This window comes from Akebia trifoliata, chromosome 8 (assembly GCF_017979445.1).
Source record: "Akebia trifoliata isolate Shusen 1 chromosome 8, ASM1797944v1, whole genome shotgun sequence".
NCBI lineage: Eukaryota > Viridiplantae > Streptophyta > Magnoliopsida > Ranunculales > Lardizabalaceae > Akebia > Akebia trifoliata.
In genome coordinates, this window is record NC_141382.1 from 15668801 (window position 1) to 15740889 (window position 72089).

General features: G+C 36.2%; 2 protein-coding genes across 2 annotated transcripts; both read left to right on the top strand.

Moving 5' to 3' along the window:
• Window positions 1–19275: 19275 nt before the first annotated feature.
• Window positions 19276–24005, top strand: LOC147396269 (transcription factor HY5-like). The gene is made up of 4 exons (XM_086451965.1): window positions 19276–19485; window positions 19595–19757; window positions 23377–23533; window positions 23628–24005. Exons 1-4 carry the CDS (start codon window positions 19380–19382, stop codon window positions 23697–23699), a joined length of 498 nt encoding a protein of 165 aa, XP_086308091.1. The 5' UTR covers window positions 19276–19379; the 3' UTR covers window positions 23700–24005.
• Window positions 24006–55825: 31820 nt separating this feature from the next.
• Window positions 55826–58110, top strand: LOC147396270 (transcription factor MYB61-like). The gene is made up of 3 exons (XM_086450902.1): window positions 55826–56277; window positions 56404–56533; window positions 56662–58110. Exons 1-3 carry the CDS (start codon window positions 56145–56147, stop codon window positions 57764–57766), a joined length of 1368 nt encoding a protein of 455 aa, XP_086307028.1. The 5' UTR covers window positions 55826–56144; the 3' UTR covers window positions 57767–58110.
• The last annotated feature ends 13979 nt before the right edge of the window (window positions 58111–72089 follow it).

The following is a 72089-nucleotide window of genomic DNA, read 5'->3' on the forward strand; positions in this document are numbered from 1 at the left end:
GAGACCAGAAACTTGAGAAAAATAATAACACCTCGAAAATAGAAGATTCGCAGGTCGACTTGGATTTGTCCAGTGAATTTTAAAAAGTTCAGCTTACTTCAAAGTAAAGCTCAACTGATTCAAAACAGGAAATTCAACCTGACATAGATCCACAACATGACAGTATGTGTATGCCCACAATTACCTTCACTGATGAGGATCTCCAATTGGCGTCTCGACCTCACAATAAGCCGTTTTACGTCACAGGTTATGTGAGGGAGAATAAAGTTCAAAGAATTCTCCTAGATTGTTGTTCTGCGGTAAATATCATGCCAATTCGTACCATGAAACAAGTTGGGATCTCGTCGGATCAACTTGCTCGTAGTAAGTTGATGATCCAAGGCTTCAACTTGGGTAGTCAAAGAGCTATCGGCATGATAAGAGTCAAGCTTTCTATCGCAGATTTGGATTCAACAGCACTCTTCCATGTGATTGATTGTAAAACTTCATATCACTTGCTTCTTTGTCGACCATGGCTACATGAAACTGGAGTAGTACCATCCACATTACACCAATGCTTCAAGTATTACCAATATGGTGTATAGAAACATGTAATAGCTAAAGATCAATGTTTGACAAGGCAGAAACGTATTTTGCAGATGCAAAATTCTATTTTGAAGGGGATGTCATTCAAGAAGCACTTCCAGTTTCAGTACCTCCTTCTAGTAAGTAAAAATCCGACAAAGGAAAGCATACTATGAATGATACCGAGGAGATTTCTCCTGATCTTCCGTTTTAGAAAGAATGAAATAAGAAGTAAGAATTACAAACTCGACAGATCAAGGTGGATTAATCAATGGTGGACGCATCATCCACAATTGTGTTGCCAACCCCAATGTTTCGTTACGTGCCGCAATCGAGACGGAAGCCGGGACAATCACCTTTCGAAAATATTTCTTCAAAGACTAAGCCTTCTGTCTCTAAAATCAAATTGGAGATGTTGAAAGAAGAGTTAACCTTTTTTATTACACCTCTCCAAAAATCTTACATAGTAAGGACACCCATGGAAAACATTGTCCCAACTACGACAATCACGAAGAACCATGAAGACAACCTCGCAAAAGTAGAGTCCAAAAGTTGGTTCGGTCCTAAAACTTTCAAGTTATTCAAGATTGTCGATTATGGAAAAGGTGAACCTGTGCGATTGGGTGAACTACCATAGACTGATCAAATTCATGGTTTAACTGCAACACAAGTTAAACTCATTCGAACTAGAGAAAGAATTTCATCCACACGAGTAGGGCTAGATTATACGCCAGAGGCTCCAATCAAAATTTCTAAGATAAAAACAACTTTTTCACAATATCCTACAGTAGAGGTCATCGATGAGTCTGTAGAAGAAATACCAGTTTCACGAACATCAGTCTTTGATCGAATTGGTAGTCACATCTCAACCACATCAGTATTTGACCGATTGGGTGCTTTAGATGATCATCATGATGTACAAATTCATAAACCTCGTGCGTCTGCTATATCTAGACTTGGTCAGAATGGAGTAAAAATACGAAGAGAATAGCAACGTCGACCTAAGCAAATAAATAAACATGTGGAGCATAAAGATAGTAGTGGCTTGCATAACACTATTCCATCTCGCATGAAACGACAAGTAGCTTTAGAGGTCTCGATATCAGATGCATTGATTGTGAAACGACGCACCATCATCCTCACAAATCAAATGAGCAACAACTGAGCTTCGACTGTTGGAACAGACAATTCTGAAGATGTTGTTTCTATAAATCATATTACCATTGAGGAATTCCCTGAAAAAGATTCTACGTCGTCAGATGAAGAACTCGAAAATGCTCCACTGGTCTTTGAAGAAGGTGGACAAGCCACTATCGACGACTTGAAAGAAATAAATCTTGGGACAATTGAAGAGCCACGACCCACGTTTGTCAGCACTCTTCTAAACCAGTATGAAGAATCCGAGTACATCAAGTTGCTACAAGAGTACAAAGATGTATTTGCTTGGACTTACAAAGAAATGCTAGGACTTGACCCGAAGATCGATGTTCATTAGCTCGTAGTTAAACACGGAGTTCGCCCAATAAAACAGGCACAACGTCATTTTCAACCAGAGTTGATACCACAGATTGAGACAGAGGTCAACAAGTTGATAGAAGCTAGCTTCATCCAAGAAGTAAAGTATCCAACCTGGATTTCCAACATAGTTCTGATAAGAAAGAAGAATGGACAAATTCGAGTATGTGTCAATTTTTGCGACTTGAATAATGCATGTCCAAAAGACGATTTTTCGCTCCCAATCATAGAACTTATGGTCGATACGACTACAGGACATGAAGCATTGTCCTTCATAGATGGATCTTCTGGTTACAATCAAATTTGAATGTCACCAAAAGACGAGGAGCTTACAACCTTTCGTACCCCAAAAAGTATATATTGTTACAAAGTTATGTCTTTTGGACTAAAAAATACTGGTGCTACTTACCAGCAAGCTATGCAAAAGATCTTTGATGACATACTACATGACAAAGTCAAATGTTACGTTGACGACCTAGAAGTAAAGTCCAAAAAAAAGGAAGATCACTTACAACATCTATGTGATACCTTCGACAGATTGCGACGGTATCAGCTCAAGATGAATCCATTAAAATGTGCTTTTGGAGTCACCTCGAATAAATTTTTAGGATTCGTGGTTCAGCATCGCGATATTGAAATCCATTGAAACAAGATTGAAGCCATTCAAAAGATGCTGGCACCAAAGAACATTCATGAACTCAAAAGTCTACAAGACCAACTTCCTTACATTCGTAGGTTCATTTCAAACTTAGCTGAGCGATGTCATCCCTTTAATCGATTGATGAAGAAAGATATATCATTTGAATGGGATGAAACTTGTGAGAATGCTCTGAAAAGCATCAAGGAGTATCTTCTCAAGTCTCTTATTCTTTCTGCACCAATTCCTAAAAAGCCACTGATTCTCTATATTAGTGCACAAGAAATGTCACTAGGAGCATTGTTGACTCAAGAAAATGATGAAGAAAAAAAAGGTGCACTCTACTACTTGAGTCGAACTCTTGTTGGAGCAGAAGTAAACTATTCACCCATCGAGAAGACATGTTTAGCACTCATATTTGCCACAAAGAAACTTCGGCACTATATGTTATCGCACACAATCCGACGCACTGCGCGAGTTGATCCATTCAAGTATATCATGATAAGGCCAGTCTTGTCGGGAAGACTAGCTAAATGGGCCCTTCTTTTATCAGAATTTGAGATTATTTACATCCCTCAAAAGGCTGTAAAAGGGCAGGCGTTAGCCGACTTTCTTGCTGATCATCCTATTCCGACTGAATGGGAATTGTCTCACGACTTGTCCAACGAAGAAGTATTCTCTATTGATGTGCTTCCAATTTGGAGAATATTCCTTGATGGGACAGCTAGAAGAGATGGAGCGGGGGCAGGTGTAATTTTTATCACCCCACAAAATGAGATATTACCATTCTCGTTTGCCTTGACGAAGCTATATTCAAACAATGTTGCAGAATACCAATCTCTGACCATTGGTTTAGAACTCGGGCTAGAGATGAAGTTACACCAACTTTATGTGTAACTTATCATTAACCAACTCTCAACAGAGTATGACGTTCATGAGTTGGTACCTTATCACCAGTATGCTACACAACTTCTAAGTCAATTTGAAGACGTCATCATCAAACACATACCAAGAGCCGAAAATAAGCAGGCTGACGCTTTAGCTAGTCTTACTGCAAGTTTGGCCGTACTAGAAGGAGAGACAATGAGTATCCCTATCTGCCATAGGTGGGTACTACCTCTTTTGATAGAGGAAAATTACTAATCGTACGAAACAAACACCGTCGAAATAATCGAAGTCAAAGATTGGAGACAGCCACTTATCCACTATCTACAGCATGGGAAGCTACCAGACGACCTAAAGCACAAAATTGAAATACGTCTTAAGACACCTTAATTTTTATATTTCAATGATAAGTTATATCGTCGCTCTTTCGACGATATCTTGATGAGATGTCTTGAAGATGATGAAATCTAAAATGCTTTAGAAGAAGCACACTCTGGAGTGTGCGGCTCACATCAATCAGGGTCGAAACTCCATCATAGTCTAAAGAGGATGGGATTCTATTGGCTACTATGGTGAAAGATTCTTTAAACCATGCAAAAAGGTGTAAAGCTTACCAATTTCATGGAGATTACATTCGTCAACCACCAGAGTCATTGCATCCTACAATCGCATCTTGACCCTTTGACGGGTGGGGACTTGATGTCGTTGGACCACTCCCAAAATTCTCAAGACAACATCTTTATATCCTTGCCACAATTGATTACGTTTCTAAGTGGGCTGAAGTAGTTCCCCTTCGAGAGGTCAAGAAAGAAACGGTAGTCGACTTCATCAAAAATAATATCGTCTTCCGTTACGGCATTCCACGATATATCATGACAGATAATGAGAAATCTTTTAGCAATATGCTAATTGATCAATTCTGCATGAAGTTTAACATTAAGGAGAGATGTTCTACAATGTACAACGCTACAGCAAATGGACTCATCGAAGCCTTCAACAAAACTCTCTGCAAGCTTCTTGAGAAGGTTGTCTCAAAATATAAAAAAGATTGGCATGAACGAATTGGAGAAGCACTATGGGCATACAGAACCTCATACCCCACCTCCACGCAAGCCACACCTTATTCATTGGTTTATGGAGTTGAAGCTGTTCTCCCTTTGGAATGTCAAATACCTTTATTAAGAATTGCAATCCAAGAAGGTTTAACTTGCGATGAGAATGCCAAGCTACGTCTAACTAAACTTGAAGTATTGGAAAAAAAGAGATTGGAAGCACAACAACGACTAGAGTGTTACCAAGCCCGTCTATCACGTGCATTCAATAAGAAAGTCTGACCACATTCTTTTCAAGTTGACGATTTAGTTCTCGCTGTACAACGACCAATCATCCTCTCACACCGTTCTGGAAAGAAGTTTGATCCAAAATGGGATGGGCCTCATGTAGTGAAAGAAGTATACACTAATGGTGCATATCTTCTTGTAGCACCAGAAGGATTACGTCTTGATCCAATTAACGGTAAATTCCTCAAAAGATACTATGCTTGAAAGAATGATGCTCCCTAGCACAGCCTAAACTGTTTGACAATGCTCCCCAGTAAATTATTTGACAATACTCTCCAGCACGAGCCTAAAATGTTTGACAATGCTTCCCAGCATAAGCCTAAACTGTTTGACATTGCTCTCCAGTACGAGCTTAAACTATTTGACAATGCTCCCCAGCACGAGCCTAAACTGTTTGACAATGCTCCCCAACACGAGCTTAAACTGTTTGACATTGCTCCCCAGCACGAGCCTAAACTATTTGACAATGTTCCCCAGCACGAGCCTAAACTATTTGACAATGCTCATTATCGTACGAGCTTAAACTACATGATACTCCTGACCCGCATGAGTTAAAACTGTGAACAGTCCACACAAAAAAATAAAAAATAAAAAAATTTTAAGCTCGCTAGATTGAAAAACCGAGAAGGCGATCTAGGCAAAATTTAGAGTATTATCTATCTGATCTACGTTATGGTTTGATCCCATTTTGGGTACGTAGGCAATCTGTAAAGTTACTTCAGGTTCAACCACATCAACAAAAAAATATATGTCATATCATACTAAGTACTAGTGTCACATTGACTAAAGATATATAAAAGTATGAATAAAAAAGCTATCATGCTCTGTAATACTCGGACGCTAGAGATTGGCCAACCAACTGGACAAATAATTCGTTGCATGATTCTTTTAACCAGTTGACGTTGTCCACTTCTAAGCACTACTGATGAACAGTTGTTTTAAAGATTGGCCAATCGACTTGACAAATAATTCGTCGAATGGTTCTTGTAGCCAGTTGACGTTTGTCAGCCAGTTGACGCTATCCACTCCTAAGCATTACTGATAAACAGTTACTTTAGAGGTTAGCAAACTAGCTGGATAAATAGTTCGTCGTATGGATCTTCACGTGCATAAAGCTTGCGTACCGCGATTCTTTTAGCTAGTAGACGTCATCCACTCCTAAGCATTACTGATAAACAGTTACTTTAGAGGTTAGCCAATTAGCTGGACAAATTGTTCGTCACATGGGTCTTCTACGTGCATGAAGCTTGCGTACCACGATTCTTTCAGTCAGTCGACGTCATCCACTCCTAAGTATTACTGATAAACAGTTGCTTTAGAGGTTAGCCAATTAACTGAACAAATAGTTCGTCGCATGGTTATTCTGCGTGTATAAATCTTGCATCATGTGATTCTTCTAGCCAGTTGACGTTTGTCGGCCAGTTGACATTGTCCACTCCTAAACGTTACTGATGAACAGTTGCTTTAAAGATTGGCCAACCGGCTGGACAAATACTTCGTCGCATGGTTATTCTATGTGTACAAATCTTGCATCATGTGATTCTTCTAGCCAGTTGACGTTTGTCAGCCAGTTGACATTGTCCACTCTTAAGCACTATTGATGGAACAATTGCTTTAGAGGATAGCCAACTAGCTAGACAAATAAGTCGTCGCATGGTTCTTCTACATATACAAATCTTGAGTCTTGTGATTCTGCAAGTCATTTGACGTTGTCTCCTCCTAAGCATTACTGATGGACAATTGCTTTAGAGATTGGCCAAGTAGCTGGACAAATAATTTGTCACATGGTTCTTCTGTGTATACAAATCTTGCATCCCGTAATTCTTCAAGCCAGTTGACGTTGTCACCTCCTAAGCATTATTGATGAATAGCTGCTTTAGAGATTGGCCAACTAATTGTACAAATATATCGTCGCATGGTTCTTCTGCTCGTACATATTTCTCATCATGCAACTTTCCTGACAAGTCAACAATATTCGCCTTACACATGATTGACAAATATAGTCATTATAAAAATTAACGGACAAGTATGGCTTCCTAATTTCTTGATCAATGCACCCTATTGCAAATCATTGTATACAAGAATAAAAGGGTAAAAAAAATGTAAGTTTGAGAGATTACCCTTTAGCAATAATAAAGAGTTAAGCTTTAAGATGTCGAGAAGCAATAACAAGAATCGAAGGTGTTAGTTGTTGAAATGCGATAAAAAAAACTGAAACTATTAATTGTCAAGATCAAAGTTGGTAATCTCCTTGCATCACAATCGATACCAATAGTTTGTGTTGTTGATCACCAATTTTATCACCATCCACTACAACTCTATGAATGCCAATCTGATTTGCATGCACAACCCCTAGAGAAGCTTCCATCGTATAAAAAAAATATCCTTCTTTGGAGATTGATAATCCTCCAAACCTATCAAAAGAAACAAAATTATTCCATAATCAAGAAAGATTCAGCTCCGATGCGGGAGCTATTATTTCTGCTACTGTTGAAGATACTTCGGAGCCTCTAATATTGGTGAATGCTTGTGCTGATCCATATGAAACTATTGCCCAACGTGTAAACTTTGATGCTAAGGAGAATGGTGAAATTCGATCTTCTCACCAAGTTTTAAGTAAGAATGCATGCATTGATCATTCTTGTCTTGAAGCAAATCGTATTCCTAGCAAACAATTGTCCGAGGAATGCATCAATGAGGCGTCCCCATTTGATGTTGGTGAGGAGACTGGAGATGGTTGTGCTGTTGATACACAGTGTGGAGAGCCTATGTGTTTGAGTCTTCAGGTCGATAAGTATGATGTTGCGCCTCCTTACACAATGGTCTCTAAAAAGGCTCCCTGTGATGGTGAGAATGTTGGCATAGAGTCTAGTCTGCTATTTGTGCCTCCAAGAAGACGTCGAGCATGGGTGATGGTATCACCGCTCAAGCACAACAATCTGAGCCTCTTCGGGATGCCATCGATAAATCAGATAAAATGGTTGCTTCTAAAGGATTGGCCAACTGTGAAGAGTTGTCCACATCATGAATGGATCACTTGACAAGTATTCAATAAACTCATTATAAAAAAAAAATTAGAAAAGAAAGAAAAAGACCTCACCCATTGTTTTTTTAAAGAACAAAGTTACTTTATTTAATCAAGTTATCGCCTGTAGATAAAAGTGGAAACATGACCTGGCACAATCTTCTTAAGTGTATGTTAGTACAATATGCTTCATTAAAGTCTGCAAGCACAACAAAGCATCACCTAGTTGAAGATTGGAGTTGCCACGTTGTTGCAATAGAAAATTGGAGCCATCAAATTAATGCAATAAACTCAAAGCAAATGAGAAATTTGTTGTAACTGCTACTGTTAATGACCACTGTGATGTTTCCAAGAGCTCTATCTTCTCTCGCAAACCTTATTGCCACCAGCAAGGTAGTGGCAAGAAAAAAAAAACCAAGAGAGTTGGTTGTTGGAATGTTGGATAATTGCATCAACATATTAAAAAAAAAGGAAAAAAAGAAAGAGAAAGAGAGAGAGAAAAGAATAGGTGAATTGATTATGATGTTGTAACTTTGTTGGAAATTGATAAACCACCAAGTGTCATCTTTAGGGATGAGTTTTCAAACCCAAAATCCAGTTTAATCGTCACATTAAATATATCTCATCTTGATCCGTGATGATTGTCTTTCTTTCAATGTGCTCACTACCCTTTGCTGATTTCCTCTTCTCCCAGCACTCAAGAGGTTGTCGAAAGCACCATGAATACAATGACAAATCCTATTGGTGCAGCCACACATGTTGTAGTAACTTCTGTTGAAGACAATGAGTACCCCAGTTGCAAGGATTAGCATGCCAATATATCATCTCTCTGTGTTGTGATTAAAGTGAATTAATCCATTCAAAGCTTCCATGATCTATGTTCATTATGGTGAGGAAGCAACTCAATCCCAGACCTTGTTGTTAGCTAACGTGGGCAGTCCATCAAAAAAAAATTTTAAGAAGAAGGAGAAGGAGAAGAGGTTACCTGTACACATGTATCACTCCAAAAACCGTTGTGTTGCTGCAATTCCCTTTCAGTAACCAGCCATCAACAACAGCAGTCGTGTGCTCTGTTTATAGGAGCAGCTATGTAGAAGAAGAGTCCTTCTTAAACAATCAGTCGGTGTTTGAGTAGAATCAGAAGAAGAGAGATGCATACATGTACGTTTCTGCGTTGCGAGTAGTTGCCAATGAAAGAGTAGAGTAAAGAAAATAAATAGATAAAGAAAATAGAAGAAGTAGAGTTGGTAGAGGAAGTGGCAAAAAAGGAAATTTTTTTTTTTTTTGATAAATAGTATTATATTTCTGAAAAAACCAAGTCGGTCGAGGTGACCAAACGAGGAAGGACCTTACAAAATGACGCTAATTACGAATGGAATCACAAACCCCATCCCACTTGTACAAAAAATCCTCAAAAAACAGACCCCTACTCCTTATACACTTTGGACCAACAGAATATAAGACCCAAGATAGACATGATCGTGTTTAAGCAATCATTTTGTTTCCCCTCGAATATGCGCCTATTCCTTTCAAGCCACACCCCCCAATAAATTGCAAATGGCGTAATAGTCCAAAGCAACCACTTTGTGCCGCTGAACGAATAGCCAATTGACGACCAACCAATGAAGATATCCTTAACTGATTCCGGTAAGCATGTTGAGACCCCATATAACTTAAAGAAATGAGCCCAAATGCCATGCGAGAACTTACAATGGATAATGAGATGATCCGAAGATTCTCCGTTGTTCATACATAGTACACAACAACTCGCCCCGCACCATCCCCGCCGCATCAACAAATCCGTCGTTTGGATCCTTCCTAGAGCCGCCGTCCACGTGAAGAAAGCAACTTTACTTGGCACCTTTGGACCCCAAATAGCGGCATAAGGAAAAAGTGGGTCCCCATTATTGCACAAGGATTGGTAGAAGGAGCTCACCGAAAAACTTCCGTCCTTGCTTGCCGTCCATATTCTCTCATCTTCTCTTCCCATACGAAAAACGATACTTGAAGCCTCACCGACTAACCTACCAACTTCTTGGATCTCCATGTCATCAATATCCCTACGAACACCAAGATCCCATGCCCATTCTCCACCCATAAATCGTCGGACGGCTATGATTGGTTGCCCTTTCTTAGAGGATATGGAATACAAAGTTGGGAATATCTCCATTAGGGGCCGATTGCCGCACCATGTGTCTTCCCAAAATTTGACTCGGTTACCTTGACCCACTCTGAATTTTATTCTCATATTGAATAATGGGATGATCTCCATGTCATCAATATCCCTACGAACACCAAGATCCCATGCCCATTCTCCACCCATAAATCGTCGGACGGCTGTGATTGGTTGCCCTTTCTTAGAGGATATGGAATACAAAGTTGGGAATATCTCCATTAGGGGCCGATTGCCGCACCATGTGTCTTCCCAAAATTTGACTCGGTTACCTTGACCCACTCTGAATTTTATTCTCATATTGAATAATGGGATGATCTTCATGATGCCCTTCCACAACCCGCATCCATATGGTTGTCTAGTTGAACCGCTTTCCCACCCTGTCCTGTTCACAACTTACTCTCTTACTCTCCATAACTTTTCCATAACTATTTTCCTCGTTCCCAAATCTCTACAACCACTTGCCCCTTAAGGCCACGTTCATCTCCCCAAGTCTCCTAATGACGAGGCCTCCATGTTTCTTATTTGAACAAATCTGTTTCCAATTCACAAGATGATGTTTTCTATTCCCAACTCTGTCATGCCATAGAAAGTCGCGAAACAACTTATCTAACTTGAGTTCTACACTTCGAGGCATTGTGAGAAGAGAAAGAAAATATATTGGAATGCTAGAAAGAACACTTTTAATCAAAGTCAGTTTACCTCCCTTCGAAAGATAATTCGCTTGCCACCCTGCTAGTTTTCTTTCAATTCTTTCCACTATCGGGTCCCAAATCGCCACCCTCCTATAGGGGGCCCCTAGAGGCATCCCCAAGTAGGACGAGGGAAAACTGCCCACTTGCCATCCCAACGATGCTGCCAGAAGAGTTGCACATCTAGCCGAGCCAACCGGAAACACCTTACTTTTTCTTGTGTTAACTGGAATGCCAGAAATAGCTTCGAAGCAACACAGCAATCCTCCTAGCCTCCTTGTCTGATCTAAGGAGTCATCCAAGAAGACTAAAGTGTCATCAGCGAATTGAAGGTGTGAAATGTTTACCGTCCCTGCGCCCTGCTGAGAACCCTGAGAATGACCCACTTGCTACCCCTCTTTCCATCATCTTACCAAATGCTTCTGCCACTATGATAAATAAGAAAGTGATATAGGGTCCCCTTGCCTGAGGCCTCTCGTACTCCTAAAGAATCCGTGAGGCGTTCCATTCACCAAAATCGAGTAGGAGGGGGAGGTCACACACGCCATAATCCATGCTATCCATTTCCTACCAAAACCCATATTCCCCAGTATGTATTCCAAAATTGCCAATTGACTCGATCATAGGCCTTCTCAAAGTCCACCTTGCACACCACACCCGCTTTACCTGATTTTAGTCTGGAATCTATGCACTCTTTCGCAATTAGAACTCCATCTAGGATCTATCTACCTTTGACAAATGCACTCTGATTACACCCTATTAGCCCTTGAATACCCCTTTCAATCTTTTAGCCAGGATGTTCGTGATAATTTTGTAACTAGTATTCACCAAGCTTATGGGCCTCAGGTCTTTAATATCTTCCGTTCCAACTACCTTTGGGATCAGAGCGATGAAGGTACAATTGGAATCACGGTCCAGCATACCCTCCCTAAAGAATTCATCAATCAGAGCCATGAAATCACACTTGATGGTCTCCCAACAAAATTGTAGAACTCCACAGGAAAACCATCGGGTCCCGGTGCTTTATCACTCACTTCATGCTTGAGATAACATCCCAAATCTCGTCTTCTTCCACCGGTCTTTCCAGCCAATCGCTTTGAGCCTCAGATATCTTGTCAAACTGTAGCAGATCAGGTTTCGGTCTATTATCAACACCATCGGTATACAGTACCGAGTAAAAATCTACAATCCCCTTTGCAACCGCCTCTTCCCCTTCCAACCACTCCCCATTCACACACAACCTCGTGATGTGGTTGTTTCTGTCTCGGGCATTGGTCATGCGGTGAAAAAACTTCGTGTTACCATCCCCTTCTTTAAGCCATCTAATTCTGGATTTCTGCTTCCAACTGATCTCTTCCATAAGTGCCAATCGCTGATACTTCTCGCGAAGGTTTAATCTCGTTGTCTTGTCGTTAAACGAAATCGGGTTCATCTCCTCCCTACGATCCAAATCTTCAATTCTCAAGAGAATGTCCTTACTCTGCGCATCCACTCTACCGAAGTATTCTTTGTTCCATTCTTTTAATGCCATCTTTAAGGCCTTCAACTTCTTTCTGAACACCTCCCCTGCTGTTCCTACAAATGAAAAACTCCTCCACCAATTGGTTATCAACTCCTTGAAGTTGTGATGTTTCAACCACATCAATTCAAAACGAAACGGGATGGGGCCCCTGCTGAGTGGCCCTGCTACCAACTGAATAGGGCAATGGTCAGACACTGGATTTGGAATGGTCGTCTGAGAAATCTGACAAAAGATTGAAGTCCAATCATCAGACACCAAGAACCTGTCTAATCTGTTGAGGGTGGGCTCAACTTGATGGTTAGACCAAGTAAAACTTCTGCCTTGAAGTGGAATGTCCATTAAATTATTTCGGTTCACGAAGTCCCCAAATCTCCTCATCTTGGCTGTTATCCTCGATCCTCCTAGTTTCTCACAAGCAAATCTAATGACATTAAAGTCTCCTCCCAGACCCACGGACGGTTCCAGTACTTGCCCACGTCATCTAACTCCTCCCAGAATTGCTCTCGCTCCCAATCTCTCGTAGGTCCGTACACTCCCGAGAACACCCAACTGTCTATCTTCCCTACACACCGGCACAAAATAGATACAGAAAAAGCTCCCACTAAAGAATCCTCCACCTCGATCAATCTCTTGTCCCATAAACACAGACCCCTCCTACTGTCCCATTTGAAGCAAGGTGCTTCCAACCCACGTTACGCCCTCCCCAAATGTCTCTTACTGCTGCACCCTATCCACATGGTCCAGTTTAGTTTCTTGAAGTGTTACAATGTGTGGTTTGTGGGCTTTTAATATTGCCTTAACCGAAGCCCTTTTGGCCCTATTGTTGAGACCACGCACGTTCCAAGAAATGGATCTAATCGACATTAACAGCCTTAAGTTTTCTCCCGCTCCTTAAGCCTATGGACGGTCCAACCTTGACCAAAGCCCCTGATTTATGCAGTTCCTGAACTTCTCTGACCAATCCAGCTTTTAATTTCTTCACTTTAGTATCATCTACTGTTTCCCCTCATTTCCCTTTACTCAGGCCTCCTTGCTGTCCTGTCTGTTCTTGATCAATCTCTTTCCTAAGAACTGATTCCACCTCATCCCGGATAAAGGCTTGTTCCTCATCCACCGGATCATCCTCTCTGATCACTGAAGCATAACATTCACTGATCTCGTTCCTTTTCTTAATAGCTAATTCAAACAGAATACCAGCTCCTTCTGCTTGACCTTCTTTAGATAAACCAGCAATCCCACTGGTCTCACTCATGTTACGAATAATCCAATCAGCTAGAACTTCCACTATCTGATTTTTCGATAAATTCCTTCCCCACCTCCTCGAACTCTCTCCTACATCTACCATAGCTAAGGGAGTAATATCCGGTTCAGCTTCCAGTTGAAGTACACCTTCTGTAGCAGAGCTAGGATGTTCTCCTCCAAAACCTAGCTCCCCACTGTCGCATCCATCTCTCTGAAGATCCAAGCCTTCGACCAACTGTAGTAGCTGTAGAAATCCTACCTGTGCCAATGCAGGTTGTTCTCCCCACCTCTGCCCATTTGTCATCTCCTGTTGTAGCACCTCATATCCCTCTGACTGATTACATACTATAGCTTCCTCTTGGACCAGAATAAAATCTTCCCCTCTGATTGGCAATGTCTCTGCAATCCCTTCTTTCCAAGCCACCTTATCCGGATCACCAGCCCCAGCAGCCTCTGACTTCATCATGTCCTGAATGAGTTCTTCTTCTAAAAATACACGGTTGAAAGGTTCCTTCCCTACCAACTTAATGGCTTTATCGCTTGTTGGAGACCTCTCTGTTAGGTGAGTGCAACTGTCTCCTGTAACCAAAATGTCACCTGGGCTAGCTATATGGGGTATCTCAAAAATGGGCTGAGGACATACCTTTGAGTGTGTTAATCCAACTGACATGGGAAATTGATCCATCACTCTTAAGGGCCCAAGATCCCTTGTAGCCAACATATCATCTGGGCTAGCTATATGGGCCATCTCATAAATGGGCTGAGAGAGGGTCAGATCAACTGGAGTGGGTATTTGGTCTATCACACCTAAGGGCCCAATATCCCTTGTTGCAATCGTTGGGACTGTTTGCATGGACAGCTGACTTGTGTCACAAATGGGCCGTGAGTTACCAACTTGCCAAGATCGGCCGTCTGATCTAGAAAACTGCTCGTGTTCGACTTGTGTATTGAATCCGAATGTTGCTGGGCTGCCAAGCCCATTAAATCGGTCCGTCACACATAGGGGCTGATCACTCATACTGTTATCTAAAACTGATATGCTGCTTGAACTAAGTTTTTGCCCCTCCACGTGCTCAGTCTGATTGTTGAGTCCGTTCAATAATGGGTTAACAGGCCCAATTATTCTGTCCGTCACACTCTCGGACTGAACATTAAGTCCGTTCATCAATGGGCTACCAGGCCCAATTGTGGTGTCCGTCACACCCTCGTGCTGCACAATGAGTCCGTTCAACCGTGGGCTAGCAGTCCCACCTAATATGTCCGTCACACACTCGGGCTGGTCGTTGAGTCCATTCAACAATGGGCTAACAGGCCCACTTGCTCTGTCTGTCACACTAAAGGCCTGACCGCTCATCGAATTATCTTGTTCCGATTCTAAGAAACTCGAGCCCAGCTGCCTCGGCTCGTCTGTTACTACTTCCGTGATTGTGACCCCTGTCTCTACCAACTCAATGCAGAAAACATTAGCACAAGTGTTTTTGCTTGTCCCACACTCAAGTGCAGCCGATTTTCCTTTCCTAGGATCTGACACGGCTGTATTGAAACCATCCAATATGCTCATTGCAACAGTGGTACTAGCTGAGGGTGCATTAAAAACTGCTGACACCTTTTGGCCTGCTATTCCCACACCAACTTTGCTAATGCCACACATCATCTTCTCCCTTCTGTTCTCCATATCCTCAGATAGCTTTATGCCCACAGTCAATCCTATACCTCTTGCTGGAATTTGAATCCACCTAGGAATATCGAAGGCATTCCTCCTTACCTTGATGCTGGCCACTGTAAGATCTGCCAAGGATCGAGTGCACTCCTTAACCTCTAAGAGGCCACCTAGCATATTGCCGATGAGATTAAAAGACCTCGATTCCCACCTGTGGAACGGAAGACCGACAATGTCTATCCATGTACTAGGCTGTGTCCAGCTCTCTGCTATGTGGTTGCAGTTTGCATACCATGGTCTCAAGCTAATCACAGCATCCTGAACCTTAATTTGTTTTAGATTCCTGAAAGCATCGAAGGTTCTACGCCTATGGCACACAAATATTCTCCTGTTACTCCCACACGGTCTTAGAGCCATATTTTTAAGATTAGGGGTTATGGAGTTAACCACCTTCTCCACCTCTTCCCAACAAACCGATTTTTCCCCTGTATCGCAAATAATCGCCCACCTCCATACGCCAAAATTCTCTGTTGTGCCAATCTCGTTTGCGAGGGTTCGATGTTTCTGAGAAGTATACGTTCTCTTACCAGACAAGGATCTACCATCAACCTTTCCTTTCCAAGGATTTACATCATCTGACCCCCCTCTACTTAAGGCTTCACCAAGGTTATCCCATCCTAAACCGTCGTCTCCTTCAGGGATCAAAAGAGAAGGGTACCAACCTTGCCCTGAATATTCCGATATTTTTAGGAATCGACCATATTCATTTGCATGCCCTCGTGCCATCTTACAGTGCCCCATGACCGTCGATTTCTTCCAAAAAAGTCTGTCTGTTTTCCAGTTCTTGGCCTCCTCCAAAGTCTGCACCAACCACAGTCTTTCCTTTTCAAATAGCACAAGCTCCGACCCTCCCTTATCTCTTCTCTCCACCACCCTGATTGCTTGATTGTTCTTCACCCAACATCTCTGAATCTCGAATACCTTCTGATCGACCTGGGCTATGGTGGCCCTCCCCACCAAGGAGTAAAACTTCTACTTCACCATTACCATTGCATGTTCATGCCACTTTGTTAAGAACTCTTCAGTTATCCTCTCTCCTATGAAATGAGTTTCATTAAAACGTGGGATGTGCACATAACCATAGATGTGCTTCCTCGCGATACGAGTAAAAATCATCATCGTTTCTATATGCAGGTCCACGTCATAATTGTGAGAATTATAGTAATTCTATGTCACCCCAGCACTACTCAAAAAGTAAGATGCTGAAATCTGTTTCATTCGGTTTCTTCATGGGTAAAGACTAGTCTTACCAACTCAAGATTCCTTATCTTACTAGGATTGCTGAGCTCGCCTAGCGACATCCAAGTACATGATCCGATCTAATAGGGCTGTAGAAGGCGAAATTCTTCGAATTTTTTAAAAAAATCGGACTGATATTCAACCAATTTGAAGCCCATTGTGAGTCGATTTAACTTGACTCAGTTAAAATTGAAGCAAATTGGTCATAACCCATGGATAAATATTTTATGACTCAACTCAGATTTTTGGACAAACTCAACACGACATCTTCGTCATGGGTAAACATGAGTTGAATATGACTGTACAGACGTTTTTGACAAGTTTTTGGTTTGCTAAAGCTAAAAAAAAAGGTGGGGAAGAATGGGGTTTTGATTCCATACATCTCACATACACAAATCATATATGTAACATTGTAATAGTGTTGATGTGGCTAGGTTCAAGAAAATGATGAGATGAAGGATTGACCCCATACATCCCATATACACAAATCATATATGTAACATTGTAATAGTGTTGATGTGGCTAGGTTCAAGAAAATGATGAGATGAAGGATTGACCCCATACATCTCAATACACCAAGACTTTATGGGCAAGGGTGTTATTGATCGAAGGAAATGAGAAAATGGGAGTTTGATCCCATACATCTCAAAGGTACTAAGCTGCAAATCAAGAACACAATTTCTGAGTTTGAATATTCGGAGTGTTTATCCCATGCACCTCAAAGACATTACTTTATGAAATTGGATATCGTGAGGTCCATAAATCATCACTTTCATTCTAAACTCATGGGCCGAAAAGAATTCCAATTTTCAAGGCCCATACTTAAATCTACAGCAAATCTTTGAAAGATGCATGCTCACAATGTTCTTCAAATTTTGACACTCATAATTTTCAAGTTCAAGTCCTATACAAAGTAAATATAATTAATAGCTACGGAAGTGGACCGAAGTTCTCAATGGAAAAATGGAGGCATCAAATATATCTATATTTGTCAATAGTGGCACCCTCATCAAAAGAATCAAGGGTACATTATCGTCCGATATACTTCCGACAAAGCACCCTTGCGGGGGCATTTGTAGGCACCAAAATTTTGAAGAGGTCTTTACAAATTTATAAATAAAAAAAAATTCCTAATTTTATTAATGAGCCTCAAATCCAAATTGAGTCCATTAAATGGAAAATGCCTTTTACAAGTCACATATGGTTTGGATTTGGGCTTTCGCAGATAAAACCCATGATCTAAATAAAAATCAAGTGATCCACACATTAAATATTGAGCCTTATACCCAAATAAATGAGTTTGGCCCAATAATAATCCAATAGAATCCTTAAATGGGATTTGGACAAATTTAGTCTTTTTAAATAAATCAATTAAACCTCTTTAAGTTGAGGGTATAATTGAAAAGCTAAATTATCTTTAAATCTATAAATACAAGAACCTCTCTCATTGAGAGGGGATATGGATCACTTTCTCTCAAAAGACAGGAGCTCTCCCTCTAGAGAAAAAGAAGCTTTCAAGCCCTCCTCCAGAGACAAAGCAAGATTCTTCAGAAATCCGGACTCCAACTAAAGAGAAGATCAAGCATAAAGTCCTTCTTCGGAAGTCAAGAAAATATTCTCAACCGATAAAGCGCGAAGCACGGAGAGAAGAAAATCTACAGAAGCCTCTACAAAAGACCAAGCACAAAGCAAAGCCAACGTCAAAGCATCCTTCTCAACCGATAAAACATGAAACTCGGAAAGAAGCAAAGCTACATACAGTCATCATCACTATTTTGTACTTGACTGTTAATCAGAGGAAACACTGCGATCTGTATCTCCTTTTCATTGAAATCAATAAAATCATTTGCGATTATTTTTCACGAATCTCGAGGTAGATTCGTTGAAATTTATTGTCGACAAACACTTTTTTATTTATGAGAAACTACAATTGTGTACCTCGAGGCATGCAGATCTACAATTTCAAACACGTCATGTCAGGGGTGTCGATTGAGTATGCCACTTGGATAAGACATATTATCACGATTATATTTTTCAACTAATCAAGTGTTTTAAAATGGATGGTCATTGAACACTTAAACACTTAAATTTAAATGATTGGAGGTAACCATCTTAATGATTTGGCACACCCTCACCTTTGATAATAGCTAGTGAAAAATCGGGCTACACTAAAATGGGTTGGATTTTATCTAGAATTCGAGTGATCCGAATCCAACTTTTAGCGGATTTGATTTCTTGAAATACATCCGAATCAATTGATTTGGTCAGATCAGATCCAGATATGGGTTTAATGAAAGTAAATAAGAAAAAAAAAAAAATTAGATATGATTTGAATTAGAAGATTTTGAGTCGAATTCAGATTCGAATTTGAATTCGAATTAAAATTCCGGATATAGATATGGGTAGACACATATCCTGCCCGTTTTAAGCCGTAGGCTATAGAGGATTTGCTCCCCAAAAATGATGGGTGGCAGTAGAACGTGACAATCGATCTCCATCCTTTAGAGGTCTATGCTGATCTCTAGGATATCTGTGTTTTTATCTGATCGCAGCCGTATGTATCATGGAGAATCTGAATGTTTGTTTGAGCGAGGTTAGAAAAGTCCTTAATTAATATTTGTTTTTATTGGCAAAATTCGAATAGTGGAGGTTCTCGTATGATCAACGTGTTCTCTCTCAGACCAATCCTCTCTCTCTCTCTCTCTCTCTCTCTCTCATCAAGTCAAGTGAAGACCAAATGAGAGACGACCCCACGTCTCGCTTCCACTGATACCAGAACCTTCTCGTCGGATCTTCACCTGGAAAGGGCACTGTTTCGCTGTGAAATGTCATTTCCCGACGGTGGTAATGCGTCGTCGAGTCAAGACCAAAACTCTTCATGGGATAAGAACTCCTCCACCTTTCCTCCAATCCGAGGCAAGAACAAAGTAGGTTGGTGATTAATATACGTACAGTCGATTCGATCGCACTGTTTCTTCTCTTTAAACATTATTGACTTTAAGAGAGAGAGAATGGTTGATGTGTTTGTATGGTGTTTCAGAGGAGATCAGTGATGAAGATCAATTCACGGTTCCAGACGTGGAAGATCAACCCGCTAGCGAGTCCAAGAAGGAGACCCAACAGAGTACTTGCGGTACAGGAGTGGCCGGCAAGCGTAGAAGAGGAAGGAATCCAGGGGATAAGGAGTACAGACGCCTCAAGAGGTACTGAATAAATCAATTACATGCATTTCTCAAATGTTCAATGGACAAAAAATATCTCACTTACTTATACGATGTGTCTAATTCACTGATGAATGTAATAATTGTTCTTAAGATTAGTTTTTTTTCTTTTTTTCCTTAAATTCATTGTTATTGAAGTTGCATGTTGAGCTTCCTCCTTTATATAATCTGGCTATGGTTTCTATTCAACTTTTGTTTTATTTCTTTTTTACATGTGTCCCATAGTGTTTGTGAGGGAAATCGTAATCCTTGCTTTAATTTATTTAAAATTGAAGAAATATTATTCTTTCTCATCATGTAAGGAAGACCATTTCTCTATTCAAGTTGACTTTGATTAAACGTGTCCTATCTAGTATCCCAGTCTATTTTCTATCTGTGCTAACTTTGCCCCGTAGTGTGGAGCTAAGGCTGGATAAGTTGTTTTGTAATTTATTATGGCATGACAGAGGTGGGGGTAGAAAGCATCATTTAGTTAATTTGAAATAAGTTTGCTCAGACAAGAAAAAGGGTGGCCTCGGGATTAGAAGACTCAGAACAATAAATCTAGCGTTGAAGGGGAAGTGGTTATGAAAATTTGGGTCTGATGGCAATAACTTGTGGAGACAGGTGATAGAAGGAAAATATGGGGCAAGGCGAACAGGGTGGGAGAGTGGCCCAGCTAGACACCCGTATGGTTGTGGGATGTGGAAAGGTATTATGAAGACCATTTCTCTATTCAAGTCGAGGCTTAAATTCAAAGTGGGTCAAGGGAAGAAAGTAAGATTTGGGAGGATGTTTGGTGCAATAATCAGCCCCTTATGGAGTTGTTTCCTTCTTTGTATTCCATATCCGCGAAAAAAGGGCTTCCTATCATAGCTTTCCGAAGATTGGTAGGCGGCGAATGGGCTTGGGACTTTGGTTTCAGAAGGGGTCTTGACGACTTGGAATTGGCAGAGGTTGGTAGAGTAATTGATGGTGCTTCGTGCTTTGAGCTCCGCAGGAGTCGAGAGGATGAGAGAGTGTAGATGGCAAGCAAGGATGGTAGGTTCTCGGTACATTTTTTTTACCATTCCTTGTGTAATGATGATGGTGATATCTCCTTCCCATATGCATCAATTTGGGGTCCGAAGGTGCCAAGTAGAGTTGCCTTGTTCACATGGACAACTTCTTTAGGAAGGATCCAAACGACGGATTTTTTGATGTGGCGTGGGTGGTATGGGGCAAGCTGTTGCATTCTATGTATGGACAATGGGGAATCTTCAGATCACCTACTCCTTCATTGCAAATTCACGTATGGAATTTGGACACATTTTCTTAAGTTATTTGGTATATTAACTTGCTTGCCCAAAACAATAAAGGACCTTTTCACGAGTTGGACATCGAGTGGATGTTCGTTTGGTGGCATGAAGAGGTTACTTAGGAGTATTACACCATTCGCAATATGTTGGGGGGTGTGGCGGGAGAGAAATGGCCGTATCTTTGAGAGGAATCAAAAAGATGGCACAGAAACGATTATTTTCATTTTGGGCCTTTTGTTTTGTTGGTCCAAAGTTTTTAGAGAATTTAGGGGGATCTTCTTCGAGGATTTTATCTATAACTGGGATGGGATGCTTTGTATTTCTGGTGAGTAGCGTCTGTTTGTAAGATCTTGCTAGGTTGGTCACCTCGACTGGCCTAGTATTGGTTTTTTCATATGAATATATTGCTACTTATCAAAAAAAGAAAAAAAAAAAAAAAACCATTTACAATTTACAAATTCAAAACAGTTCTTTGTTCAAATGATTTGAATTCTTTTAGGATCTTGGTATGGATTTTAAGATTTAGATGAGATACGTGATTTTTTTTTTTTTTAATCTTATTATTGTTTTGAAACATGAGACACATTCTTGGTTTGCTTATTTACTTTATAACTATAATGAAATCATCAAGAGTTCCAAAGGACTTGTCTTTCCTGGAAAAATTAATTTGTCACATTTTGCAAAAAATTGTACCAAATCTTTATTTTGTTCTCCATTACATGACCTCATTGCAAGTTTGTCATCATTTCTTTGTTAGGCTTTTGGAATACCTGAATGAGATCATCAAAGGCGTATTTCATGAAAACTCCTTCCATTTACTATTTGCTAGTGTGTATGAAAAGAAATAATTAGAAGAATTTTAAATGAGTATCTCATTCCATTAGTGATTTAGTGATATCGAAGATTCCTTGGTGTTCAGTCCTCAAGGAATTTAAAGGAGTATCTCATACTATTTTTTCTTAAATCGTGCCCAAGTGGATGATTTTTTAAATCTTCAATATTGAGTCTCCTTTTGGGATGATCTTTTATCTTCTAGACTTGGTCTTTTGTCATTTAATTCTGAAAGCAAAAACTAATTATTGGAAGAATAAAAGCAGTTGATGCTTCTACTAAATAAAAAAGAAATTATACATGTTTCTTGCCAAATGTTTGATACTTTTATAGGATAGTATTCTCTGTTATTGATCATGCATGGGTCATTGTTTAGCTATATGAATTCTGATTTCTGTTTTGCTTAATGGTTAAGAAAATGAAAGTTAAGGAACATTGACCGGATCTCCTATAAGTAGCTTGGATTATGAATGAGTTGAACTTTTTGCACAAACATTCTAAGATCCTACGGATTATTCTCGTTTTTTCCCTCTATATTTGCTCCATTTCAAGGTATTAAGCTGATATTATTTTCACATAGGATGTATAGGCTTAATATCCTAGAATATGCAATTCTTGAGTGTAATTTCTGTGGGAAGCAATTTCATGGAGGTATTTTCCACACTAAAAAACACTCCTATGAATGTTGTTTGTGATTCGCTAGGAATCCTTTATGAGGAACTTATCAGCATACATGGTAACATTGATGAAGTAGTCTTTTTTTAACCAAGGGGGGACATTGGACCCATTTCGAATCACATATTGAAGATGTCATGTTCGAAAGCCCTATTTGTGGCATTTACAATAGTGTCGGTTAAATCGTTGTCCTTTCATATAAGATGAGTAAACCAATGATGATAAATCTATGGTCAGGTACTGCGGTCTACATGTCTTTAGCTGCAACTCTTAATTCAAAAGTGAATCTAATCTCAATAAGGCTTACTCATATCCGATCATGGTTCACAACCTGCTCTCCAATTGGAAATCAAGGGGATCTCATGCCAGAAATGTCTGCTGTATGGTGTCAACTAGCCCTTTGGGTGGAAATTCCAAATGAAGTATATGGAAATTTGAGTGAGATATCAATGTCAATTCACCACCCAATCAACTTTTGGGGTAATTAGATGTGGGGAAAAAAATAATTGCAATCTTGTGAGGTTTAGGTTACAACCGTACAAGAAAATTCAATTTTTGCACTTTGGGATGGTAATTCCTAGTTCCTTGGTGGATCATCGTGGGGGGCATATTGCTACATTAGTGCTCTCCAAACATTATACATTTTATATGATGACTAAAATATTCTAAAGTACCTACTGCACAATACGATATATTATTATAATATTGTCTTGTTGCAGCTGATCTGGCCATTAGTAATCTTTGAGCTTGATTAGTGCTTTGTGTTGCTTCCCTTGTAGCATTATAGTGATCTAAGTTTACTCCTATGAAAAAAACAGGTTACTGAGGAACAGAGTCTCTGCCCAACAAGCTCGAGAAAGAAAGAAGGTCTATGTCAGCGATCTGGAATCGAAAGCCGAAGAGTTACAGGATAAGAATTCAAAATTAGAAGAAAAGATTTCAACTCTAATCAATGAAAACACCATGCTTCGAAAGGTGAGTTCTCTTTGATCAATATGTTTTATATTGAAATTTCCATTGATTACCTTCCACACGTACTAATTTCTGAGTTTTAACTTATAATTGACAGGTCCTTATGAGCACAAGGCCTAAAGATGATGAAAGTATAGAACCAAAACATGATCAGTCTAGCAAAGGCTGATCAGTAAGTTGTGTCTTATATTAAAACTTATGAATTGTTTTTGATATTTGGGAAACCACTTTGAAAAATGTTTATAGTAGATGGCCTTCCCATGTTGATTTCCTGCATGAATGTTAGGTTTAATATCTATATAACAAATAAAAATGTCCTCTTTCATGGCAGATGCCAAGGCAACTCAAAGCCATCCACTTACATTTGTTTGATATCTACACTTCTGATTGTTGACTAGGTTTTATGATTTTGTCAAGATGTCCTTATCTTTCAACTCTTCTCAGTATTAAACTTACCATCTTTGATTCTTTGGCATTTGAAACAGGAACATAGTCTCTCTTTTTCTTTTTTTCCTTTGTTAATGCTTGTTTTTGTACTTTTTCTCTGGACCAACTAGATGCAGTTCATATAATATCCGTACCTCATTAATGGGTACTAAGATTGTTAGACTAAACCCTATGATCCGAAGGATAAATCAAGCAAGAACACAAGAATCTCACACGACACAAAATATACGTGGTTCGGTCAAAGAATCGACCTACGTCCACGGGCGAAAACGGCAATTTCACTATATTAACCAAAGAAGAACACGGTTACAATTTCTCTCTATCTCTCGTATATTTCTCTCCCCTCATTAGGGTTTCATCTCTTACCCTTTATATACTTAGGGTTACAAAGAGGTTAAATGGGTTGGATCCAAAACCAAACTAAATGGGAATCCCCACACATTACCAATTAAACGGGTCATGCGGGTTGTTAACGGATCTCAAAAGATCCGGGTTGAATCCACGACAACCCTCCACATACAAGAATAGAAGACATAACCAACAGGGATGAAGCCCGGATTATAAATAATTTCACAAAGTAGATACTGCATCCCACGGATTTGAAATCATTGAGTAGCTCATGAGCTATACAATATTTTCCCGATTTTGCTTTGGTAATCCACTTTTTGTTTAACGAGTGTTTATTTATATCTTTAGTGGCAAAGCACCAACCTCTTACCACGTATAATGACGGTTGATTTCTACTTTTGCTTCAATAGGCTTTGAACTTCCCTGTATTCAAACACCAGTTTCCCTTGTTCCAGGTCACATACCTCCCCAGCATTTCAACTTGATTTTCAGTTTCACTTTTTTTAGATCGATAAGCTTGATAATGAACAATCTCGCAGAAAAGAAAAACTACAATATATAGGTCCTCAGTCCTCTTACTTTAACCAATTTTTGTTCCAATGATTCAGCAGTTTCACTCGTTGTAAATGAATTGGAAACCTGACCAATTTTATTACAGAATCCAGGGGTACCTTGACACTCAGAACAACCCCCTCCCCTCCCTGCAGTTTGGTTCAGTTGTTAGAACACAAATGCAAGAGTCAAAGCTTGTATAAATTGTTGGAAAAATCTGCATTTCTATCCAGATTTTTGTGATCAAGTAGGGATATTTGAGCTACGATTCAAGTGGGTCCCATTACTTTTTTGTAGTTGGACCACTTGGAAACTTATTGAAGAGAATAGTTTCATGTTTTAAGTTGTCAAAAATTCATTATGGGTGAATGACAAATCAGCTCCAAAGAACCCCTATTAGCCATGGTTTGTTGTATGTGGTTTATAAGATTATTGAGTTTATAAGAGAAACTTTTTAGTCCCACATCGGATAGAAATAAGAAAATTGTCTAGTTCTTATATAGAACTTCTTATATCACTTAAGTGTATATGAGAGAGAGACTTGGATAAGCCCACGCACGCGCACAAGGGGCCCATGAGCTCAAGAAGGATTTGATCCATTGGTCCAAAATATCCTTAATGCGTATGCGGGCACACGATGCGCGCGCAGGGGGGGTGCAAATCCCGTCAATTTGGCTTCACGTGGGTGCGCGCGACGGGCCCTTTTGCTAATTTCGTATTGGGCTTGGGTTGGGTTCAAAATCCGTTTTCTTATGAAGGGGCCTCACCGTCCATTTAATTTTAAGGGGCACACCCCTCACCGTCCATTAGAACACCAGGGGCCTCACCGTCCATTTAATTTTAAGGGGCACACCCCTCACCGTCCATTAGAACACCATGGGTGCCTGTTCGGCCAGTAAGGACACCTCTTTTGATTTCTTTGGGTGTCTCTTAAGAGACACACATACACCTGTCCTTTTCTAAGAGACACTTGCACATTCCTTTTCCTAAGAGACACCTTGTCTCTTAAATTTCTATAAATAGGTCATCTCGACCTCAGTTTTATTCACTCAAAAATTTTCTCTTCTTCTTCTTTGCTGTTTAAACGTGCAAGCATTCTATTTTCCTTTTGCATTCTTTGAGAGTATAAACAGTAGCGTTCGGTTCGCTAGACGTGTAGATTGTAGTGCTGCCTCTACACGTGTGATCATTGTATCCTGGGAGACAATTGTTCATTGATCCGTGTGCACCAAGTTGCGGGAACAAAATTGTCTTAAGGACATTGTGTTCAACACAAGCCTCGGTCAAACTTTTATTTTGTTCATTCTCGGGTATCTACCGCTTCAACTATTCAACATAAATTCCACCGAATACAAAAGTTCGTACGAAATATACTCTTGGCCCCATAATCCAATATGGACAGTGTAGTTGAGAATCCAACTCTTCAATCAGTAGAAGGAAAATTTTCACCATGGATGATCTAAGCCATCCTCTCCCCTGTTTTAGACAAAGATCAAAAGTTGTACAACAGTGGGCTGCAATTGTGAATGGAAACTTTCTTTGTTCTAATAAAAAATTAACATAGTGAGTGTGTCCGTTCCATTCTCTTTTCTTCATTGTGTAATGGATTTTCTGTGGTCTGAGTATTATAGGGGAGGGCATGCAATCTCACGACATGCGAATGCAATGGATCAGGGGGCACGATTTTATTGAATCCCTTAAGCATTACGTTTCAAAGCAATGATCAGACCAGTTAATGGGACACCTGATGTTGGAGTATCAAACGAGTTGAATTTGAAATTGGACTCACAGGTGTTTAGACGATCCTGTCTCCCAAAAAAAACAGGATCCAAGGGTAACTGCCCTTGAATTTGTTGCGTATTTGGAGATATCTGTTCGTCATGATTATGAAAAAAATAATAATAAAGAAATTAACCAAACAACACCAAGATTTATGTGATTCGGCAATGATCCCCATGTCCATGGGCAGATCCAATCATCATTTTTACTATTAAAATCAAAGAATATATATAGGGAAGCGTTCAGAGGCCCTAAAGAGAGCCAAACATTTTTGAAAATAGGGGTTAGAAGTTTCAGAATGGGCTGATTTTTTGTGAGAATGATCTTTACATTAAGAAATGTTTGGCTCTATTCAGAGCCTCCGAACGCTACCCATATATATATATATATATGGGAAATGTTCAACACCCTATGCTTTACCAAACGTGTTTTGTCCTACATGGGTTAGAAGTTTTGGAATGGGCTGATTTTTGGTGAGGATGATCTCTACGATTAGAAGATCCTCCTCACCAAAAATCAGCCATTTCCAAAATTTCTAGCCCCATGTTTACAAGTTGAAAAATTGTGGACCGTCCATTTTTTGTAAACCATTTTTTATGGGGTTAGAAGTTTTGATCATCCTCACCAAAAATCAGCCCATTCCAAAACTTCTAACCCATGTAGGACAAACACACGTTTGGTAAAGTGTAGGGTGGTGAACGGGAGCCTATATATATATATAGGGAGCGGTTCGACAGCCCTAAAGTTTGCCAAGTTTGGTGCCAAACATTTTTTGTAAATCACTTTTGATGGGGTTAGAAGTTTTGGAATAGGCTGATTTTTTGTGAGGATGATCTCTACGGTGAAGAGATCATCCTCACAAAAAATCAGCTCATTTTGAAACTTCTAACCCTAGTTTACAAGTTGAAGAATCGTGAACCGTCCAATTTTAGTAGATCACTTTTGATGGGGTTAAAAGTTTTGGAACAGGCTGATTTTTGGTGAGATGATCTCCTCATCATAGAGATCATCCTCACAAAAAATCAGCTCATTCCAAAGCTTCTAACCCATATTTTGAAAAATGTTTGGCACCAAACTTGGCAAACTTTAGGGTTGTTGAACTGTTCCCATATATATCTATATATATATATATATAAACCACCCAAGTTTTAATCCCAAACACAAGCCCTCAAACCCTTGTTCATCCTTCTCTCCCGCTCAAAACGTAGAAGATGAAAACTTTAATCTATGAAAAATTACCCCTTTGAATCCCGAGGGGTTGGCCCAATGGCTATTTTGAACCGATAAGCGGTTAATGCCCATAGTTTAAGAGTTCGATACCCAGTATGAGCAATAATTCCTCAAGGGCCACCCGCGACGGTGCACTCTCACTTACCTGGTGCATGTGATGTGCGGGCGTTGCACTTGCCCCAGGACTAGTCCTTGGATCCATGGTCTATGGACTGGGAAAAGCCCAGATACGAACTCAGTCCACTATCTATAGGGATACCTGGTAATAAAAAAAAAATTACGGCTGCTATTTATAAAGATTGCAGGAGAGGAACTTATCGTAACCATTAAATTTTAATGGCGCAGATATAGGGCACATAAATAATAAAATTCCTGTCACCAAACTTACTTGGTTAGAAGCAAAAGAGTGAAGATCCTATGTAGGCTTTGTTTAAGTTTGGGACAAAGCCCAAGGTGTATTCAGGCCAATACAAAACTTATGGCCACCCATTTCTGATTTCCCCGTCATCTGATAAGATCACCACTTGAGAAAAAAAAATAGTGGAGAGGGAAGAAGGCCCACCAATGTTGGTGTCAAGAATTCATTACTATATAATTACGCAACTAATAGAGTGATTACCAACCATAAGTCACATAAAGTGTTATAATTAGCAAATTTAATTACACGGATTAAGTTAGTCCTCTTTGTTCAAACGACAAATGTCGCCATGTGAACGACATAGAAAGAAGCATATTGTTAAAATGGAAACACAATCAATCATAGACTGCATCAAAGGTATTTGGGAAAATCTCGAGAATGCAGAAATTGGATGAGATATTAAAGGAATGAAAATTATGAAAGTAATTATTTAGTAAATTATCATTTTAAAAGTCTACTTTGCGTAAAGGTTGGATTTGATCAGGGAAGAGCCCCTGGTTTTGTGCTTGCTTTGTTTCTCCTTTTTTTATCTTTTTAAATGATGATTGATTAGACACCTTCAAAATTAACATGTAGTAAGTGCCAATGGGAGCTCAACACTCAAGGGTGTTAAAATCATTGATTAAGAAGAATAACAAGTCTAATGGAATCTTCAAAAATATTAAAATAAATTGGTAAATTTCTCAAATAGAAATCAATGATGTAAATATGTGATGAAAGGTGAAAATCATTTTCCACTAAAACTACAAGCAAGCAAAGATGAGATGTAATAATTCTACGAAGAAGTATTATTTTTTTTTCAACCAGACAAAGGTGTGATACTCGATGGGTTAAAGGGCTGTAAACACTCCTCAATGTCATGACTTTAATTTAAAGTCAATCACCATTATAATTTTTGGTCTCCCACTCTTTTTTTTACAAGTATCAAAAGTTAATTGGTTCTTTATATTTGTTAAATCTTTGTAACGAACTCAATAAATAGGATTAAAAGCTCCTCTTAGTTACATTATGATGTGATGTGATGTTAATGGTGGTGGTGATGTTGAGAGCATAGATTCGAGTCAGAGCTCTCTAATGCTTGACATGACAAAAAGTTAACTAAATGAAAAGATATATATATTAATAAGTGCGAGAATTTAGTTATGATATTTAGGAACATTATTGAGATCTCCATGTGCTTATGCTACCTCTAACGTTAATGGACCGATTAAGCAAGTGGGATACAATTATAGAGCACCTCAAATGGGCCCTTTAGTCTTTTGACTCTATATCGAAACGTGGCCTGTTTTTTTTTCCGTAGAAGCTGAGGGAACATTATATCTGGCTAAGTCTTGGTTAAGGTCCCTAACATAGAGATGAAAGTGGTCAGATCCCATTAAAAGAATTTTTAAAAAGTGATCTAATGAAGACTTAACATGAAGTCTAAGCCCATTATCTCAAATGATAATTGCTCTATCTTGTCAAGTAGTTCGTCGTCCTTGGGATCAGAGGCAATTAATGGAAACTTAGGAAAAAGTTGTTAAGGATAAGGAAATGAAACAACCTCTTACTTATTCAAGGACATATAGATGATGCTGATTGAGATTTCAAAAAACATTTTGATTAGAATCTTCAAAATCCTTATCTTCATGAATTTTAAACGAAAAAAGTCCCATCACATCTCATCCTCATTATTTTTCTTTGGAGCTTCACAGGTTCAAGGCTTCTAGACGGACGTATACGTAACCTGATGTCACGTAGATGTAGACACAAAATTTTAAGAATCCTTATAAAGTTAAAACTTGTAAACTTCTTTTTTTTTTCCCCCCCATAGTTGATCGACTCACTTAAAATTTTGGAAAGCTGCCATCCATTTTCAAAGCCTTTGATGCGGTAAATTTTCATTTCAATCCTCCTCTAAATCATGAATCCTAAATGATTGAGGTTTCATTATGCTAAATAAATGACTCGGGGAAAATGACTTAATGATAAAGACATGTACATTGATTCCAATAGTGCAAATACGAAATACAATGGTTGCAATTTATCCTTGGGATTAGTATCTTTGATATATATATATATTTGAGTTATGTACAAATCCTTATTGTTAGATTTTGTGTTCACACATTGAGAGTATGTATTTTTTTTTCATGAGTAACTCGAACTTGATAATTCCATCCAATAACGTGGACAATGGGAAAATATCTACGTAATCACTAACTCCATAAATGAAATGAATTGAGACATCCACGTGTCAACTCTTTTATATGTAAGGATTGATTCAACTAACGAGTGAATGAGGTTGAGATCTTCACGTGTCAACACTTCTAAATATTGAAGAAGATTTGGTTAACGTGACACGTAACTAAAGGAGAGCACTTGGCAAAAAGATAACTATGGCCGAGTAATCACTTTTTACGAAGAAAAAGAGCGTAGAGACTTTTGAACAAAATAGAATGAATCGTAACAAAATATCTTCTCAAGATTTTTAGATTTTCAATTACGTGAAAATTTACAAGAGAGAAATATCAAATTAGAAAGAGATTTAAATGAACACGGAAGCATAAAAGATAAGATTAGAAAGTTACATAATCAAGAATACTGCTTAAACTAAGGAATGATTTGGAAAATCTTCACAAGAAAGGTTACCCAAAAGAAAGAAGAGAACAGAAAATCTATAAATAAGGAAGGTATGATCAAGGTAAATGACTTTTGACTCATTTTTTTAATTTCACTGTTTATTATTATTATTATTATTATTATTAACTTAATTGTCAAAAGGTCTTGATCTAGGAATGCCTCATAATTCTAAGACATTTTGCAAGGATTAATAAGATGATCTTCATCAAAATACAAGTTTGAAAGTGAGTTAAATCTTTTTACCTACAAGATCTTTCAAAGAGAAAGAAGAAAAACTTGTGTTGGGGATCATTAAGTTTTTACCTTCCTATTAGTAATCATATCCACTTCACTTGAATTGAGATTTGAATAAAAATATCAAAAATTAAGTGTACAATTTAAATAAAATAGATTTTTTTTTCCCACTTAGGAATTGAGATAACACAAAATCATAGTTAAAAAGAGAAGAAGTTTCAATTTGAAAAAGATTTTGTCGGGCAATCATGTTAAAGTTATTTTGTAGCGTAAAAATTATGTATTTTTTGTATGTAATATGAGAAACATATGGGCATTCTATTCCATTTCATTGATAAGAACTAATGAAAAGGTCATGCACAATGTGAAAAAAGCCCAAATTTGACAGTCTTGGGTCGTCAAATTTCATAAAATTCGACGGACCAAGAGGTAGAATTGGCGTTGAATTTTTCATTGTCAATTTTTTTTTTTTCGACGGGTCAAAACAGTCAAATTAATGAAGAATGGGAGAAATTCGACAACTCTAAACTGTCAAACCTGGGAACATCAAGAATTTTGACGGTCCTAGACCGTGAAAATTCAATTTCTAAAATTCATAGGTCTTGGCCTGTCAATTTTTTTTGTCTAATTTTCCAATTTTCATGTAGTGATGTCAATACGGTATCTCTCGAAATAGTAAGTCTAGTGCTACCAAAAAATTGCAAAAAGTCTATATGTCTCATCCTCATCAATTAATATTAGTTAAAGCAATTAAAATTCTCATATTTATTCAACAAGAAATAACAAATTGAAAAGTGAGGAAAATAAAATAAGAATCTCTCATTAATAATGAGATTATGCTTCACCCTTGCCCTCCTTTTTCTTTCTTCTTTACAAAAAATTGAAAAATGACTTGACGGGTTCATCATATCATAGATTGGAATTGATGGCCTCAAACCTGCAATTTCTCTTTGACTTGTATAATTAATTTTAAAATTCTTGTTTTAGTTATCATAGATTAAAAATATAAACATTACGGCCACTTCAAAAATATGAAAAGTAAAACAATTAAGAGAATCACAAACGAGTTCTACCTTAAATGTTGCCTCATGACTTAATCTTTGGGTCCAGTGACCCAAGAATCTTAAATTTTTTTCTAGATAAGTGATTTCCAAATGTTTGATTTGAGGGTTTTTTTTTTTCAAGATTAGAGAAAATATTATCCATCCAATTGTTAATTCTCATGGATCAATGATTATTTAAAAAAAAAAAAAAAACCATCAATTCCAATGATTAGGAATCACCTATAATTATCACTTATCAATTAGCCAAGAAGTGAGCCAAATATTCATCAAATATTGAATTTGGTGGAGGAACAACATCTCCATTCCTCTGAGAAAATAAAACATTGGTCCTGTACATGATGATTGGTTGACATCATCAACTATCTATCCAGATTCCAAACTGCAGTGACGAAAAAGGACTACACTACGACCACGTGCGAAACTGAGGTCACGTGGATACTGATGCCCTTTCCGTACGATTTTTTTCCAAGGAAGACCACTTGTAGTCTATAGAGAGGTCTACGTCCTCACACGTGGGACGTACTTCAGAACGTGTGGATGAAACTCTGACACGGAGTGGGGTCAGACAAACCCAATAATAATGCGACAGCATTTGGGTCATCGTGTGATGTTGATGATCAACAATGAAAGATGTGACGTTCGATTTTTTTTTATTTAAATGGTACAGTTGGGCTGTCTGTGGTGCCTTGTGGGCCCCATACTTATCCACATGTACACGTGTTCATCAACTAGCCATTTAAAGGCCCAGTAAAATTTGAACAGTCGGCAATCATTAAGCCGTTAATGCACGAATTCCCAAATGGGCCTCCACCTCCTGCTTTTTAACATTTTAACCCCTTTCTTATTAATGTAATTCGGACAAACCCTCTAAATATTTTAAATTCCCAGCCTTTACAAACTGATGACACATCCCTTGACGTTGGTATACTGTAAACACTAATAACAAATTACTTAATAGCCCTCACTTCAAACCCCTTCACGACCAATTAATATTTTAATTTATTCGATCTTGCCTTCAATCCATCATATTTTCAATCTCTTGTAAAAGAAAATTCGTGTCTTCTATATAGAAATTTTCATCCAACTTCACTAAAAAGTATATCTTGTATTACAAGTTTGAAGGTTGAAGAAGTGAGAATCAAAAGTTTCAAGATGAAAGTTCAAATTTTTACATGAACAAAGATGATAGGCTATAGAGAGAAAAAGTTGGATGTTAAAGATAAGTGCAATAATATCATTTCTAAATAGTTTCTCATGAAAACCCAATACAACGGGGAAGAGTCATTGGTTTGAAAACATAGGGAAGTTTCTAAAATATTGAGTAAACGTGGAGAGGTGTGTCTAACACACCATATTTTATAAATGAATTTTGTTGATCATTGAAATTTTTTTATCTAAATCGCTAAGCATAATCAATGGTTAGGGACTTAAAGTGATAGGATTCGTAATAGGTGGATTGGAAACAAAATTGATGAGACTATTGTTGTCCTTCCCATAAAAGTTAATATATATGTAAATTTTTTTGACTTGTGGGGCAAGTGAGGGGTTGATTCCCAAGAGAAAGAGGGTAGAATCAAGATAAAATTACAAAATTAATCTAAGCCAACAAATAAATTTTATTTTGTATTTTTGAAATAACTAAAATAAAATAAAACTTGCTAGAAATTAAACTAATAGAAGACAAAATGAGCTACAACTATGGAGGGAAATACCATTAGAAAAGGGATCCACCTAAAGTAAATTACTAAATCAAAATCTAACTCTCAACCTATTTATAACTCAATTATAAAGACTTGGTATTAGCTCATTAGATCGAAATATTTAGTAAATATTTAAAGAACACTAAAGTAAAATTCCTTCACTCTCTAATATGTGAATCTTTTACCATTAAATATCTAGATTAAGCATGTTATATTTTGATCTTATCTAAGTATGAAGCATCTAGGTTAGGTATAAAAGGTGTTAGACTTCATCTCTAACCATAATCTATAGGAGTGGACAAGCCTTAAAGAGAACTAATGAACAATAAGAAAATTAAGAGGTAAAAAAACTAAATATAACAAAATAATCTTATTTTAGGCTTCTTTACTCTCCAATAGAGGGAAGATTAGCCTATGGTCATTACAAGTGATAGAGAAAGATATATGAAAAAAAACAAGTATTACTTTATTGAATAAAGAAAATACATCCTCTTCTCATTCTCTCATTTACAAGAATTACAAAATTTTAATGAAAACCCTAAACTAAAGATAAAAAATACAGGAGAAAAGGTCAAGAGCCATAAGTTAAAAGAAGAGAGGCAAAAGGCAAAAAAATAAGTCATTTCTTCCTTGAAAAATACTTTATTTATAGAGATCTTAGGTTTTAGAAAAATCCATTATTAATCGCATTTACTATTGCGGATAAGATCACGTGAGGAGTACACTCCCTCACTTTTAGGATACTCCAATCGAGGTCCATCGTGCCGTCCCAATGGTTCATTGCGCTGCGATTGGGTTGAAATCCTAGGTCTTGAAGTTTGACAAGATGTTTGATTGGTATTCCAAATTGTAGTGCATGTCTATTTTCTGATTTCAAAGCCCAATTTGATGGTTTGATATTTGATCTGTACAGTAAACACACATAATCAGGATTTTTCGATAAAACACAATTATTTTAGTATAATTAAGTCTGATTAGCATGGAAAAACATGCAACATGATATTTCAAGACTTAACATAATTATTTACTTAATATAGAGTAATATGGATACAAATCAAGATAAATGTCTGGAAAAAGTATAAATAAATCATTTTTTAAGACACTGAACACACCCGCAAACTTATCTTTTTCTAATCCTTAGAAAATAAAATTACCACTTTCGTAGGCATCTCAAGTGCATTTAATGAATGCATCAAGCCCTTAAATCGCTAGGTTACCCCTAGTGGACGAGTTTGACTCGTGAGAATTTGTAAAGAATATAATCATAAAATTCAAAATAATTTTAAAGTAAAAATGATAAAATAAATAAATAACTTATATTAGAAAGTATAGGTTAATTATAGTTTGTTAGTTAGTTGGATGTAACGTTAGTATATGGTCCCAATTCTCGTTTCTATATGCACAAACTTAGACTTAAATTGACCTTTAAGAAATAGTAATTCTAACTTATAAACTTTAGAGATTCGATTTCCTAGAATGAGTTCGAAAAAACCTTTAATCTATTTAGGAATAGTTGGATTAACTTGTAATTTAATTCAAAACTTAGTATTATGTCTGTGGTTGTGAGAAGTATGGATATTCACTTTAATATTTCTAATGGACTTTATCTATGATATTCTACTCATGTTTTTACACTTGACGGATTTCACCCTACTAAAACTCTGGTTCTGATTTTACTTGATTTTGTAAGCAAATTCATTGTAGAGTGATGCTTCAGGATCAAGAATCGGGTTTGTTCTATTATAAGAAAGACTTATTGCCTTCTATAGTCTTCCAAGGGAAGTGCTACTTGTTATCAACTTATGAAAAAGAAATCCTATTTGTTAGGAAAACAATTCTTAGTTTGCACAAATCACTAAAGCCTTACGTATTTGTGGGTTTAAAAAATTAGAATAGTTACTCAACAAAAGTGGCTTTACAAATGAATAGGGTTTGATTTGCTGTGGAGTATAGAAATGGAAAGGAGAATATGTTGTTGTCTTCTTGGAGATAAGAAAAAAAAAATTAATTTAGGAGAAACTTGTGCCATCTCGTAGATCCTACCTAATTGGACTACAGCTAGCAAGGAAGAAATCCAATCAAATCCATCTCTCCAGTAATTAGTACAACTAGTTAAGAAAGTTGAAGTTGTAGGTCCATGGAGACTACAAGATATTTTTTTATTTTTTAAAGACAAGATTTATCTAGCGGATGACTCTTTTCTTATTGAAGACATAATTAAGAAATTCCATAACAATACACATCAAGGTTTCCTTTAAACTTTTCATTAGATCATATCTAACTTCTATTGGAAGGGAATGATGACAAAAATTAATGAGTTCATGAAAAATTGTGATTTTTCCAATATTACAAAGCGGAGCAACTGGTGCCGATCGATCTCCTACATCTACTCCTTATACCATCTCAAGCATAGGAGGATATAGCCATATAGTGCATTGATTGGTTACTCATCTCAAATGGAAAATCCACTATCTTTATCATTGTATACTAAATATCAAAATATGCTCATTTAATTGTATCCATAAATTGTAGTTGGATTGTTCAAACCTTTTTCGATCAAAATTTTAAATTTCATGGATACCATGTTCAATTGTAAATGACGGGGACCCAAGTTTCATAATTGCATTTTGGTGAGAATTATTTCAATTAAATGGCATAACTATTAACTTTAATTCCAGTTACCATCCTCAAACGGATGATCAAAACGAGGTTGTAAATCCTACAATGGAGATGTATCTCCAGTGTTTTACCAACCTAAGAAGTGAACAAAATGGTTAATCTGATCAAAATTTTGTTATAAGACCAATTGTCATATGACGATAGGCCGCACACCATTTGAGGTGGTGTATAGGTAGATCCCTCATTCTCTCTTATCATATGTTCCAGGAACAACTAAAGTTGCAGCTGTAGAACAAGAGTTAATGATAAAAATGCACTTATCAAGGACACCTGATTAAAAATTAGGGAAGCACATGTACTAATGAAGCGGATATATGACTCTAAACATACAGAAATGGAATTTTCAATTGGAAATATAGTATATCTAATGTAGACACCCCTTTTTTTCTTTGGTTGAGCCTAAGAGCATAAAAAATCTTTCGGGAATAGACTTGACCTAAGGTGTCTTTCAAAAGATTTTAAAACCCAACATTCAAGTAGCCACAATGCCCAAGAGTCATTTTCAAATTTAGATTCCAAACTTGGCCGTGGGTAACCCTTGTCCAGATCATTTTTAGCTTGGCCAAACCTTACCTATGGCCAAGCTAATTTTTGCACAGGATGAAGGTGACCTACGGCTAGAAGGATATTTTTCCTAATATGATGGTCACCTTTGGCCAGCTATAAATTTGTTCAAGCCTTGAGTCACATAAAGCCAATACTGTTGGGCAATTACAAGCCCATGTATGCTTGAATTTTCTTAAGGAAAATTACACTCTAAACCTTCTCCTTAATGATTTTTCCTCCAAGAAATCTTTATTTTTTTACCTTTTTATCCTTCAATTATTCTTCTAATAATTTCTTTATTTTGGTCTTCTAGTAATTAACTAAATCTTCTATCAAAACCCCTTGGTCAAGGTACCCTACACTTACCTTTTTTTGGCCTACGAGAAGGTGAAGGTTTTTAGAAGAAGAAAAATTTTGTCTTATTATTTCAAGAGAAACGTTACAAAATAAATAGTAAAGAAATTACTAAAACAAAGTAAATCAAATCAACAACTTTCTAGGCTAGAAAACAGAAATTACTAAAATCTGAAATAGTAATTTCAGATTATATTTGCAAAAATAGAATTTCTTAATTTATTCCCTAGAAATCTAATACCCCCCCTTCAAGTTGGAGCGTAGATATCTATCATGCCCAACTTGCTCACAAAGAGTTCAAAACTATGTCTGAAAAGTCCTTTGGTAAAGATATCAGCTATTTGTTGAGTAGTTGGAACAAAAGGCATGCAAACAGTTCCACTATCAATCTTCTCTTTTATGAAGTGTCTGTCAATCTCTACATGCTTCGTGCGATCATGTTGGACTGGATTTTGAGCAATACTTATGGCAGCTTTATTGTCACAATACAACTTTATTGGCATGTTCACTGGCATCCGCAGCTCTTCAAGGATTCTCTTCAACCATAGCATATCACAAATTCCGTTAGCCATAGCCCTATATTCTGCCTCAGCACTGCTCCTTGCAATCACATTTTGTTTCTTGCTTCGCCATATGACTATATTTCCCCAGACATAAGTGCAGTATCCTGACGTGGATCTCCTGTTTATAACTGAGCCTGCCCAATCTGCAACAGTATATGCCTCTATCTTTTGCTGTGTGGTCTTTTGAAAAAGTAAACCCTTGCCTGGTGTACTTTTCAAGTATCTGAGAATCCGATAAATTGCATCAAGATGTTTCTCGTAGGGTGAGTGCATAAACTGGCTTACCAAACTCACAGCAAAAGCAATATCGGGTCGTGTATGTGATAAATAAATTAATTTTCCCACCAATTTTTGATACCGAGCTGTATTCACTGGATCACCTTCCTTCTCATCTCCAAGTTTCTTATTTGGATCAATTGGAGTGTCCGTTGGCCTACAACCTCTCATCCCAGTCTCCTTAAGGAGGTCTAGGACATACTTCCGTTGGGAGATAACAATCCCTTTCTTCGACCAAGCAACCTCCATTCCAAGGAAATACCTCAGAGACCTTAAGTCCTTGATCTCAAATGTTGATGAGAGAGAAGTCTTCAATCGGTTCATCTCTAGTACGTCATCTCTAGTGAGAATTATATCGTCTACATACACAATCAATATCGCTATCTTTCCATCCTGTGAATGTCTTATAAACATCGTATGTCACCTTGTCCTTGAGTATACCCCTGACTTTTAATAAATTGAGTGAATCTCTCGAACCAAGCTCTTGGTGACTGTTTTAACCCATATAAGGAGTTTTTCAATTTACACACCTTTGTGCCAAACTTTTCACCAAATCCTGGAGGTGCATCCATGTATACTTCTTCCTCCAGGTTACCATTGAGGAATGCGTTTTTTACATCCAACTGTTGCAGAGGCCAGTCACGATTAACTGCAAGTGACAAAAGAACTCTTATAGAGTTTAGCTTTGCAACTGGGGTGAATGTCTCCAAGTAATCAATGCCATAGGTCTGAGTGAACCCCTTGGCAACCAATCAAGCTTTATACCGTTCTAGAGAGCCATCAAATTTATACTTGACTGTAAACACCCATTTGCACCCTACAACTGTCTTTTCTCTTGGTAGGTCAACTAATTCCCACGTTCCGTTTTTTTTCAAGAGCCTTCATCTCCTCGAATATGGCCTCTTTCCACTCAGGAACTTTTTGAGCATCCTGCACAGTATTAGGAATCTTTATACAAGACAATTGTATGGTAAAAAGCACAAAAAACAGGTGAGAGATTTTCATATGACACATAATTGGACAATGGATGCTGGGTGCAAGACCTCACACCCTTCCGGATAACAATGGGAAGTTTAGAATCATCGACCTCAGGATTGGAACTAGATTCGAGTTTAAAACTAGAGGACTCAGAACTCGAAGATGAAATGGACTGAACATGAGGTAAAGGCTTGGTGAGGACATTACCTGGAGGATTTACGGATTTTGAGCAGTGCAAAGGATTGGAAGACTTTTTTTTTTGAGTTGTCCTCTGTTGCAAGTAGACAATATCCAATGGTACCAACTCTGTGGTTGTTTTTCCTGTTTCTTCTTTGTTAGTTGTTATAGAATCATGAACATCATGAGATGGCACTATAGAAAGACTTACATTTTCATTATCTAAAAAACTTGCCTCACTTTCTCCTAGTATAATAAAGCTTGGGTTTTCAGGTTGAATAATCAAAGTTGGGGAAAATTAGTTTGCGAGTCTTCAGTTTGGAACAAATCATACAAAACAGTCGAGTCTTTGTTTTGGTTCCCCCCTGAAGATGAGGCGTGAAATAGGGATGTAATTCAAAAAATGTGACATCCATGGTAACAACATTTTTTCAGACATGGGTTCAAAACATTTATACCCTTTTTGAGTGGAAGCATAACCAACAAACACATATTTTTTGGCTCGGGGTTCAAGTTTTCCTCGATTATGATTATGAATATGAACAAAAGTGGTACAACCAAATATCTTTAGTGGTAAAGAAGAGGAAAGACGATTTGTTGGATAAAACTTATGAAAAACATCAAAAGGTGTTTCAAAGCTTAAAACCTTATTAGGTGTTCTATTTATGAGATATGTAGCAGTAAGAACCGTTTCACCCCAAAGATATTTAGGTACTTGATTGGTAAAAAGCAATGCACGAGCGACTTTTAATAAGTGTTTGTTTTTTCTTTCAGCCAAACCATTTTGTTGCGGAGTGTCAACACAAGAGCTTTGATGGACAATTCCTTTTTCAAGAAAAAATTGGCCCAAAATGTTTTTGAAATATTCTCGACCATTATCACTCCACAATATTTGAACATTTTTTTGAAATTGTGTTTGTACCATGGTGTAAAGATTTTTCCTTCATCAAATAAACCCAACTTAATCTAGTGTGATCATCAATAAAGGTCACAAAACATCTTTTGTCAGAATACGTAGATGTTCTACAAGGGCCCCAGATATCACTATGAACCACAGTGAATGGTGTAGTTGGTTTATAGGGTTGGATAGAAAAGGATGCACGTTGATGTTTAGCAAATTGACAAACTTCACATTGCAAAAAAGATGGGCTTTTATTTAGAAATAAATTGGGAAACAAATATTTTAAGTACTGAAAACTAGGATGGCCTAACCTATAATGCCATAACATAATATCATTATCTTTGAAAACAGAAACAGAATTTAAGCAAGTACTTGGACATTGTCTACTTGAGTTAGGTCCATCATAAAAATAATAGAGTCCATCTTTTTCCTTAGCACTGCCAATCATCCTCCCCGTGGTCAATTTTTGAAACTCACAATGAAAAGAATAGAAATTAGCTTGACACTGATGATTAGAGGTAATTTTACTGATGGACAACAAATTGCAAGACAAATTGGGAACGTGAAGCACATCATAGAGGGTTAATAACGATGTGAGTTTGATAGTTCCTATCCCGGCAATTACTGAGAGTGAACCATCTGCAATTTTGACCTTTTTATTGCCTGTACGAGGATTATAAGATGAGAACAATTTGGAACAACCAGTCATATGATCAGTTGCACCAGAATCAATTATCCAAGAAGGAGTAGAGTTAGGGAAAATACCAAAAAATGCAGTAGCAAGAGAGTTGCCCTTCTGTACTAAAGAACAAGACAGAGTTAAGGACAGTTTTGGAGATTGAAATAATTTGTACAGGTGCTCTAATTGCTCCTTGGTAAAAGAAACGACATCCGAGTTGGTAAAAGGCTCCCGAGTATCTTTGGCAGTGGTTTGGTAGGCACAACCGTCACGTTTGGATTTTGACTTCCAATTTGCTGGTTTACCATGAAGCTTCCAACACGTCTTTTTCGTATGCCACGATTTTTTACAATGCTCACACCACGGTTTCTTACGCCCATCATTGTCAGAATCAACACCTCTCAACACAAGAGCAGAGTTGTCAGGTTCAAGGTTGAAACCAGGTTTGGTGTTGTGCAACATGATTTTTCTCCTTGACTCCTCACGTCTAACTTCAAAGAAAACTTCCCGAATAGAAGGCAATGGCTTCCTACCGAGGATGCGGCCTTGAACCTCATCCAAACTTCGATTAAGGCCGACTAAAAACATGTAAACCCTGTCGTTTTCCTCTCTCTTCTTGTGATGAGTGTAGTCGTTCGAGTTCTCCCAGACATCATCATAACACTGATCCAGTTCCTGCCATAATGTTACCAATTCGTTGTAATACGTAGTAACATCCCGATCATTCTGCTTGGATCTCCAGAGTCAAGTTTTCAACTCAAAAATTTGAGAAGAATTCTCCAAATCCGAATAAAGATCTCGAACAACTTCCCAGACATCGTGAGCAGTGGGAAGGAATAGGTGAGGTTTTCCAATGGCAGGTTCCATGGAATTGATTAACCAAGCAATAACAAGAGAATTCTCGGACTGCCATTTTTTTAGATTAGGGTTACTAGCAGCAAGTTTCGCTGTTTCGCCAGTTAAATGCCCAATTTTGCCTCTGCCATCAATCGCCAATTTTACGGACTGAGCCCACTCAAGATAGTTGTGCCATTGAGTTTTGTAACAGTTAGACAAAGGGCTGAAGTCTGAGAATAGTAATCAACAGATACAGGTGTGGAAGAAATAATGGGATTGGACGGAATGGTTTCAGAAGTACTTGAAGAGCCGGAAGAGACAATAGTATCTCTTTGGGCGCCGGTCATCGCCGACTTATACGACATTATCAGAGGAAGAAGAAGAAGAAGAGAGAAAAAAAAAGGAGCACGTAGCTCTGATACCATGAAGGTTTTTAGAAGAAGAAAAATTCTGTCTTATTATTTCAAGAGAAACGTTACAAAATAAATAGTAAAGAAATTATTAAAATAAAGTAAATCAAATCTGCAACTTTCTAGGCTAGAAAAACAGAAATTACTAAAATCTGAAATAGTAATTTCAAATTATATTTGCAAAAATAGAATTTCCTAATTTATTCCCTATAAATCTGACAGAAGGTAAGTTACATTTATACCTATTGATCTTATCTTAAATTCTAAAGATTTTCATAGGATTTATTGTAATTTAACAATGTTCAAGAGATTTTGACTTTTTTATCTAACCTAAAGAATTTTCTAGAACTTGTAAGTAAATACTAGATTATCCATAGGTTGTTAGAGAGTTCTCTCAGCTAAATGACATTAATGTCTAAAATCCAAATCCATATTTACATTTCATCTAGTCTAATTCCTTCTTGTTTGATTCAAAGTCAGAGTCTTTAAACTCTTTTGACCCTCCTTGAAAATCCTTTAGAACTTATTGCCTTTTACAATCCTATCCTTTGATCATCACAATTGCTTAGAATCATAAGATTATAAAAGACAATCAAAGACTACATGATAAAAGGTATTTGGTGTCTTTGTGTGTGGTTTTAGTGAAATTTTTGGGAATTTTAGGATTTAAAACAAGTATATCCCTCAGGGTCTTCCAAAATCCTATAAATAAAAAATTCATTTAAGGCAAAAAAAAAGTTTAAGTAATCCAAAATTCTGTCTAACTCCCTCCTTAAAGCTCTTTAACTTATCAAAATGCCATCCAAATCCTTTATCAAATACTCAAGAAACCCAAACCAAGAATAAAAGAAGGGAAGAGACCAAGGTAGGGGGATACATATTTTTTGATTTTCTTTATGTAGTTAACCCCATCTTACTCTCCACTTCTATCTAAATCATTCTCTTTATATTTCAAGAACTTTTACTTTTATGTTCTTTCAATTCCAAATAATATAGACTTATAGATCTTGTAGTTTAAGGTTTGAGGGTAGAGAGTAATTTTTCCTAGTGAGGTAATCTCACCAATAAAATTTTCATAATCTCTTTAAGAGCATTTAGATTTCTTGCAATTTACTTTTAAGTCTTGTAGGTTACTAGTAATTTAGTTTAAATGTTTTAAATTCCTAGAATAAATCTTTGCTAGTTCTAATGGCAAAGGAGAAAGAGAGAAATCCCCTACTCATGTGAGGTTATCTTCTCCCCATAAGACCATCAATACATTTATCTTGGAATACTCCATGCATACATATTTGCACCCATCATACTTTTTATTTTTGAAAGAAGTTAAGAGTCAAAGGTAGTGATTTCTTTAGATCCCTACCTAACTCTCTAAACCAACACAAAAATAGTCTTAAAGAGAACACAAATCATATATAAAAGTCCCTAGCCTTTTTTATAGTGGTGTTCAACTCATGGACATTTCCTAAAGGCTAAATCAATAAAAAGATGGTCCTAAGTGAGCACATAACCCTTTAAAAGAGCTTTGGGATCCAAAATGGTGGAATTCATATAGACATTTATCAATATCCTAGGCTCATAAAAAATTTCAGCAAACACCTTTTTCTATTTTTAGCTTGCTCATTGATTTAATTTCTCTATTTCTTAAAACTAGACTATAATTATTTTTTCCTAAATTCACTCTATAATCATTTAATTTCTCTCTATTTTCAAAATCCAAAAAGAATAATTTCTAATCTCACCATCGATCAATTATGGTAATCATATTTGGATGTAAGGGACAAGGTGCCTAATACCTTCCTTATCCCTCAACTGAATCTCCTTACCTTAGTTTTCTAAGTAAATATTTTCCTTTTATCTTTTGAATATGTGAGTCAATACAAGCCAAGAAAATATAGAATTTCAAAAACTCTTTGGTGTCCATTCACACATTAATTGAATGGTGGAGACTCTTTTACCTGCATAGATGAACTCAAACCTCCAAAAAGGTTTTGAAACTCACATATCTACATCTAAAGTTACGACCCTATAGGCAATTCTTTGTGTTTTTTTAGGAAGAACTTCAAACTAAGTATGAGGTATTATGGTCCCTTTAAGATTATACAACATATTGGAATGATAACTTATAAGTTAGAGTTGCTGACTGGCTTGGGAATCCACCCAGTTTTCCATGTTTCTCTCCTCAAGAAGAAGATCAGAGATAATATTAGTATCCAACAACAATTGCCAGTAATGAGCACTGATGAAGAAAAGGTCATTCCGACAGCTCAAGCTGTTATTGATGTTTTGATTCATTAGCAAGGATCATCCCCTGTTGATGCCACTTGGGAAGATTGAAAAGGAGTGATCAAATTTAATACTTGAAAATTACTCTTTTGCTCATTCTAACTTACAGGAATCACCACCACCCATAAAAGGAAAACCTCTGTAGTTGGACTAAAAAAGATGGGCCAAACGCTCATGGGTGAATGGGCCCAACAAGAGGCACAAGGCTTTTTGTCGGGATGACGTCATATTGTTGGATAGCAAAAAGCTGTTGCCATCAAACTCAGCCTCATCAGTGCGTTAAATGGTCATTGAGAAGGCACGTGGCTGACCGATATACTTTTAGATGAATTGAAGAAAATGTGGGCCCTCATGGATGCAATTTGATCAATGGCTAGGATCAAAACAGTGACTCCAGTTTGGGTTATTTTGTTTAATTCAAAAGGTGGACTGTTGATTTTAGAATTTGGCTTGATGGGTAATTTCCACAATTTTTTTTTTAATTTTTTTAATTTTTTTAATTTTTTTATTTAGAGAGAGAGAGAGAGAGATGCAAAAAATTTGGGTGATTTAAATGATAATTTTATTGTAAAACAAAGTAGTAAATTTTAATTACTAATAATAGTGTTTGCATTTTGCAAAGCTAAAAGAAAAAGTAGTCAATCCGTGACGAATATTTTGCTTTTTAGAAGCAACAAGAATATCAGTACTGATAGTGATTATCATTCATAATTTCTATAAAATCAACTTTCTTGCCGACAATCACTGTAAACTTTACAGATTAACATTTAGTTACTCTCTCCTCCCATACTTGGGAAATATATGGGGTTGATTGAGGCATACCTTCTCATGTTTTGATGAATATTTGAGATTGATTTGTAATTTCAAACTGATGGCATGCCCTTTGACCTTGATTTGTTATGGAAGGATAAAAATTTATAAAGATTTTGCTCTCAAAAGTGTCTTTCATCTTAAAAGCTCTTCAACTTCTACCGTAAATTAAAGCTTCCTCCTCAAGCATCTTCTTAGAACCAAAATTCCATCTTTTTTTTACTTCAAAAAATTTAACCTTATCCACGACTCAGGAAGAGGTCTTGAGTTCGAATCCCCCTTTATGCTGTGTTTGGATTGGGAGAAGAGAAAATAAATGAATTTCTCCCCATTTCTCTTGTTTGGATTGTTAAGTTGGGAGAGAAGAGAAAAGAATTGGAGAGAAAAAAAGATGAATTTTCTTTCTCTCCAAAAGTAGAAAGAAGAGGAGAGTAATCCTTTCAAAATATTTTATAATTCTAACTTTGCCCTGAATCTCTTTTAAGATATTTTAAAATTCCAACGTTGTTTCAAATTCTCTCCTGTCAATCCAAACATGATGCAGAGAAATTTAGTTTCTCTTCTCTCCACTTCTCTCACTCCAAAAATAGCCTTAGATGCCACTTTTCAGGGATTTATACTCTCCGAAATTTACTTGGTGTGTATGGGGGGGAGGGGACTGCACTTGCCTTGGAGGATTAATCAGATGCTCTAAAAGGCTAGGATGTGTCGGTTCCAAAAAATAAAAATTATTAATCTTATGAAGCTTGGGACCAAATTTAATCTTAATCTTGAGATTTGAAATCTGAAGGAGACCAAATCTTTTAGTTGAAGAAGAGGGGAAAAGATTTATACGGTCGGAATGATGTATTATTTTTCCCAAGGCATATTTCTCGAGTCAATGGCCCCATGAGAAGCAAGAAAGTCACATATTGCAGCTCGTTTGAGACTTTTGTGTTATTTACATGAAAAACTTTTTTGGTGCCTTCCAATGGGCATTTTTGAACCACTTGAAGTTCTTTTGCAATCCATTATCATTTTTTATAAGACAACAGGTGTAGCATAATGTAATTGACATGAAGAATGTGACATAACCTTAGAATGGTGAATGGGGGGGTCTACTTTTCTCCTGTTAGACTCATTTTTGGGGTCCCTTCTAAACTTTAAAAGAAACCTTTCAGACGCCCTCATGAGAAGAATTGGGACAGTCCATGTATATTGTATTATTAGGGTTTAGAGATATACTTTCTATAGTTGTCAAATTATATTTCAGACCAGTTTTTTACTACCTTCTTTAGGTTGTGAATTGAGGGATGGATGCCCTTTCTACCTTCTTTCTATAGCAATATCAGTCCTCTCTTTTTGGCATTATTCTTTGAATCCTTAGTAAGTCCTGAATGATTGAGGAAAATTGGGCCTCTGGAGGGGTCCAAATTGGACTATTTACACATACATATCCCCCTCATCCCCATATAATTTTCTTTCTAACAGATAAACTTGGGGCACACACCAAGCTCTAATGTCCCAGAATTCTCCTCCATTTAAACCTACCTCAGATAATTGAGGGACACATATATACATAGCAACAGTCTAGATTTGATTTTGGATTAGATCTGGTCACACACCGTCATCTCGAGGTGTCTGGTATGGCCCAACAACTAATTTCAATCCTATATTTTACTAGATAAATTTTCTTAGAAAAATGGGCATCAAAATTAATATTATTACATGAAAGAAAATTAAAATCAAGTTAATTCATGGAATCAAAATTATTATTATATTTTTCTGAACCGACAAATTATTTAGCAATCAAAACGATCGCTCACAAATAAATAACATAAGAATTATGGTTGACTTCACTAAACAGCTAATGTGATAATGTCACGAGTAGATGAGGTTAGAGATTAGTAGTATCTTTAATTAGATTTTAATTATTTAATAGGGCTTACCTGGAAAGATATTTTGAACAAGGACATGGCTAAGGTCAAGTGAGGCCTCATAATGTTACAACAATGAGACAAATTGTGAACAAAAATTAAAAATTAGAATAAAAGAGAAAGGAAAGAATGAGGAAGATGGAATTAGAAAAATGAAGATGCCCTGACCTGAGCCCAGCTTGATTGTCTCCATACTATGCATGGGAATATTTTCCCTTTCATCATGACTTTAAATTAACAAAATATACTTGAATGTGGGGACATATATATATTTCTTTAGAACCCATTGTTCTAAATTAAAAATATAACATAATTCATATGCAATCCTTGTAAAAAAAAAAGAAAGTTGGCTACATTTTTTTATGTGGTACTAAACGAATGATTGAAAATCATCATAAAATGACTCGAATTCCATGCGTGGATATATATGTTCACAATCCCAAATGTCACTATGTGAAAAAGGGGTAAACTTGATGTCAAGGTCCGTCGAATTTACCCTTTTTTTTTAATCTAATGTTTAAAAGGTTTCGTCGAATTTACACATTTGTTTTACATAGTGTATTAAGTTGATCTAATGACTACAACCACCCAATTTGTTGCATTACTTCGGGTACTTGTTTTTTTTTCTGATGGATTTATTTCGGGTTCTTAAAAATATATGTAGGAAGAAGACAGTGAACGGTCCAAATAACTATATTCTAATTTTATGGTTTAAAATTTATTAAAACTGCCCTGATAGTTGAATTAAATCACACCCCATACCTTTAGAGTTAACAATTTTATGTTGGATTACTTAAGTTAAAATATTTCAAAATATGTTTTCGAGGGATGGTTTGCTGCTTTGACAGAGACTTGAAGCTGCAATCTATTTGTACATTTGGTAGCAAAGGTTTTCTGTGAAAACCTTTTGAAATTTTCAAAAAATGCAAATCAACTTGTTTTCAATCCAATGTTTAGTCTCATTGTAAGATGATAGTTTCCCTCGCAGCACGAGCACGCGTGTAATGCACTTGATCCATCTAACCGTTTGGTATATGGGTGATATGTGGTCGGTCTGAATTAATCCATAGTGAGAAGGCACACCTATAGGAAAAAGAGAAAACTGTGTTTAATTCAGACTATTAGGCATTATCTATGATTTATTAAAGCTGATTCGGACTGCAATCGAATTGCACATAATTTGAGAACATTAACTAAGATATGAGCTGCAACGTGTCCTGGACGCGTCCTTTCCATTCACCTCTTTGTACTCGTGAAAATTACTGAAAGAGGCGACAAACATATTAAAGATATCATCGACTGTTGATGCCCCATTAGGGCGGAGCTAGTAAGGAGCTGGTGGGGGCAATGGCCCCTACAGAACTTTGAGACATCCCTATATTTTCAATTAATTACATGTTCCATTTGTCCCTACTCCCTCACCTCTCTCCCCATTTGGCCCCACACCCTTACCTCCCTCCAAATCCTTTCAATTTTTTATTGATGACATTTCCACTTGACCGGGCCTTCTCATATATTAATTGGAAATTATCTAAATATCATGTTCGTCAATTTCTAATTAAAAACCTCTGAATTTCTCCCTAAAATCATTCATCTTCAAATTCTTCAACCATACAACTAACCATAGTTGCCCCCACTACAAGAAAATCCTAGTTCCGCCCTTGATGCCCATCATTGTAATATTTTTCTTTCACAATTTTTACCCCAGAAGTTAGAAGTGAAATAATAGTAAGAGTGGCGGCCATTAAGCCTTTACAATAGTCCTTTTCAAACTGATTTGGAGTTTTCGAATTAAATTGATTTCTTGACAGGAAATCCTTGTGGGGCATCACTAAATATATGGATATCCTGATGTTATGGTTTATATGTGGGGAGTCTATAATCAATGAAAAGTCAAGTATTTATTTTTTAAGAAAAAAGAAAATTGAGATATTTTATTCTAAAAATCAAATTATGTTGGTGAACTGAGATAGAGTAATGGGTGAATGAGTTATACTGTTTTGAACTATAGATCTTTTTAGAACCTCCTACTTTATAAAAGGGACCCATTAAAACGAGGGGTAGAAGCCTTGAAATCTATAGGTACAAACATGTGGGTAAAGGTGTATAGCACTTTGGTTCAACTTTATGACCTTTTCCTCCATTCTTCTCTGGCGGTGAAGTACAACAAAATAAGCCAACCAGCTCTTGAGAAACGGATAAGAGAGATTCCTTTGAGTTTCACTTTCTCCTTTTTATTAATGAAAGAGCCTTTTAGTCGGTACTCGATAGACCTCACACCCCTAGGTCCTATTTACATACTATTTGCTACACAAAAGTGGGAATTCTCTCTTAAACCTTTAGTTTTCACCACAAAAAAATTTCTAGAATAAAAAATTTACCAAACATTCTTGATCAGAGATAACCTACACCACTTCTACACGTTGGATGTGATCTTTGTTTTTCATACTAAATAATGTAGGCTCCACCTATCATATATGGGCATGGGGACTAATTCACAAATCCCACATCAATCATTCCCCACGATTTCCCATAGATTATGATGTCACACATAATATTTCTTTTAGAGAGATTATATTACCACACCAAGTTTTACTTCTAACACCCTAAGATATGCGTAGAGAGATCCTATAAGGGAAATTTTTTTTTCTTAGATATTTACAGGATGTAAATCTTTTTGCATTTTTATTTTTAGATTTTGCGATTTGATCTTGAGAGGGGAAGGGGGAGGGGATGGAGAGGGGAATGAAATCCCCACATTGGAGACCCCACGATTGTCAAGACCCCAGTTAGGATGTTTTGCTGTGGACTATGGTTGACAATATCAATATGCTAATTTAAGTGACGGAGTTCCAAGTACTAGACATCATCTTCAAAACAATCCAACACCCAAATGTGTACATAACCCACCACCTCATCAATCTAGTTGGCTCAATCAAGTCGGCAACAACATTTCCATAAGAATTCTACCCCTCGATGGATGAGTATTTGTCTGAGGCAAGATGTCTTGCATAAAGTAGTCATACAAGGCATGCAAAATGTGATACATCAATATGTTATAAATCCAATGTTCCCTTAATTACAAAATCTTGTAATTATTGATTTATTGTTACATTGGTTCCTCGTATTCTTTTGGTTGTATTATATTGTGACTCAGGATTCAATACGTTGTCCTGCTCCTATAGAATAGGAATGGTGTCTACGTGGCATGTGTTTGGTTGTAGTTTAAGACACATCGGGTTCCTAATCAAGCCGTTTTTCTACTAGGACACAGTCCAATGTGTTTAATCACTAATAAAAATGTGCCACATAAACATTGTAGGTTGATATAGCAAGGGGACACCATTCTGGATTGCGACTCTTATATTGTGGCTTCTTCTTCCAAATTTTTACTAATTTTGTGCTAAATACAATTTTGTCGTCTTTCTATAAAATCATAGTCAACTCGGCTTAAGGTTTTCATAAGGAGTTTTTTTTTTTTTTTCTTGTAGGAAGTGAGATAAAGATTGTAGTCATCTAATGTGGATTTAGAAAATCTTGTACAACCACGTAAATTTGCACCTTGAGTGATTTCTTATACCATCTCCTGATCTTGGCATAAGTATTTCATGGTGAGCACACCATGGAACCAAAACAGGGTAACTACTCATGTTTGGTTCTAGTTGGATAAAAGAATTAATAATTAATAAATTCTTTACTTTTATTAGAATTAGTAGTTTGCAAGGAGCCCAAGGTAGGTTCTATTGGACACGTGGACTCTAAAGATGCATCCATCAGATAGAATCATAACTTCTTTATACTTATATCGTAGCTCTCTATTGGAGTGTAGAATCTTAAATTGGTAGTAGAGACATGGCCGACCAATGGAACGGTTCTGATATAAGAATTGGTGGATTAAATGTATGCTAGTATAAAAAGGGATGTAGGATACCCTACCTTATCAAAAATAAAATGTACGATAATGAGCTTTTGGCATTTTCGCTGTTGTGTGTCGCAGCGTCAAATGCAACACTTTAATTTTTTTCTTCTCTTTTTTACTTGTTTGGGCATATGTCCATATTAAGGCCAACCAAAGACTTTAAGTAGAGGAATGCCTTTTCTACCATTATGTGAATTTACAGACGTCGTGAGTCATGAGTCATGACCACTGTGTAATCTTGACATAATCCCATCAAAAGCTTTGCTTTCCAATCATATATATTGAATCCAAAGTTTGTCAAATATAATAAGTTACTTGCAAAACAATCAAAGATAACAAATTAGATTATACCTTATGAGTAAGGTTTTTTATCAAATTAGATTACTTCCTTTTAAAAAATGTTTTCTTAATCTTTTTTTTTTTTTTTTATTTTAAAATTAAATATATATATATGTCTTTAAATCATTTCACAAAATCAATATGTTTCATTCAATCAAGAATTGAACTACTGATTCTACAAGACTGACAAATCTTTCAAATAATTTGATTCTATTTACATTTAACCCATTTTGTATATAATGCAATCAAACTTAGGTCAAACAATCCATTTGGTCGGATTTTATAAACACTTGTGTAAAAAAATCCACCCAATCTACACTATTGCTTTTATAAATGAATGATAAAATATTTATTGTATCAATTAATGGAATCAAATGGGATTTGGACTTGCATGAGATAAAAACCACCACATCATGTATCTCATTTACATCTTATTTGCACAAGATTTGAACCTCAAACCTCTCTATCTCTATCTTGTTCTTGGTGTCGCTATACGTGGGTGAATAATATGGGCAAATCCAGATTGTGTGGCACAAAACCTTGTGAATAATTTACAATTAAAATGGAAAATTTTATTCCTGATTTTCTTAGGACTAAGAAAATAAACTATCAAATCGAGGCTCATTCAAGTTATATTTTTTACATTTTACTGGTGTGACAAGAAGCTGTGTACATCATTGGGTCTCTAGTACCTCCAAGGATGTATTTATGTAAGGTCCTCTTCTACCTTAGCCCTAAGTGGGGTACCTTAAAGATGGTGCCCCCATGGTAAAGGACTTCTTGTTTTGTCATGATTATTATAAGACAAAAATACCTCAATTATCTACTTCAAATATATTTGATTTGATTTCGATTGCAAGAGGGTACGTAGAGGGCCTAGCTAGTCAGGTAGACCCAATGGATGGTCTACGGGTTCCATGGCATACATGTAATCTTTTATCAGTCTACTAAGGATATATTCTTTTTAAAAGTGAAGCCCGTTGAAGATTTAGGCAAAACTCTTATTTGAGTGATTGCTTCACTATATTATATATGTATTTTTGAGTATTTTGTGAAGATTTATAGAATGAAAAATACAACACTTTTCAAAAGTGATGAATTTGTTGTTTTATTTGTTTAAAAGAATTGAATTTCTCCTTCTAGGTCTCACGATTTTGACCTATTACACATAAATAAGCATAATTAATCCGAAAATACACAATTTATTAAAAAATAATAATAATTATAAATTATCAATGTATTTTATTTATTTAGGAGATCTTATGCATTTTTCAACCTTAAAGTCTATGTAAATAAGGTCCTAGAATCAACTTTCTAGTTCCTTTCAATCGACTCTCCATTAGATTTAAACCATATAAGAAGAATTTATCAAATGAGTTCTAAAAATGACACATTCTGATTAAAATCAAGCTTGCACATACCACTTTTAAACCAAAACAATCAATAAATTTCTTGCTTTTAAAAAAAGAAAAAAAGAAAAAGAAAAGAAGAACAATGAATCCACTACTTTCTTCCATGAAAAGTTACAAATGCACTACCCTTTTTTTTGTTTTTTTTTGTTTTTTCAAAATTAGAGAGATTTATCTTCGATCCTAATCAATGCCTAACTTTCATTTTGAACACCTGTTTTGCTACTATTATACAAGTATTTTGAGTATTTGATGAAGATCTATCCAACAAAGTATTTACGACAAGATAATCATCATGAAAAACAAAAAATGCATATATAAAATATTAATAAAATGGACACACAAAAAAAAAAATGCCTAATTCTCGGAGATGATAAATATACCATTCACTGTCAAAATGTGTTACAATGGTACCTGCAAATCTCAACTAAGACAAAAAGGAAATGAGAACACACTATCTTGGGTACTTTAAAACTTTTCTCAATGTCATGGGACCTTTAATTGAAAAATCTCTTTGATTTGTAAGTCACTAGCCAAAAAATTAGGGGGCATTTAAAAACGAAAGCCCAATATTATTCTATTAAGTAAATTTTCTTATTTTTATATTTTTTATTCAACCTCTTCCCTAAACAAAAAATTAAAAAAAAACCATGAATGAAATAGTTACAAGTATAAACAAATCATGAAATGAGGTCTGGTGTGTACTCATGCAAAATTTCCTCCATGTGAACGAAAGTTACAAACGCGCACTTAATATCATAGTAACAAAGTTCAGATTCGATAGGGGTTTGATTCGGTTAACTCAATCAGATAAATTCAGAAAATTTTGGTAAAATATCAAGGAAATCTAACTGAAAGTAGGAAAAATTTTAATTGCAACCAAAACTTTTTTACTAATATTAGAATACTTAATAATGACCTTCTAAAACAAATCTGGCTTCAAAATAATCCAAAAAACTTTAAAAAAAAATGGATTTTGAACCTTGAAACGACCTTTTTTTTTCTTTTTTTTTTTCTCAATCGTAAGCGTGCCTAACAAACATTGTCTATTGACTGTCATATGTTGTTCTCTTCATATTGCTTGTAAATAGTTTTTGGAATATGCATCATAATGGGACTTCTGATAACCGAACACAATGTTATGCCCATTTGAAGGTAAGATGCACGTGTATTTAGCTTTTCAACCCATTTTCTTTTTGATCATGTATTTCAGTATAATCTTTTGCAGCTTGTCCTACATCAGTGAATAAAAGAGGCTGGATTTAAGGATTTAAGAAAGACAGAATGGGATGGGAAGATAGGTCTTTCTTTAAAAATAATTGGTATACATGGTAGGGCCATACAAAAGCAGAATCTATATTAACCAAGTAAATTGTTAATTTTTAAAGATAGTTTTCTCAATTTTAAGTTTTAAATTCAGATTCTCCTTTTGTTTTCAAAATATTTTAATACAGATTCCAGAGGTTTTAGCAATTCAAGGCGGCCACCGGCACGACAGCTAATGTTTTGGAATAAATAAGTCAAAATGTTCATCATATTTCTTTCAATTTTTTTACTCATACTTTTATTGATGCAATTATATGGAACGCATTTAATTATTTTTATTTGCAACGAGTCCCCCCACCCTACAAGATCTCTTGTCCAATACAGTAATAATCACATAAAGCCTGGTCAGGATTTATTATAGTGCTCTTCTTTATATTAGTTTTCTCTTGTTTAAAATAAATTTAGAGTTAGAGAGAATAATTTGAACACTTCATGCCTTCTAATCATTGATAGCATAAAATTAATGGTAGACGTACTGTGAATTTCAGAATCATGTTTTTCATGCTTTCGATCCATACACATCCTATATTATTGAAATGGATACTAGAGTTTCAGACCCATATATTAATTTTGATTTTCATGAATTATCATCCTCCACCCATTAAAAAAATATAATTTTAAGACATATTTGAAGCCATTAAAGATTGTTGTGATTGCAATTAATATTGTCATTTTTTGGATAACAAATGATCCAAAAATGGTTTTTTCTTGACTATGAGGAACAGTATTTAGTTAGGAATTTTCTTTTTCATCTTGAAAGAAGAAGATGAATACGACCCGACCCTACGTATTTAGGTTATTATGCGTAATATCTTGCACTTTCATGAATCAAAAGGAGATGGGTATTTTTCAAATGAGGTTTTTCTTTAAAGAAAAATGAAGGATGAAAACTTTTTTTCTTCCCTAAGGTGTCCAAAGTCTTTTCTGTCCCCTTAATTATGAAACTTTTCAAAGCTATCATAATTTTGAACTGAAAAAAAATTTACTCAAAAAGCCAAAAGATGAGAAAGGATACCTATTTTCTTTTGAATAGCTCCCACAAAAGAAGAATGAGAGAGAGAGAGAGGGAGAATGGGGTCATGTAATTCTATATTTTCTTCCATGAAACAAGAGAATTTTGAATTTATACTACATAAAGTTTCTGTTATCTTCATAAGTGCAGTATACTGTATTGGCAAATATTAGCTAAGCATGGGTATTTCTTGTCACCAAAGCCAATTTCCCTTTTATCAAATAATGTGGCAGGCTTTTTGTTGGAATCTTGAAATAGACTAATTTGAAAAAGGTTTGCTTGAAACCCAATACAAAAGCTTTAGGACCCCCCACTGTAAATTCTCCTCAAATGCCTATTTTGGTGGTGGTAGAATTTGTTTCTCTTTCACTTTTGTTACTACTATTACTTTTACTGGATTGGGTTTCAACTTTCAAGTATGGGTGCTTCTCAAATCTCATCCTTTTTATTCTCTCAATATATATAGACCCACCATTCCTGCAAAATACATAAATTCTCAGACCTTGATGAGACATCTGCAACTCAAATTTTTAACCCATCTATCTCTTCTCACATTTCGAAGGAGCTAAAATGAAAAAAAAAATAATAATAAAAACTTCTAAACTCCAACACCCTATTGATTGTGACTTTTCTCTTCTATTAATTCACTTCTCTTTCTAAGTTGATACTTCATTTTCTCAGCTTCCTCCTCATCACCTCTCTCTCTCTCTCTCCCCACATTTTTCACACCACCACCTCACTCAAAGCCTCTGCTCTTGCAAAAAATTAACCTGTTTCTCAGTACAATTTTCTCCAACATTTGACTCCAAATGGGAAGGCATTCTTGCTGTTACAAGCAGAAACTGAGGAAAGGTCTCTGGTCTCCAGAAGAAGATGAAAAGCTTTTGAGGCATATAACTAAGTATGGTCATGGCTGTTGGAGCTCTGTGCCTAAACAAGCAGGTAACCTCTCTTTTTTCCTTTTTTGTTTAAAATAGTTTCTTTTTGTTTGGTTCTTCAAGCAGTGTTGATGTAATGCAGAAGAACAAAACTCTCATAGTTCTCTTTCTTTAAATGGTAAATTTTCAGGTCTACAAAGGTGTGGGAAGAGCTGTAGGTTGAGGTGGATAAACTACTTGAGGCCTGATTTGAAGAGAGGCACATTCTCTCAACAGGAAGAGAACCTCATAATTGAACTCCATGCAGTTCTAGGCAACAGGTAATAATCTTATAATTCAAAGACCCTTAATCCATCTCTCCTAATTGATATTCTCTCTTTCTTCTCTTTATGGGTACTCAAAAATTCTGTTAAATTCTTAAAAAAGTTTTTATGTGCAATTTCATCAGGTGGTCCCAGATCGCAGCGCAATTGCCCGGAAGAACTGATAACGAAATCAAGAATCTCTGGAACTCTTGCATTAAGAAGAAACTAAGGCAGAGAGGCATTGACCCAAACACCCATAAACCGCTCTCCGAGTTTGAGAATGGAGAAGAGAAGTTACCCACCACCACCACCACCACCACCACCACCACAACCAACAACAGCAACAGTACCAACAGTCAGAACGCTTTGGGGGTTTACAATGAACTAAACCTCCTTAAGGCAGAGAATTCGAAGCCCAAGCCACCTGTATTGCCTACAGAGCAATTCTCAGTCGAAGGTTCTTCGGGCTCCAAGATCAGCAATACAAGCAACAACTTGATAACATCCACACCCACTAAGGATATCTTAGATAGGTTCATAACCTCCCATGAAAACTCCACCACCAACTGCAGGCCTACGGATTCTATGGAATATTTCCCCCTTCAGCAGTTGAATTATGGTTCCAATGCCGGGCTCTCAGTAAGCCCGAACCCGGCACTCTGGTTCAACCAGAACTGTAGACCTTTTGAGATAAATTCTGAATTCAATTCTAATTCAATTTCCACTGTTCTACCACCCATATCGAGCTCGATCATCCCAACTTCAATGGGTTTCAAGCCAACTACTAGTCTTCCCTCTGAAAATCTTCCAACAACAGGTTCTTATAGCATCGGTGATGTCCCTTACTGGGAAGCTGGGACATCTGGTAACAGTAGCAGCAGTAGCAGTGGAAGCAATGGTAGTATGGAGTTACAAAGAAATAGTTCCTTCTTTGAGAATAGTGTCTTCTCATGGGGATTGGCCGATTGTCATGCATCGAATAAAGAAACCCGAATTCATCGAACAGAAGGCGAATCCGAAGATATCAAATGGTCTGAATATTTCCATACCCCATTCATAATGGCTGCTACCACCTCTCAAAACCAAACCCCTCAACCTATATACCATGAGATTAAATCAGAAACCCAATTCACAACTGATGGGTCAAGTTCAACTTGGCATCAGAACCAACAGCAACAACAATTACAGGCTTCAGATATATATGCTAAAGATTTCCAGAGACTTGCAGCGGCTTTGGGACACATTTAGCTTGTACACATCAAACCTCTGATTAGTGGTGAAAAAAATTTACAGAATTTTCAACTTTAAAAGGTTTGGATAAATGCTTCTTTTGATTACAGTTGTGTGCCATAGTTTTTCTTCTGTAAATAGGTCTGATATAAAAATTTCTCTGCTTTTTGATCTTTGAATATTTGTGAGGGAAGAAGCTCAATCTCACCCCTTTGTTCTTGGGGGATGAGATAGTGTTGCAGAATAAGGCTTGTTCCAGTGCCTTTTTTTTTTTTTTGCTTCATTTGTTTTGGATTCATAGACTGTAATTCTATCGGTAAACAACCAAAAAATCTTCATTTCTAACTTTGGTTTCTTTTTTATTTTTCTTTCTTGTTCTCTCTCTCTCTCTCTCCCTATCTATCTCTGCACTTTTCAAAGTGAATATTCAATGAAAGTTGTAATTTTCTTTAAACAATCAAAATATCTTATTTGGGCTTCCTTCATTTCTCTTATTACTACTACTCATCATTTTATCTTAACCCTTGAAAATTCATGAATCTGATATAAGCACTTTTCAAAAACAAAATTCAAGGAAACCAAAATTTTAAATGGGTGTCTATCAATGTCTCCTAGAGATGATAGAGATGGTTTTCACTTTTTGACAGTCTTTAAGTCACTTCTTCCCCTCCTCAGGGCTAAATGGTCTTTGAAGACATGAATTATAGCTGTCTGCCTTCGGTTTATTCCGTCCAGGCCAATTCTTGCTCCTTTACTTGATTTGGAAGGCTGTGAAAGCAAGGGAGCCTATAAGCTTTCTATTCTCATGTCTTACAGTTTCTTTAAAGACTCTTGCATCATCTTAAGATATACTTTCTAAAGCAAGAAAAGACTTCCAATATAAGGGAAATGAGATGTTATTTGCTTGGTGAATTAATTGGGAGAGAGCTTGTTGATATGGTAAGAAAATCTGTGCCATCCATTTGGCGCAATCTAGTGTCGGTGTCGTGTATGATAATCCCTGCGACGGGTACCACTTGATGTTGATGCTTGTAAGAATTCTTGAAATGGATGTTTTCTTAGAACATAGGAGTTAATGCATTGAGGGGAAAATGAGGAAAGAGAGGGCCTGAATTTGAAAAGGAGGTGAGTCTATTCTAGAAAAGCATCTTAACTTTGAAGGGTCATTCCAAAATATGGTTTTCTTGGTGTTTTGTTTTGTAAAATACATCAACAGCAATCACACTCCAAGGAGTTACTTCACACAGTAAGATGGATGGGATACAGATGGGCCAACATGCATGTGGCTTGCCATGTCAATTGTTCTTGTAATCTCTCCTATGATGAATAGATTCTTGGTTTTGAAATTAGGAAAGAAAATCATTAATGATAATAATGAGTGATTTGAAATTAAAGTATGAACATCTTCAACTACATGATGGATGGGTCATAGGCAACTTTTATACACACACACACATACACATACACATACTCATACACATACATGGGTTAACTCTCAAAATAGAATATTTTGAAGTCTCTTCTACCTCCACATGAATGGTATGTCCCCTAGCATAAACTACTTCATTCACCCATTAAACTATTCAATATATTTAACTATAAAACAGATTTGTTATCAATGAGTGAACATGGGAACAACATAATTGAGTCCTTTGTTTAGTCCTTATCCTTACAAGCTTATGACAGTTCATTGGAGAAGAAAACAAAAAAAAGAACACTGGTAAGATGAAGAGGTTGACTTTAACATTAACTGCTTATTGATCTTGATTTGGACAAATTGATGGACCTTTTTTGGAAAATATAGTATGACTGTATGAGCACCTCTCCAAATGTTTAGCTCGCATCGTGCCCATCCACAATTGATTGCAAATGCAATCACGTATGGGAGGGTGTTCCGTTCCATTTTATTCCCAGAATTTTTTAAGGCTAATTTGGTTCTATCCAGAGTCCCCCAGAAAAGACTAAAAGAGGCGCATTTCAGTGAATAAACCAACATTTTTTATTACTATAAAAAGGTAGAATGCCAACATCTTGGTCAGTTTAAACCACAACTTACGACATATAAACTTAGCACTCGAAAGATTTTCTTCTCTTTGTTTTGCCCACAATTTTTCATGAACTTTCAAGAGAGTAAACAAAGAACTAATGATTGATTATTTAATAGAAATAATCAACCGAATTTTCAATGGGTTGGGGGGGAAAAGAACTGTAACTCAAATATCCGAAACTACCATCACTTATTAGAAACATTATCTTTCATTATCATGGAAGTTGAGCATTATCTTCTTACATCCGTCTCACTTAACAAGCAAATGAGATGCCAAGGACTCTAAATGTACATGGGTCATAGTACAGTACAATGGATTGTAACACAAGTATCATATTCTCATTGGAGTGAGAGAAATTGCACCTAAGGAGTGCCATTGGAAGAAGAATTGGATGCCACAGTCCTTGAGATCTGGTCCATGGAACTTGGTAGTGAAAGGATTAATCCAGGCCAACAACAGAGAAAACAAGCAAGCTAGAAGAAGAGACCAAATCACCACCACTGTTGGAATTTGGTGTCTACGAACGAACAATCCTTTCAAGAACAGGTGGAGATGGAGGATTACCAAGAAAGCGAACAATAGCTTACAAAACTATAGGGCCCCAGACCCATAACCACTTGTAACAGCAGAAAAGATGCCAGCAACCATTGCCCACAAGTTGATGATCATCAATGTTGTTGGAAGATCAAAAGCGATGTCCATTTGAACATGTAAAGCTCCATAGCATCCTCCTTGCTAGATTTCTTGGCAGCTAAGCTCGAACTACTACTTAACCTTAGCAAAGCATTAACCAAACCATGAAAAACAGCAAATAAATAAGAAGACACTCCAGCTATCACCCAAAACTGTTGATTTCTCCACCACTCCTGAATATCGACTCCGCCCCACCTAATCTCAAGATCCCTGTTAGCAAAAATTGGTAATAAGAGAAGAATGAGCCAGATGATTGTTTGATTGGTGATCTGTAAATTAAAAGCAACAGAGCATAGTCAGAAATCATTTTTTTAAGGAATTTTTTGGCAAGAAAAAGATCTCGGGAAACTTTTATACATCTGTTTTGTTTCCGGCTGGACATTATAAAATAAAATCTTAGGAAGATTTATATGAAAAAAACATATTTTAAATACGAAAACTCAATTCCCAATCTATTCAATGGTATTACCTTTGGAACTTCAAATTTCCAAGCTCTTACCATGCCAGCATGCGGGCACACGACACTTCATGGAGCGGCACGACACAGCTAGGCAGGTGCCATTGCAGTGCTATATCATAGTCATTTAGGGGAACATATTTATTAAACATGTGCCACATTACATTTTGATGGTGATTTTTCCTTTCATGGGGAACATATTTGTAAATTGTAGTTCCCCAACATGCAGACCATATCTAAATGACACGTCACACCAAAATTCAGCCATATCAAACGATCCTAAATGGCTTAGTAATTTTTTAGATGGAAAAAAATTAAAGCGAAAGAAGAATCTCAGAGGAAAGTGCACAAGGGAGATGTTTATGATCACCCGATTAAACAAATTTTTGGTTATTGTCTTCTCTTTCATGGGGCCCATTGATCTAACTATTTCAGTCAGCACAACTGTGTACAATTAAGGACAATGTAGAATCACTTCTTAATTTTTTTCCTCAAATCAATTAACATTAATAGCATGGTTCTTGTACTCTAGTAACTTGGGTTATCTTACTCCAAGTTTTCTTCATGTGCTACAAGTTATTATAGGATCACCTAGAAGATCTATTGTACCACAAGTGGATGTTTGTGTAGACATTTCAGCTGTATTGAAATTTTCAGTGTTGTTTGCCATTCTAGAGACCTTTGGATACCTTCAAACTTAGCAATTGTGCCACATGTCAAGGTAATATTGCTACTCAATCAAAATCTTCCGAAATTTCATGCTGCTCCTTTTTTGAGATTCTTGAAAGAAACTAAAAGAAATAATTTCTTTTCAGAATCTCAATTCTCACAAGCCATTAATGTTGATATAGTTTTATAAAAATCATTAAAATAAAATCATAAAAGTTCGAAGGTTATAAATGATAAATTTGGCAGCGCTAGATACAGGTTTTGAAAACCGAAAAAGACTAATATCCATTACACCATAAGATATGTATCAACACATATATTTTCACATTTAAATTGTTGAGCTAATGGAACCTACCATAGGAACTGATTACGTGTATTGCTTCTCTTAGGATCTCATCAGGAGTTGTGGAATGTGAGTATCTATCATCATTAACAAGATTTGATGCAACAAGAATTGGTGATTGTCCAAAGAACTTTTCCAAGCAAAGAAGATTGATAGGCTCCACAACAAGCTCGTGTGAGTTGTCTTCATCATGAACAGTAGTGAAATAAAAACCATGGCCATCACTTGAACTTTTTGTTCTAGTGCACCAACAGCCTGTTTTGTATTGTTCTATTTCTGACGTGGATCATAACCATATAAAGCTTTCCCGGTTGAAGAAGCTTCCGGTACCAACACAAAAAGATCCTTGTATTCCATCAAGACCCTTAAGGTTGATCTGCAATGCAACTAGTACATTATTAGCAGAGGACCCAACTCACAAATAACTGAAGCTATCCAAAGCCCATGTGCATTTCGGACTGGATGTGTCAGTCAATACAGGAGAGAGAAGGCAAGAATTGTTCGAATTCCATATAACGTGTGGCCCATTGACCTCACGGTCATAGTATTTTAATTGCACAAAGATTCTATAATGATAAATGTCAATATTGAAAGGGATTTCTACTATCATTGGAATTAGAAAGTGCTCTTTTAAGTTTAATAGGAAACCTTGATGGATAGGAATCTTACTAAAAGGGGAACCTTAGACCTTCTATCTCCATCTATAAAAGAGGATCAGCAACCTCATAATAAGAGAGAGTGAAAAATGCATATAATAGATAGAGTTTTGAAATAGTGATATCCATCAATCACTAGAACCTTAGCCGATCCATATAGAGAGAAGGGAGAAGGTGAGTCTAGAACTAAAGGAATTTAACGATTGGGGTTCAGGCACTTCAACAAACATGTGGATTGCAAAGGCACACCTCCAACGTATTATTGAATCAACAATTTGGTTACGGCACAAGGTAAGTACCCTAACTTAATTTGGTAACATGAATAGTATTCTTTGTTAGACCCATGTAATGTGTGGCCCATTGACCTCTACGGTTTAGTTTTCAAAACGCACAAGGATTCTATGATATTTATGAATATTAATATTAATAGAATCATAATATAATTAGAATTTTATATTATTTAAGATTTAGTAAGAGATCTTGATGGATAGGAAACCTACTAAGAGAATGATTCTAGGCCCTAAACCTTCGTCTGTAAAAGGAGATCGGCTAACTCATATTGAGTACGTTGAACACATAAAGATTTGTGGAGAAACAACAAAATAAGATAAGTGATATCCATCAATCACTAACCCAACCGATCCACATAGAGAGACGGGGGAAGGTGAGTCTAGCAATTAAAAGGATTTAATTCGATTGGAGTTTGGAAGACGATGAGGAATTTGGATTGAAGTACACACTTTCAAACACATTGAGTCAAAGATTAAATTGCGATGGCACAAGACAAGTAACCATACCCTATTTTGATTTAACATGAATATGTATGTTTGAGATATGCGTTGATTAGTTTCTATTGGGACAATGAAAGTCATGTTGAATATTTGAATATTTAAAATTTACAACATATGGTATCAAAGCATGATTTTTAAATCTCCTTATCTTGGCTACTATTCATGAATAAAAGATTTTCATAAAATTCTTGTGCCAATTTCTTGATCTCATTGTATGACTATATTGTTGAATTTTCTTATATGTGTGTGATTTCAATTTTTTGTATTTTGGATTTCTGATTTTATAAAGGTTCAATTGATATATGAAAATTTTGTTTTCATGTATATTCAAATCGATTTTGGAATGTCCAATTTTTTGTATAAACGATTGGTATTAAGGTATTTCTGTTTTGAATAAAAGATCGGTAATTTTGGGGATTTTGATTTTCATATATTGCAGATCATATATATTCAATCGGTAATTAGATTTTCTAAAGATATATATATATATATAATTTTGATTTTTCTGATTATAAAATATACATTTAGTTTCAATTTTTCCGATTTGTTCATGTATATTGAAATTTCAGATTTCAAATTATATCACATATGATCAAATTCAAAATTTTCGATTTGCATATTAAATTCTAAATGTCTGATTTATACATGTGATTATTCAATTTCAGAATTTCAGTTTGTTCGTGTGTATATATTAAATTTCAGATTTCAGATTTATACATGTACGTATTTCAAATTTTGATTTAGAATGATCATTCAATTTCAGAATTTCACTTTGTTCACGTGTATATATTAAAGTTCAGATTTTCGATTTATAGATGTATGCATTTCATATTTCGATTTAGAGTGATCATTCAATTTCAGAATTTCACTTTGTCCACGTGTATATATATTAAATTCATATTTCTAATTTATACATTCAAATTTAGATTTTGGTTCATCATGAATATTCATTTCAGAATTTTTAGTATTCACATGTATGTTTCAATTTCGATTTTTGAAATTATGTTTTGCTTACATATACGTGAGTTACCAATTCAGTTTGGGTTTTGATATGTATTGCCAATTATGGTTTTGATAATTTTCGATGCCACGTGAATATTTAATTCAATTTTAGATCATGAATTTTGGTTTTCACGTGTCTATATATTTCTAAATGTTGGATTATTGAATTTCAGATTTATTGTAAGCATGTGATTCTAAATTTTACTATTGCATTATTTTGATATTGATTTTTTTTTTTTATCAAAACTTTATGTAAATATTATTAAACAATTTAGAGAAACGTAAATTTTATTAATTTAGTATTTTTAATTAGTAAAATTTATGAAATATTTAATTGTATTAAATTTGGCCATCGGGGTGATATTAAGAAATAATAATCTTTATAGTTGCAGACTCAATTAGTTAAATGAGATTAGCCTAAAAGAGAATTTCATTTAACTAATTGAACTCTGGGTAAGGTAACATAATCTATATAATGTAATAAAATTAGGATTGGATACCCGTAGGTAACAAAACTGGTTAAATAAATTACATAGATTAGGTTAGTCTTATAGGGTAAATAAAATTAGTCTTTACTTTTAAATATGTGAACAATGAATATACCTAGTTTAACCTAAATGATAAATTTAGGTGATATTAATGAGTTCATCATTAATTTAATACAACTCAAATCACTAATTAGAGTATTGTCCTTATAAAATTTCAGTTTTTCAGTTCGTTCCATTCTTATGTATCCACCATCCTAATTCTTGTTGGATTGAATTTTTCGAAATCATATGAGCACATCCAATTCACTCTAGGAGTTCAGGATTTTGACCTAGTACTCATTTCTGCAAAACTTGTAAAATTAACTGAGAATAGTATGGTAGAACAAGAAAATTTGATTCTCACTTGGGAAAGATTGAATAGGCTTAGTTTGATGTTCATGATAGGATAATTATCGCTAACAATATCAAGACCTCCCTATCTCCAATTGACAATACGTAGGAGTACCTGAAGAATGTAGAAAAAAAGTTTAAATTTGTTGATAAGTCAATTGCGGGCACACTGATGGCTCAGTTGACAATTATGAAGTACGAGGGGACACGAAGAATACAAGACCACATCCTCAACATGATGAATAAGGCTGCAAAGTTAAGAGTATTAAGAATGAGCGTGGATGATTCCTTTCTGATTCAGTTCATCCTTAACTCTCTTCCAACTCAATTCAGATCTTTCAAGATCTACTACAATAATAATAAAGACAAGGGGAGTGTGAACGAATTAACTAATATGTGCATTCAAGAAAAAACGAGATTGAGATAGGGAGGGAAACAATCTGCTTTTGTGGTGACTTAAAGAACGTGAAAAAAATGAGAAATATCAAGAAAATGGAAGAAGAATTCATCAAGAAAAGGTAAAACGCCCGAGAATGCAAATCAAACTAAATGGAAGAATAACAATAGTGTCAAGTGTTATTTCAATGGGAAGACGGGACACATAAAGAAGGACAACGTTAAACACAGAAGTTAGTTCTAAAACAAAAGTATGTTTCTTTTTTTGTATGTTATGAATCAAATTTAGTTGAAGTACCCTCTAATACCTGGTAGATTGATTCTGAAACACAACTCATATTACGAATTCGATGTAGGGATTCCTTTCAAGTAGGAAACCAATGCAAAGTGAAAGATCTATTTTCATCGGGAACCATCTTGAAGTGCAATTACTAGTTATATAGACCTATCGCTTATTATTGGAGACTGGTCATCAGATGGATCTAGAAAACACTTTTTATGTTCCTACCATATCTAGGAATTTAGTTTATTTATCTGAATTAGATAGTTTAGGTTATTCAATTTCTTTTGAATTTGGACAATTAAAGTTATTTTTCCATTCAGTTATAGTTGGATCTAGGATTTTCATTGATGGTTTATATAAAGTAAAGTTAAATTATGGTTATGCCTAACATTAGTTTTCCTGCATTCGAATAATGATTTGAATGGTGATTTGATTAATGAAAATTCTTCAATCTTGTAGCATAATTGTCTAGGACAAATCTCCAGAGATAGGATAGAAAGATTAATGAAGGACAAAGTTTTAGAAAATTTAGGCTTCATAGATTTCTAAATATACATGGATTGCATTAAAGGAAATCAAACTAGATATAATAAAAATTAGCCAGAAGAAGTGAAGAACTTCTTGACATCATACACATTAATATTTGTGAACCCTTTCTTACTACATGTTTGAGTGAAGAAAGATATTTCATCACTTTCATAAATAACTTCTCTAGGTATGACTATGTGACGTCCCATCAAATGCTAACACAAATCTCAAGGTACTATGTGGCACCTCGAAATTTCGGCATGGTCTCCTCTATTTATGTTAGCGTTTCACGGAACTCAAACCTGATAAACCAATTTATAACAAAACCTGTATATAAAAATGTAGATACAGGAAAAATAACAGCGGAAGACTAATTACATCTAACATGTAAGTAGATCAGAGTGCGGAAGATTTATCAATATACAAGCTTACCAAAACACTCTCACTCTAACATAGGCCTAAACTCTCTATCCAAAAACTACATATATTCTGGGTGAAACTGACAACACTAAGGGATGTGGCCCTAGTGCTCACCAGGCAATAAACTTTGATCGTCGATCTGATCGACCAGATACTCCTCAATTACTGACTCTACGCCTGCCTCGGTAGCTGCAAATGTTGAAACTAAAAAAAATAGGAAGGAAAGGGTGAGTAACAATGGTTACCCAGCAAGTCCACAGCCAATTCCTACTAATAACCCTTCTTAAGCATGATCGAATAAAGCATACTGAACATTTTAATACATGTAAGGTTTTACAAGATAAAATACGATCAACTGGTACATATAGCCAGGGACGAGGAACTAAACAGTTTTAAAAATTTCACATAACATCAATCATTCATACTCATTATACATTTTTCATTTTTTACAAATAATGTTGACAACATTGAAATAATAGACATGCTTCTCAGTTTGTAATTCGAAATATAACAACATATACATAATACAAATGGTGGAGTATTGGAATTAAAGAGTTGGGATTCACGACTAGATCGCTCCCAATCGGGACATGATATTCCTCAATAACATTGTAGTTCCTGATTTTGTGGCTGGTCGTGTCTACCATGCTTGCGGGACCATTTATCCGGCTCAGGCTGGCCGTTTGACGTGACAGTAAGCAATGGGTCTCTTTTCGATGTGTCAGAACGTTCGACTACTACTAGATTGTTAGTGATTACTAACTAATCATCTTCGTCTATGCCTATCAGGCGTGCATGTGATTCCCAAATGACACTCCACTCGTATACGACCACCTTTACAATACACGTTCACTGGTAAAGATAAGAAAAGAATGGACCCAGATTCCAGTTGTGACTCCACTCTTATACGCGTTCTATACCACGTATGAGCTTGGTGGTCCCTACCGTACATCCCAGGATAGTGCACCCCTCCGGATGATGTGATGCACTATCCCTTCAGGCATTCACAGACCCTTTAACAACTGACAAAATAGCTACGTATATATATAGTTTTCCATTTAAAACAAAAGAGAAATTAACAGAACAGGGTTGAGAATGGATATCCAGTTCCTACCATGCAACCGTGGCCACCCGGCCTAAAATAAACAACAGTACTCAGCGCACGCGCTAACATAATCGGAAATAAACATGTAACCCTTTCATTAATAACCTGGATATCCTTTCACCAACCTACACACAACATACAATGTAAAATGCAGACATCACCCCTCAGGTGTGATCCTGACATTTTACCGGTCATTCCCTTTTCCCATTCTCTTGACATTCTCACTTTTCATCATTTCAAATCAACCATCCATTTTCAATCTTTCAAAGTCATTCTTTTGATTTTTCCATTGAAAATCATCAAAGTTTATTAAAAAACAAGGTCCCGACGATACACGTGACCAAAGCTGTTAAAACAAGGAAAGCTGGTGAAAATTTGTCAAAGTGTCGGAAACTCAATTTTTAAAGTTCTCAAAATTGAAAACGGATTTTTCGAAATGAAAGTCTCGATCACGAGATTTGACACCATATAGTTTTTGTAATCTAATTCAAAGTTATATGAAAGTTATTACATTTTGAAAATTTGCCGAAAACATCGAAAAATACGTTTTGTTCTTGAAACCAAAATTTGGATTTTGATCCTTTGAGATTCGGATCTCGAAACCATTCCCATTGTTCCGAAATGGGGGGTAAAACCTTAATTTCATTAAAGAACTTAAAGTAAATGAAAAGTAAAAATTAAAGAGGAAAGTAAAAATTAAAGAGGACATTTACTTAAATGTTTTTAATGAAATGAATGGTGAGAAATAGTGTATAAGGTGTGAGAAATAGTGGAACCGATGGTTCCTGCCGACAGAAAAAAAAATTCGGTGGCAGAAGCTTCATTCTGTAGGTGGAACCGACAGAATGCCTTCGGCAGGTGCCGCCGGCACTGACCCTTCCCACCGACAGCCTGAATCTCACTCGCGATTTTTGGGTTTTTCGATCCCTTCTTTGGATCTTTGTTTCGTTCTTCAAATCCCCCAATCCACCCACGAATTCAACATTTAAAACTTGATAAAACATCATCAAAACATCTACTTCTACCATGAAATTTTAATCAAATACCAAGTTTCTACAATTTAAGTACAAACAACAAGTTTTGTTTCAAAACCTAAATGCACATTTCGAAAATCTAAAGCTATCAATAAGAATTGGAAGTCCCTTACCTGGTTGTGGACGCTAAGGATACAAGCTAGCGCTACAACTCAAGGTTGGATGGCTCGAGAGTTGAGGTTGGGCTGACTTGGATGCAAAACGAGCGAGGATTTGCAAGGTATCCAACAATGACGTTCTCCTTCTCCTCTATAATAAAGTATAGACCTAGCTCCTAACTCGATGAAGCCTTCGGATGGAAGATGTTGAGGTTTACTCGAGCTACCCGGCTAGTTTTGATGGAGGATGGGGAAAACGAACAAGAATGGGTAAGTAAATATGGTGAAGTTGTAGCTCTCGACGTGGCCGACAACTTTGTCTTCTTCGTCAAGGTTCAACTCGGCTTCGTTTACGCACAAACTTGATGGCAATGGGTCGAAACCCTTGGATTGAAAGTGGCTGTCGTTTGGGATTTCTTAGAGAATGAGAGAAAAATGAAATAAAAGAAAATCAGATTTTTCTTTTATAACACAGCTAAGGGCATACTTGTAATTTTCCCTCATTTCTAGTTTCGATCATAACTTAACTATTCGGACTCGGAAAGCGACAAACAAATATACCATTTCAAATAAATTTTCGTTGTGGTTCTAATGGTGTGGTCAAATTTTCTTGATTCTCCCTCTAACGAATTTTTTTTATTTTGGGTCCTATTTAACGCGAAATTCGAGGATTTTATAACTTTTTCATCCGAACTCGACTCGAACTTACTTACAGTCTAATGTATATATTCCGATCATTTTGAATTTAATGGCGAAGTTAGTTTTCCTCGAAATTAATCAAAACAATATTCGAGTATTTTACTCTAAGTCTCTTATTCGATGTTTTCCTCCAAATCTCACCATTCACTTTCCTCGAGATATGAGTTAAAAATACGGGGTGTTACAGGCTATGTCTATCTAATTCATGAAAAATCTCAGTCTGTGGATATCTTTTAGATATTTATAACTAAGGTAAAAAAGCAATTAAACAGAAAGGTTAAAATAATTAGGTTAGATAGAGGAGGTGAAAAATATGATAGATTTGATTAATCAGGTCAGAACTTTGGCCCTTTTGCTAAACTCTTAGAAAGATTAGGTACTTGTGCATAGTACACAATGCTTAGAACTCCACAACAAAATGATGTAGCTAAAATACATAATTGTACACTTATAGACATGGTTAGGAATATCTTGAGTCACTCAACAGTTCTAGAATTCTTGTGGAGAAAAGTATTAAAGATCGCAATGTATATCTTAAACAAAGTTCTCAATAAAGTAATTCCTAAAACTCCATTTGAGTTATAGATTGGTAGGAAACCAAGTTTAAAACACTTACATGTTTAGGACTACTCAATGGAAGCAAGGATTTATAACCCACGGGAAAAGAAATTGCATCTCAAGACTATATCTAGATATTTCATTGGTTATCTAGAAAAATCTAAAGGAGACAAGTTTTATTGTCCTAACCATAGTAAGTGAATAGTTGAAATCATAAATACCAGATTTTTTGAAAATGGTGACATTTGTAGGAATGTCAAACCACGTAAAATAGCTCTTGAAGAAATAAGAGTTGATATTCTACCACCTCTTAATCTTATGAAACTGTTAATTCTCAAGATGTCCAACAACTTGAGGATAATGGACAATTATTAGAACAAGTTGGTTTACCACTTCATCAAGACTCAACCATTATAATTGAAGATTCACTACAGGTAATTCCGAGAAGATCTCTCAGAGAAAGAATACTTGTCATTTTAGATGATTACGTGGTGTATCTATAAAAATTTATTTTTGATATTGGGATAAATAAATATTCAATTATGTTTTTATAAGCAATGAAAAGTAGTGATTCTATCAAGTGGGTGGCTGCCATGAAAGAAGAGTTAAAATCTATGGACCAGAACAATATTTGAGATATTGTCAAATTACCTCCTAAATGTAAAAGAGTCGGTTGTAAGTGAGTTTTTAAGATCAAACACGACATAAAAAGGCAATGTTGAACAATTGAAAATCAGACTTGTTGCCAAAGGTTTTACTCAAAATGAATGCATTGATTATATTAAGACTTTCTCTCCAATTTTTAAGAAAGACTCATTTAGAATCATTATGGCATTGGTGGTTCATTATGATTTGGAGTTACACCAGAATGGATGTGAAAATAACTTTCTTAAATAAGAGTTTAGATGAAGAAATCTACATGGAATAACCTGAAAGGTTCACAGAAAAGGGAAAAGAAAGTCTAGCTTGCAGGCTTCAGAAATCCAGGCTTCAGAAATCCATTTACGAACTTAAACAAACTTCAAGGCAATAGTACATAAAGTTAAATGATACCATTACCTCCTTCAAATTTAAGGAAACATTATTAACTAGTGTATATATCTGAAGATCAGTGGGAGTAAGTTTATTATATTGATTATATATGTGGATGATATTCTGTTGTCTAGTAGTGATCTTAGTTTGTTGCACGAAATCAAGAATTATCTTACTAAGTGAAAGCGCCCTCGATCTGCGGGGTGCGCGGATCCGCTTTTGACCTTTGAGGTTTGGAAGTCGCCACCTAGTTATTGCGGTCTAGGAACTGAATATCGACTCTAAACGGATAAAAATAATTAATCTACTTAAAAAATAACTGAATTCAGAGATCACATTACGGGGTTGGAAGGTGTTAGGCACCAACCCTGCCCGGCAAACGCCGGTCTCTACTAATTTCTAAATAGAACTACATTACTAAAAAGACCTAATCAATAAAAAAAATTAAATCTTTACCTTTATGAAGACAATGGTCTTGTTCCCTCAGATCTAGTAGAATAGTTCTTCGTACAGTACTTATTACTTCGATCTGTCACCGGATTCATTTCAGATCTTCAAAACAAAGTATCTCCTTCTAAATTTTTTAAATTTTTTTATGGATTTCTAGGGTGTTTTGGAAGGGTTTCTAGGTATTTTTTGAGCTAAAGTTGG

Excerpts from the sequence above, each read along its gene's own strand:
- LOC147396269 (XM_086451965.1), top strand. The coding sequence starts at position 19,380 with ATGTCATTTCCCGACGGTGGTAATGCGTCGTCGAGTCAAGACCAAAAC. Across the intron at positions 19,486-19,594 it reads CCGAGGCAAGAACAAAGTAG|AGGAGATCAGTGATGAAGAT; the intron begins GTTGGTGATTAA and ends ATGGTGTTTCAG. Across the intron at positions 23,534-23,627 it reads AAAACACCATGCTTCGAAAG|GTCCTTATGAGCACAAGGCC; the intron begins GTGAGTTCTCTT and ends TATAATTGACAG.
- LOC147396270 (XM_086450902.1), top strand. The coding sequence starts at position 56,145 with ATGGGAAGGCATTCTTGCTGTTACAAGCAGAAACTGAGGAAAGGTCTC. Across the intron at positions 56,278-56,403 it reads CTCTGTGCCTAAACAAGCAG|GTCTACAAAGGTGTGGGAAG; the intron begins GTAACCTCTCTT and ends GTAAATTTTCAG. Across the intron at positions 56,534-56,661 it reads CATGCAGTTCTAGGCAACAG|GTGGTCCCAGATCGCAGCGC; the intron begins GTAATAATCTTA and ends CAATTTCATCAG.